The sequence below is a fragment of the Gavia stellata genome, chromosome 21 (genome assembly GCF_030936135.1).
Source record: "Gavia stellata isolate bGavSte3 chromosome 21, bGavSte3.hap2, whole genome shotgun sequence".
In the NCBI taxonomy this organism is placed as follows: domain Eukaryota; kingdom Metazoa; phylum Chordata; class Aves; order Gaviiformes; family Gaviidae; genus Gavia; species Gavia stellata.
This window is the reverse complement of record NC_082614.1, coordinates 13,212,689-13,273,636: the sequence shown is the minus strand read 5'-3', so window position 1 is coordinate 13,273,636 and position 60,948 is coordinate 13,212,689. Positions and strand designations below refer to the sequence as shown.

Genomic DNA, 60,948 nt, shown 5'->3' with positions numbered 1-60,948 from the left:
GAGAGAATTCAGCACCTGTGGCAATGAACAAAGTCGGGCCCTGTTATCAGCTTGGGCTGGTGCCACCAGCAGAGACAATCTGCTGTTTCCAATGTGCCATTTCAGTTGAAGCTGTTTGGACCTGACCTGGGAGTACAATGCTGTCATTATCGTCACAACAGGCATGGGAAGCAGGGCTCCCTTCCTGAAATTCACTGTAGTCTTTGCAATAAAACTAATCTGATTGTATCCTCCAGTTCCCCTTTTTGCAGCACTGCCTGGTAGGGACACACACAATATGATCAAATTCTCTTTTCTGGTATCTCTTGTACTAAAGAGCATTATCCTACCAGCACTGCCCAGGGTGAGTCAGCTTCCCTAGTTCCCAGGTAACCCAATTTTTTTTCCCCCCAGTTTTTCAATTAAGCAGAAATTAATTCAACTTCTATGAATCGCTGGCCACATTCTGCTCACAGGTACTGATAAAAATGCAGAATTAATCACTTGCCCTCCAGTGCTGGGTGGAACCCCCAACCTCTTCATACCCACAGTGCAAATTTTCATCAAGCAGGAACGTACTGGCCACTTACTGAAGTGGTGAACTGAAGAGTTCAGAGCACGGCAGAGGTTTTCTAAGTGGAGGGAGACAAGACAAAGAGACCTCTCATTCTTCTGAGGCATAGATTTTTATCATATCACAAAAGCAAGCAGCTGAAAAGATTCCAGTCACGAAGCACTGTGCTTTGAGAACGGGTTAGGCTGCTTGCCCTTCCGTGCGAGACTGACTACCAGATGGGATCCAGGATGAAAACGAGTTCTTAAACAGGTTATACCTACTGCGATGGCTCACAGCCATTGTCAGATGCTGAAGTCTTTTACATACCTAATTCTCTGTAGGTTCTTCTTGTCATTCCCCACAAGGGAGCCAGAGCATGTGCAGTGTACAGCTGTATTCAGCCATGATCTCAGATGAACATTACCTTGAAAACCAAGAATGCAAAAAACACCCCCACTAGACTGGCTCGATGTTGAGTGGCAGAGGTAGTATTTTATTTTTTGAGCATCCCTCCTCAAGGACACTAAAGAGTTTGTAAAACATCACTAAATGAAAACAAAACATCGCCAACAACAAAAATGCAAAACTGCCAAAAAGTAAAACACAGCAGCATTCAAATATCGGAAAACATGAGAGCTAAAGTGCTTGAGATAATTTCTTAACTATGCACAGTCTGAAGTCAATCTTCCCCATATAAATGCTATTTCTCAATAGCACCTGCCTGGCTGCATAGGTTTCTTCACCAAGCTATGGCAGGATAACACTACTAAGCGAAAGCGATTACCCAAAAGGGCTAGGAGCAACGTATTTCCTTCTATCCCTCGTACTAAAAGTAAATTAATAAATAATATTCAAAGAAAAACATTTTAAAGTTCAGGCAGCTGAAGCTGGACTTCAAGGAAAGTGACTGTAGGGATTTCCCATGCAGTGAAGTCGCTAGCATGGCCTGAAGCTGAACAAAGCTTTGGTGGGATTTATAAAGTGCTGTCTTTTAGTATTTTATGCCTGTCTTTAGTAGTGTTTTTTTCAAACCAGCACCGGGGTCGTCAGTTAAAAAAATTCTGACATAACAGACCAATTTTCAGTGGATGCTGGAGCCAGACAGACATTGCACAGTGCACACAAATATATTAAAAAAAAACAACAAAAAAAAACCCCAAACCAAAAAACCCCCAAACCTAACCCAATTATGGTAAAACTTTTCATCCTTAAAAACAAACACCCACCAAGCACCAAGAGCAAATCTGAAAGCAACATCTGCCTCCCGGTCCCCTGGCTCGTTCCAGCAATGATGGTTACTACATGACACAGGCTCAGCAGCAATGGTTGTGAGCCTGAGCCTGCAGGCACTCAGTGCAAAACTCTCCCGGCATTCAGCCCCATGGGAGCGATCCAGTTTTCACCGAAGCCAAAGGGAGCTCCCTACAGACTTCAGCAGACTTTGGATTGGCCCCATAGATTGAGAAAGGGTGCAGGACCTTGTTTTACAGTCACTGTTTTTCTATCCAGCCACAAAAAGCCACCCCCTGAAATTCCTGAAGGGGTTTTCAGTCTTCCCCTCCATGCATGCATTTAACATCCATTACAGTTATTAGCAGTTACACATGCATATCAATGGGAGAAAAGTCCCAGTCAAGAGGAATTACTGGTAGTAAGAAAAGAAACCCAGTAGAAACGCTGGGAATTGCTAAAGACCCAACTCCCTTGAATAAATCTGTTTCCCTGTTTAACCAGCTGGCATCTGCCCGCCGGACCGTAATGCAGGAAGCTCTATAGTGTGTGTTTGTGTGTGCACGGGTGTGTGACGCGTGCGGGGTGAGCAAACGGGCATCGTTGTGCAGCGCGCGAGCCCGTTGGCAAGCTGCCTCCTGTCTCAGCGTCCCAGCAAGCGTCTCGAGTGCCAGCCCTCGCCGCTCTCACTTGTGAGCCGTGTTGTTGTAATCGTCCTGTGCCACGGCTGGCAGGGAATGGTCTATCCTGAACTCTTCCTCCAGCCCACTGGGCGCCTTCGCTGAATCCCCCCGGGCTGCGGGTTGGCGACTGTCCGCGCCGCCCCCCTCCAGCCCCAGGATCTGTCTCTGCACCAGCTTGGAATAAAGGCCTCCTTCTTCCATCAGCTCCTTGTGCGAGCCCTGCTGCACCACGCGGCCCTTGTCCAGCACAATGATGTTGTGTGCCTTCTCGACAGTGCTCAGTCTGTGAGCTATGACAAGCACCGTGTGGTTCTGCAAGTCGCCGTAAATCGCCTGCTGAATCTGTGCGGGAGGAAAAGACGTTAGTGCCCAAGCATCACTGGCTCCGCTTTGGAAGGGAGAACAGCAGCTTTGTGGTCTGTGTTAAGAAACCTCTGGATGAGAGGTTTGCTCTCCTCTGGCTGCACAGAGGACACAAGACTCCCTGCAGCACTACCAGCACCAGCATGTCCATCCCAGTTCCCGGCTCTTGCTGCGCAGCCCGAAAGAATGTCTCAGTCCAGGCAGCTCACAGGTGCGGTACGCACACATGCGCTGCCAGGTCTGATCCTGCAAGCTGGGTTCTTGTTAGAGCTTGGCCCCAAATTTGGAGGCCACGTAGTGTTGGCATGGACTGCAGGAAGCCAATATCTGGTAAATGCAGCTGCTCAGAAGAGTGGGGCTATTTCCTGGGTGTATCAAGGCAAAGCAAGAGAGAGTTGCTTTCTAGCCAAGAGACAGACGTCTAAAGGCAGGCAGATGGCCACCAGGCCACGTGTCACATCATTGACACCCCTGGCTAGCCAAGACCAGCCCCTGGCTGGCATCAGATACCACACACATGGCTGAGGACCTGCAAGCCCACGAGCTGCTCCAAGGTCAGGAGCTCACGCTGCCCCACACCGGGGGCCGGCAGCGCTCATCCTCCGGGACCGGGAGACATGTCCTCACACCTCAACCTTGAACTAGCTTTCCCTCATGTCATTAAACCAGCGAGGCCAAACTACTACCTGCTACTGGTAGAGCTGTTTGGTCATCACATCCCAGCCAGATAAACCCCGCTCAATTCACAGAAAGCTCAGGGCCTTTCCTGCCAGCGTGGCTTCTTTGGTCCCTCAGCTGGGATGTTAGCTGGGGCAGTCCTACTCTGCCTGCTGCAGTACCATTTTTTAGGGTCTTCCTCCGTATCCTGTCCCAAAAGGCTGCACAGTGCTGCTGTATGCCAATTAACATTTTTTGCATTTCAAAAATCGGCAGAGATCCCTATCTCATCAGGTTTGTCCGGCATTCCCTCCGTGGTGGCTACAGCAGTGTTGGAAGCAAATTCCTGCTCAGGAATTAGCATCTTACCCAAACCTCTGATTGCACCATGTCAAAACTAAGCTTGTCCATAGGCTGGAAATTAGAGCTACAGTCTTTCCTCCAAACCCAGATTGCCTCTTTGGCCCAAACACCCGAGTCACCTACTCACCGCATGTTCACTCTCCGCATCCAGTGCGCTTGTGGCTTCATCCAGGATTAGGATGGGGGGGGTTCGGATCAAGGCCCTGGCAATTGCCACTCTCTGCTTCTGGCCACCTGACAGCTGGGCTCCTTTTTCACCTGCCTCTGTTGGGTCAAGAGAGAGAGGAAAGGGTCAAAATAAAAATCAAGAGCTGCCAACAAGTCCAGCTCCCAGCCAGCAGCATCAGGATGGTGTCATGGTTTGAAGCAAAGACCAGGTAAACACTTCTGCTTCTGCTCACTTGGCAGAGCAGCTGAAATGAGTTAAACACCCCTGAGGCTGCAGTCCTTCCCTCCAGCAGCAAGTTCTCCACTGTTGTCCCAAGGTCAGAGGCACTGATGCTCACGGAAACAACGCAGAGAAGTCCCTGAGCCCGGGAGATCATCCAAACCCCAAGTCCCCCTCCTGCCCTGGCCCACGCAGCTGCGTCGCTGCCGTCTCTCCCTGTAAGTCAGGCTCTGGAGGGCATGCAACCGGGGCAGCGGTGAGGGGAAACCGGGACCTCTCTGCTGGCTCCCGTAAACGTGAACCATCATCAGTCTGACCTGCCTCCTCCCAAAGTCTCACTGTCACAAACACATCAGCTTTTATTACTATGGATTTATCGCAGGTTTATTTTCTTCCTCTGCAGGTGGGGTGGTACACAGCTAACTGCTTGGGTTCTGGGCTTTTCTCCTGATCACTGCACTGAAAAACGGCAAGACTGCCAGCGCCACATCTCCGTAACATTGCCAGGCATCAGCAGCCAGACTGGTCCGGATGGGATGGGGCATGCTCACCCCGCTGCCACGGCGCAGCAGCAGAAACGCTCTCCCAGGGTGGGCTCAGAAACCCTGCGACAGCTCAGTCACCCCAAAAGGCAGCCAGGGTGCTGCACCTCTCCACGTAACCGCCTCTGCAGTGCCTCCGAGCTGCCACGGACTCATGTCCGTCACTACCTGCCTGACCTTCCACCCAAGGGGAGAGGTTCTGCCTTCCCTCCGCACAAGATGCTTTCAAGTGCAAACGGAGGGATTTTGGTACCTGTGTGGTAGCCGTCTTGTAACTCCGTGATGAAGGCGTGCGCGTTGGCCTTCTGGGCAGCCTGAACAACTGACTCGAAGGAGGCTGAAGTTAAGCCGTAAGAAATATTATCCGCAATGGAGCGGGCGAACAGCACCGGCTCTTGGCTCACCAGGGAGATCTGCACAAAGGAAGGGAAGAGCAGGGGGTCGGGAGCAGAAGACATGCCGGCCGGTGTCTCGGATCATCAGCATTTGTTCCTGCTGGGTAAGGACTCAAGCAGGCAGAGCCTCACCATTAAACCATGATAATGAAGTGCCTCGATGTGAGCTTCCAGTGAGGATGCTAATGAAGGGGTGCCCAGCGGCAGCCTCAGCCCAGTTTGCATCGTCTGCTGGGAAGCTGTTTTGCAGGAAAGAAAACTGATGCAATGCTGGTACGTTGGCATCTGGGATGGGCTTCCCCCTCCAAGACCCTGCTGCGTTTTTGCTCCAGACCTGTCATTCCCATCACTGTTTGCTTTTCCCAGTATGGGAAACCAGTTGCTGGGACAAGGCAGGCTGGAGAGATCCTCTCCCAGGGCCTTGCTGATTTTCCATTCAAGGCCAGTAATCACGCTTGGGCCACGGGAATGAGCCCTCCTGCATATTTTAATCCAAAATTAGCAAGTTACGGACATAGCTGCTGCAATTCCTTAATTGCTTAGCAACAGCCTCCCTGTCCTACCTTACAGCAGTTGCTGCTCACTCTTACATTCACCCTGCTTTGTCAAACACTCAATATTGAAATAAATTGAACCCTCCAAATTATCGCTCAGAACTGGGCATGAAGAGAGCCAGCCGGACATGGTCATATTTTAATTGACTTCTCCCCATGCCCCTAACACCACACCAGGCTTTCTACGCTGAAAGCCTTGCTTGTCTTTTAATTTTCGCTCAGTGCGGGCAGGGAATGTAAATTAGTCACACTGACTTTGGCTTTCCAGCCTGTCTCTGATCAATTGTTTTCAGGTTTTCCTGCTGACTGGTGAGGCCATTTGCTCTGGGGGCAAACAAAGGCGGCAGTTACTTGCAGAGGAGGTGAAGGCTGATCTGTGCTGACACACAGATGAGAGCTGAGGGGCCTGGACCCCTCTCCTGGGCAAACCACCCAGCCCCTGCGGTGCTCCAGCTGCTGCCGGGATCCTACGAGGTTTAACACCCCATTAGCTGAGAATTACTTTAAGATCTTAAGGTAGAAAGTGCTGGAGGAATGCAAACCACTTTTTTCCAAACCCAATTTAGATGATAATTAATCCAACAACCAAAACCATATTTCTACTGTGTTGGCCAAAAAATACAAAACAAAACATGTTTCTTGTTCTGTTTTCAGAAGAATTCCCCCTCCCCATGAAACCACTCTCCATCCCTTTCCCTTCCGCCCCCACAAATTATCTGAATTCATTTCCTGGACCACCTCCAGCCTCCAGCTTCCTGGACATTTCAGAAGTTGCCAGATCAAATCCAAAGCAACATGCAATGCTACCATCCATCCCCTCTGATCACTGCAGGCGATAGCTAGAATACACGTATCAGTCGCTCGTACCACTGAGTGCAGGTACTTGTGATCGTACATGTTAATGGGACGCCCGTCCAGCAGCACCTGCCCGTCTTGCAGAGGGTAGAAGTTCTCCAGGATGTTGACACAGGAGCTCTTCCCGCTCCCCGAAGGACCCACCAGCGCCGTCACTTTGCCGGGGTGCAGGGTGAAGGACACGTTCTGCAACACGGATGGGAGATGGTGCTCAGGTCTTGGCTTTTCCCAGGGTCCTGGGGCAGCAGCTTGGGCACTATGCAAGATAGGTTGCTGAAATCTGGCTGCAGTGACCCTCCACGTTGGTGATGTGCCACATCAGCCATCTCTCCTGGCTCTGAGGAAGCAAAGAAGCCTCCAAAATGGCTTCAAATTTGCCTGATGATGTAGCAGGACCTCTAAAAACTGCAAAGCAAACTCATTTTTTTGCTGCTTCCCCCTGCCTCATGACCCCAGCCCTTCTCCCATGGAAACAGTCCGAGGCAGCTTGGCACAAAGCCCTGTACCACGCTGACGTGTTTAATGCCAGAGCTGGGAACAAGGGTTTTATTAATAAATCTCACTCCTTGTAAGGAAGGCCAGCCCTAAACAGCCACTGTTGCTTATAATCTGTTTTCCAGCATGCCATTGAGCCTGCCTTTATGCATCTCCAGAAGGGCAGCTGACATTTCCTGCGAGCTGGGGATCAGTTATTGCTGCGATGGAGAAGCAGCGCGTGATGCCTCGTGGCGGGGAGCTCGGCGCCCGTGGGGCTCACCTGGAGGACCTGTGTTGCAGAGCGAGTGCGGTAGGAAAACGTCACGTTCCTGAACTCCACCTTCCCGTCCACGTGGTCTGGGGCCAGGGACCCGTCATTCACCATCGTTGGCTTGCGGTCGATGAACTCAAACACCTTCTCGGCAGCTCCCACTCCCTGCATCAGGCCGCTGTAGACAGAGCCGACGGACTGGAAGGCAAGAGGCAATGGTGAGACCCTCTCAAGTGATGGAAAAGGCAGTTGGTGCCACTCGTGAAGAGAACGGTTGAAGCATTCCCAAGTCTATCATCTGACATTAATGACAGTCATCAGACACAGAAAAAGAAAGCTTTCCCCCTATGCAGGGCACGGAGGGGATATATGGACATATCCAGGGACAGGGCATCTGAAGGGGTTTGTGCATGGGTAGACCCAGAGGGGAACAGAAGAAGGAAACAGATGGATTGGGAAGAGAAGATGTGTGCCAGGAGATACATGACCCAAACTTCCACTAGAATCCTCCACCTATCTCTCTTTGCTCAAGACCAGCAGCTCTCCAACCCAATGGTTGAAGAAGGTCCACGTATCGCAGCACATCGCACCAGCCCCGAAGGGCAGCTGGCTCATTCCCTAGCACACGTGTCTCAAATGCAGAGCAGCTCCAGGCTGGACCTTTCTAGACAACCGTCTGGCAGCTGATACGGCTGTTCCCCACCGGGATATGGTCCCAGTGGATTTACCATTGCGCTTTCCCAACTACAACTGCCGCACGCTGACACTGACTTCCCTGGAATAAACCCCCGCCACGCTGGCTCTTTTAAATACTAAACCCAGAGTTGCAGAACAGCTTGTACTGCAACTGCCCCTCCCATCAGGAGGGGAAAAAAACCCCAAACCAAACCAAACACACACCAAAACCACAGCCTGGAAACACCACCAGAGCCTGCAGTCATCTGAACAGATGGCGAGAGCTGGGCGAGCTGCCTCCAGCCTGCTCTGCTGCTGCACAAAGGCTGAAGCACTGCCGAAACCACACTTGGCTGCGAGGAAACCTCGACTTAATCTGCCTTGATTAGCCAAGCTTACGCCTTTGCAAGGGAAAAGCAGCCCTGGGTGGGCTCTACCATCCCACCCACAGTCTCATCTTGCTAACATGCTGCCAACACAGCAGCTTGCAGCCTATTCCAGGGACAGGAAGAAAAAAAAAAATATAATTAAGTTTTTAATGAAGCCTGAAATTTAACAGGCAGCTTCGTAATCCCTGCATTCTTCACGCCAGGAAACGTGCTTGGGAGGCAGGCAGGGCTCTGCCCTTCAGCAGGGCCAGCCTGACCCCTTTGGTCCCCGTTGCCTTATCAGGGGACGAGCTGCTTCGGGTGCGTTCAGGTTGCGAGGCCACAGCAGGAGTGGAGTGGGGAGCAGAAGAGAGAATCAGCCCGTCGGTGGGGTCGCAGGGAAGTCCACACTGGGTCTAGCCCTGTGACTGCCCTGGAACTTTCTAAAAGACAAACATCACCTTGATATGGGGTAGCCCAGAGGGATAAAACAGACTCACCTCCATGCAGTCTCCCAAGACGAACTCGTAAATGATGAAGGATATCAGATTCCCACTTGTCATTTGCCCCGAGATCACGAGGTGTCCACCATAGTAAAGGATGCTGACCTGGACCACCAGGAGGGTCAGCTGGAAGCAAGAAAACACCCCAAAATCAGCAAGGACAACTGATATTTTGGTGCATTTGTAATTACTCACACAACAGCCCACAATACATGTGCTGACATTTATTCTTTGAGCCCCGAACTGAGCATCCCTGACAGCGCACAGCTGACAGCCCTCGTAGCGAGCATGGATATGAGAAGGGAAAAACAAGTCAAGTACATGGGCTGATTTGAGGCGTTGGGCTGACAGCTTTCAACAAAACAGAAGTCCAGAGGGGCAACAGCCAAGGAGGGAGAATTTATCTGAAATAACAGAGTGTCTCATGAACTCCTCTCTTGGACTAATGTCCTCAAGCGTAATAATCTACGCTGAAATTATCCAACACATGCGGTCACCTCCCCACTAAAATAAACTTTCTGTTATATGAGTGTGACACATTTTAATTTAGAACACAAAATCAAGCCAAGAGTTAATGCAAAAAAATCCTCCTTGCATGTACCAGTCCCTGAAGCATAACCTCAGCTCTTGCCTGAAATCAGTGTGGGGGAGCACCACCTACTCTAAAAAGGAGACAGATCAGCTCTGATATGACAAATACCAGCCCCTGCCTTTATTCAGCTGGTTTTGTTCCATGCTGCCTGGGTGCTCAGAAAAACAGTGCTGCCCTGGTGCTCTGTGCGACGTTTGCGGGACAGGTGGTATATTCACACAGATAAAAATGCTGGGGAAAAAAATTCCTGAACTATTGCTCTGCCGCAATCTGACCTTAAGATCCTGCATTCCCTCCAACACAGACTCTACTGGGGCTGTGCTAAATCCAATGACTTTTTTCTACGTCAGCCCCGCAGGAGCAGTTTTGGAGGGTTTTTGCCTTCTTTGACTCGGCGGGATCTGTGCTGACCCAGTTCACACTCCGGCTTCACCTGGGAGCCCAGGAACAAGGCTAAAAAACGCTTCAATTTTGCTTCCAAGCTTGGGAAGCCATAAAGCCTCCCACGGCTGCACGAGGGCACCATAACTTGCAAACCTTTCACTGGAGGCTTCTTAGATCCTTGAACGTGCAGAGATAAGGGCAGCCTCACTTGAGGGTTTTGCACAGCCTTAGTTATCAGCCGATGCAGGAGAAGTCCCAAACCATCTGGTCTTGAATGATGAAAAAGCATTTTGGAAAAAAAACCCCAAACCCAAAAAAACCCAAACCCAAACTCCAGCAGCCTCCCCCTGCCACCACCCACACGCAGAAAATCTCCGTTTCTGAGCAGAAGCTCAACCAACGCCACGGCTGTTTCCCAGCCGGAGCCCCGGAGGTGAGCTGGCAGAGGCACGCAATGCAGCAACACAGAAACATGGGGTTTTCCATGACCTTGAGCGGTTATCAATTATATTCTTATTTGCAAGAGAAAACACACCGTTTGGTGGCACGATGCAGTGCTGCCCTAAGAGGGAACGGAATATATTTTTGATGAGCGAAAAAAGATAATAATTAAGAGCCAGGGGATTACTGGCAGCGGACATCAAGGCGGGGCTCACCCTGCAAAGCTCCCTGGAAGCGGAGATGCACATGCATCACGCCACATGCATTTTTGGGATCCAAAGCAACGTCCCCTGCCTGTCCCCAGCCCCGCGCGGGGCAGCCCCGGTGCCGGCCACCTACCCCGCTGGACCAGACGTAGTAAGTGTAAGCCATGGCCTCCCGCTTGTTGAGCTTGTACACCTGCTGCAGCTTCTGCCAGTACACGTTCGCCTCCGCCTCCTCGTTGGCAAAACTACGGACCGTCTTCATGGCGGAGATGGTCTCCTCGGCGGTGTTGTTGGCCTTGGCCAGGGCGTTCTGCACATCCTTGGAGAGCTTCTGCGGGGAGCGGGGGGAGGCAGAGGGGGCTCAGCGGGCGCCGGGCTGCCCGTGGCACCTCTCCCTGCACGCCCTGGGCTCTGCTGGGCTCGGGAAAAGAAGGCACGGTGACATTTTCCAAGGCCACGCGCAACAAGGCTGAGCACTGGGATATATCCCACACCTCAGGACAGCCTGGGGCACTGTGCCAGGAGGGGAACGGATTCGTTGTGCTGTCCCCGAGGAGGGACCTGGGCTGCAGGAGGTGAAGTGCCATGCCCCACTTGGGAAGCCTGCGGCAGAGCCACTGTTCCCGGTGCCCTGGTGGGAGAGGGTCAGCCTGGCCCAGGAGCCCTTCCTGGAGTTTCCAAGTCAGGGACAGGTCTGGAGACCAAGGGCAGCTCCACTCCTCCCACAAGTGCCTGACCTGCAGGAGGAGCCACGGCCGGGGGAGGCAGCACCCATGCACGCCGTGTCCCCAGCACAGTGGAAGGCTCCAATAACCAACGCGGGGAGCAGCAGTGCAGGACTCACATGGTTCATGGGAGATGGTATTAGCCACCGGGGATGGCCCTTGGCCCACACTAGCCCCAGGCGGAGGGAGGGAGCTTGACACTGGGTTTAACCCCCACCTGAGTCACTCCAAAGGGAGAGGAGAGGACAGATTGCACGAGGACAGGCAGGCGCATACGTGACATCCCACGGCCAAGCTACCTCTCCTGTCAGACCTGAGATGCTTCCACTCCTGAGCATGAAGCCAGGTAAGAGCCGAGGCTATGCCTGTCTGCCCACACGGGTTTAATGCCGCCTTCCTGCCCTCACCGCTGGCAGCAAAGCACCCAGGCATCAGTTCCACCAGCTCTGAGGCCACCCACAATCTCCACGATGGCCTCACAAGGATAACAGCCCAGTGTTGCGGCACACCATGGCCATGCCAGCTTCTCCTGCCTACCTTGTAGTACTTCCCATAGACATCAGACACCAGCATGATGATGGGGAAGCCCATGAAGGTGACGAGCGAGAGCTTCCAGGAGAGGCTGAACATGAAGAAGATCACCCCTGTGGCCTTCACCACATTGCGCAGGAAGATGTTGATGTTCTGGGAGACCAGGTCGCTCACGATGGTCGTGTCCGATGTCAGGCGGGAGATGACATCCCCTGCAGCAACGAGGGGTTGGGGAAGGGGAGAGTGGGGTCATGTCACCACAGCAGGTCACTGCCTAGCTGCATCCCATGTCCCATGCCAGGGGCCAGACGGAGCTCCCCATTCAATCCACCCCTCGCTGGAGGTCTGAAGGGTGGCGTGGAAGGGGGGTGACTCTCCACCACTGTGGATGTGAAGCAAAACAGAGGAGCTTGAATTGCTGCATGCATGAGGGACACGAAATGCATCTGAAGGCATGAGCTACATCCCTGGGTCACCAAGGATGGCTGCAGGACAGCAAAGGGGACTGCAGCAGCACCCTACACTGGAGGGCACCCTATGGGCACGCAGACAGGCAGCAGGTGTGTGGCTGGAGTGTTTGCTGGGCTGCTGAATGCACCTCCAGAGCTGTCAATCCAGCCCTGAGTTCATTTCTAAATGATGCCAGGAGCCTTCCAGGAGCTCGCCAGGGATTGCTGGCACCTTTCCCTGCTGTCCTGGTGGGACCAGCCAGGGCTGGGCACAGCACACCCTACAGAGGAGTGCGAGATGGTTCAGAGAGGGCCGTTTGGCTTTAGCCGCGTGCCCCACAGCCTGGAGCTGACCCAAGTGACCCTGAGGACGTAGGTCTAGCTACCAAGGGGCAAAGGTCCTGCAGCGTCCTTTGGTGGAACTGAGCGTTACAGGCAGCAAACATCACCCTGAATTCCTAAATTCTGAACTCCCATGCTTTTGTCTAAGTGTTAGTTCAGGGTTACCCGTATCCCACTTACAATAACATCTCCAGTGTCCTCAGCTACCAGGGCACCGTGCAGCGATTGCTAAATACGGCAACCGCCTCAAAACTAAAAATATCACCGAGAAGAAATTAAATGTGGGAAAAGTTACAGTGAGCTGGGACCACACCAGAGTGGCACGGACCGGGACAGGACTGAATGGCGAGCAGGGAAAGCCACAAGCACGCCCAGCAAGCCTCACACATCTGAGGTTTCCCATGGCCAGAGCAGAGCTGGAGAGCGGCTGACCAGCAGGCACTGATGGGAGGTGCAGGAGGAGGAAAGTAGGTGTTTTGGGGATGACGTGAGATGAACATATCATCCTCAGGGCTGCTGGATGTCAGGCTGATCAGTGGCAACGGGCCATCCCCAGGATGCTGAGCAATCCTGTCCCAAGCCCACGATGGGAGGCACCCGAAAGGGAAGAGCTTTCTGCCACTCTTTCCGAACACGAGCATTTGGGTGCCGTCTCTAGCTGCCCCCAATCTGCTACGTGCTGGTAGGGCAAACCAAGGGGAAAAAAACACCGGGATGGGATAGAGGGGTTAGAGCAAATCCGGGGGAAAGAGGAACCAACCTGTGCGATTCTCATCAAAGAAACTCATCTCTTGAGACACCAGTGACCTGAAGAGGCAGTTGCGAAGGCGAATGTTCAGTCTTGCGAATATGAGCGTAAAAACGCCGCCCCGGATACCTGCGGCAAATGAGCTAATTGCAGATAAGAAACGTTATAGACCAATGGACACGAAACCCGCTCCTCAGCAACACAAACACCCCGATGCCCAGGCCAAGGGCTTGGGCAATGCTGTGCTGGTACCGCTTTCCACCCCGGGAAGCAATGGCTAATCCAGCCCACACCTCCTCTGGGTGCTACCAGCACAGGGTCAGTTGGTCCTAACCCCGGTAGTGACAAGCTTCAGGAGGGGACACAGCACTGCTGGGACAGCGTTCCCCAAGGAGCCCATTCCCTGCGTCCACTCCTGCTCCCCCACCACCAGCAGACAGACGTGGAGGACTACGCAACGGCCTCGTGATTGCCACCACGGCCTCTCCGTACCGTGATGGCGCAGGGAAATCAAAGCACATCCCTGGGGTCTGGCAGGGACCCGGTGGAGTGGCTGCAAGTGAGACAGCCCGTGCCCACCACCACTGCGAGCTCCTGCGGGAAAATCCCAAACTGCTCCTTGTCAGGGCCGAAACCAGCCCCTGCGATTACCTTCCTATGGCGAGCAGCGACATGACCAGCACCGCCGTGGAGAAGCGGTCCATGCTCTTCTGCACCACGATGCCGTCGATGGCCAGCCCCGTGTAGTAGGGCAGGAAGGTCTCTCCTGCCAGACAAGCACAGGACAAGGGGATTCAGCCCCACCACGCGGGATTGGCACAGGACCTGTATTTCCAACTGCGATGGCCTGTGGACAGCCCCATCCCCACCACAGAGATACTTGGCCATCGCATGAGATGTCTCAGGAAGTGCAGCCCTTAGTGGCACATGGGGATGTTTAACTTCCCAGTGTATTTTATCCCCTATTGCATTTTTTTTGCCCCATTGCATTTTTCACCCAGCTCATGCAGGGTGTGCCACCCAGCACCCCCAAGAAAGCAAGCCTGGGGTGCTGCCACGTTGTCCCCCGCCATGGCTCCTTCCCTCCTGGTGAGGATGGGAGCACACTGCAGCCCACCCCGGTCCCTTCGCTCACCCAGTGCGGCCACGAGGAGGAAGAAGGAGGCGATGCCCAGGAAGAAGGCATCCGGCTTGGTGTAGGACAGCAGCTTATGGATGGTGGGACCTGCCGCCTCCTCCCGCTTGTCCCGCGGGGCACCGCCGTCGCAGCTCTCCTCTGCCTCGGCGCGGGACTCGGAGCCAGGCCCCAGCGCCTCGCGAGAGGAGGTGACGCAGGCCAGCAGCTGCCACAGCCCGAAGGTGGCCGCCAGCGCCACGTAGGTCCAAGCAAAGAGCCCCCAGAACCACGGGTCCCTGATGGTCCTCCGCACCTCCGAATAGAGCAGCAGCTTCACCATCATGTAGATGCCCATGAGGAGGCAGACGACAGCGATGAAGGTCCGCGATGCCCTGAGGCGCCGGGGGCCGTAGGCCGTGTTGGTGGCCACCCCGATGGCGGCCCCCAGCAGCACGCAGCTGCGGTAGAGGCAGCCCCCCCAGATGTCCAGCAGCGAGTTGAAGATGTTGAAGTGCCGCAGGTCCTGCAGGATATCCCGGCCGCCCCGGCCATGGGCGTAGAGCAGCGTGGTGACCACCACATCGGCCCCGCTGAGCGCCAGCGTGCTGGCCACCGCCTTCCAGGCACGCATCCTTGCCACTGGGCTGGGAGGATCACCGAGGCGGTGGGGGGCAGCCCTAGCACGGGGAGGATGTGGTCATGATGGCCTCTGCTGTGGGGCGAGAAGAAGGGGACGGGGTTGTTATTCGCCCCCGGGAGGTGGCGGGGAAAGGCAAGCAGGATGGGGGGGAACGGTGCCAGCTCCCCACCAGCCCGTCCTGACCCCAGACACCACTACCTACTCCTTCCTCCCCTCTCCTGCTGCATACGCTCCAAGATATTTCATAAAATGAGAAGCACAAATGAAGACAAACTCTCCTCCCAGAAGCCTGCACCCATCCTGAACCCCACAGCAGAAATCCGCACGTCTCGGTGGGAAACTTCGTCCCCGCTTGGTGTGGCGGCTGCGGGGCCACGAGGTCCCCGGCGGCTGGGCAATCCTGGGACAGCTGTGCAGCCCACGTGTCCTGCGCTACAGAGCTGCGTAGGTGTTAAACTCGGACATTCATGATCTGAGAGTCCCTCCCCACCTTCCCCAGGACAAAGCTGAAATGGAGCACTCAATCAAAACGGTATGAAAGCAGATGTGAGAGCAGCTCGGCTTTGAAACAGATCCCCCTCATCAAAAAAGGAATAAATCATAGGTACAGCAGCCTGTCACACCTTGCTGTCCCCAGCCCTCTTGAATATTAATTTGGGGTAACCCACTAAACCCGCTGCGCTGTCAGCGTGCAATTCAGCGACACAACAAAAGTCCCAAGAGGAAATTAAAAGGCGGTCGGAAATCCACAGCTGCATCTCGTGGGAGAGGGAGGTGCCGGGGCGGGATGCTGCCTTCGCTGCTGCCCGTGGCTCTGACTGGCGGCAGCGATGGTGGGGCTGGATCTGAACTGACCCAGAAAAGGGTGCAAAGCTCAACTTCCTTTAAACCGAGGGAGCTGCTCACCTGCTCCTGCGCCGTGCACCCAGAGGTGCCGTGCGTCGCCACGAGGGAGGTACCCCATCCTCGGATTTGTGCTGGCCAAGCAGCTCGTGACAGCGCGCGGTGCGGAAGGCACGGCACAAAGGGTGCCGTGTGTCGGCCACGCTCCGGCCTGCGTGACCGCAGCCGCCTCCACAGCCCCCCAAAAGCAAAGCACGGGGAAAAGGGCAGCCCTCGGCACCGGCCAAGCAGCACCCTTGGCCGAGAGCAGCCCGGTGGTCGGGCAGGCGGGATAAAAAGCTAAAAAGTGGAGGAAAACGGGGCAGAGGCTGCAATTCGGGGAAGAATGGGGGCTTATGGGGTGGGTGGGGAAGGAGGGATGGAGGCAAACCAGAGCAGCGGTGCCAGGGAGGAGCTGGACGCGCTTCCCAGGGTGCTCACTGCTGCATCCGCTGCCAAGCTGCGCGGATCCGGCCCGGGGGAGGAGGAGGAGGAGGAGGTGGAAGAGGAGGAGGCAGGAGAGGAGGCAGGAGAGGAGGCAGGAGAGGAGGCAGGAGAGGAGGCGGCCACCACAGCTCCCTGCCACCCGCAAAGGCGTCCCCAGCTACAAAGCAGGAGATGCCGAAGGTGCCCAGACTCATCCCTGCCTCCCCCCGGACGAGATGCTGCTGCCGGGGGAGACGCCCGGGAAGGGCCGCGTCCGCCATAGCAAGGACGGGACACACACACACACACCGTTCCCCCCTTTGCAGCGCAAGGACAACGCACTCCCGACCCGCCCGGACGGGGTCTTACCGGCGGCGGCGGCGGGGATCAGCCCGGTCCTGCCCGGCCAGACTCGAAGGCGCGTCTCGGGAGCAAGGTCGACAGGGGGCGTGGCCAGCGCAGAAGCCACGCCCCTCGCCACGCCCCCTCGCCGCAGCGCCGTCCCGACCCCGCCCGCGGTTTAACCCTACCCCGACGCAGCAAGGGCAACCCCAGGGCTTCCCCCCTTATAAAGTGGTTTTGGCAAAAATAAATGTTAATTCTTTTTTTTTTTTTTAAACGTTTATATTATTTTATTGGGTTTATTTAATTTCTGCAGCAGAGGGGGAAAATACAACACACGAGTTGGCTTTAAAAACAACCAGCACAAGGGCTCAACATAGTTTTTAAATTAACCCCTAAACAGGGGCTCAACAGGGGTTTAAATTAACTCCTAACACAGAGGGGGATTCAGTTTCAAGAAATCCAGCTTATTATACATTATTCTTCCCCTCCAAGGCCCCGCGCCAGCTCGGAGGGATGGCAGTGCATCCAGCTGGGCTGTATAGGTGACAGAGGGGCCGGTCGGTGTTGTTATCCCAAAGTTCCCTGCGTTTTTGGAGCGCTGGGCTTAAAAACACCTCTATAACCCCTGCCAGCGTAGGAATGGAATACAGGATTCCTGGAGTTCACTCCATTTCTGGAGAGAACAGAATGGTGATGTTACAAAAGAAAAATCAATTTTTCTCTTCCTGGATAACCAAAAATAAAAGTATCACGTTCTATTGTTGATTTTATTTCTGCTAATTAGTGCTTAAAACTAAAAAAAAAGCTCACTTCAAGCCATTCCCACATCCACCTGGAATGCAGTCAGACCCGGTGTGACTCTTCCTGGCTCAGGCTGACGGTGGGGAGGACAGTTTTAAGCTGTAGGAAACATACTGCAACATGGCTAAGCCGGGTCTAGTTTCTGGCTCTCTTCTCATCTACACCCAGATCACTCCCCGGCCTTTGATGCAATTACTTCCAAAGAGGCAGTTTCCACACCGTAGTCAAGGTGGAGCTTTTTTGGCAAGACCGAGCCTCTCACTGCCAAAGCGTAAATGAGGATGGTGCCGCTTCCCTCAGTCGGCGGGATGGTCCAAGGGCAAATCTGGACCGGGAAGGGACTGAACAGACACCCTTCTCTGACCCTTCCCCTTCCTTCCTCCCCAGGACAGAGCAGGCACGTCTGCACCCTGGACTCCCATGCAGCTGGGCCACAAACCTTGGGGACGGTTCGTGATCCTGTCCCCAGCCCCGCGGGACCTCCGAAAAAGCCCCAGAGGCTAACTGGTTTTCTTCACACCGGACATACTCTGCTCAGGCGGCAGGACTGTCTCGATCTGAAACGACACAAACTGGCCCTTCTTCAGCTTCTTCAGGGAGCTGGCAGCGTTGCTCCCAAACACGTTGTCTTCCACTTTGAAGGCAAGAGAGGGCAGGCCCCGACTTTTCCTTTTCACACTCTTCCGCTCCCGCTTGTAGGCTGTAGTCATGTTGGCGATCACCTGTAAAGCAGATTGCCTGGGTTGGGCCTTGAGACCCCGCTTAAAAAATCAACTCGCGCCCATCTCACGGGAGCTCAGCTTGGCAAGCCAAGGCTGTGCCACCAAGCGCCAGCACAGCTGGCTGCGCCCGGGGGCAAGGGAGGGACTAAGCAAGGTCTTCCCAGCCTTATTCTCACCAACCCCAAACTAGCAGGAGACCTTACATTAAGAAATTGTGATTTCATGGCTGTGCTCAGAGGAGCCGTTAGTTCTCCATCAGTAAAGGGCACAAGGGGATCTAGGCTGGACTAACAGAGAACCAAGGGAAGCTTTTATCACCTCCTGTTAATTACAGCCCTAATTCTGGCCTGTGTGCAGGCAAGCGTCAGCGACCTGGACACCCGAAGTGCCCTTACGGACAGGGCAAGATGCTTTGGTGTTACCCAGGCGGAGCTCTCACTGCCTCATGCCATGATGTGCATCTCCATTTCAAGAAGGGGAGCCGGGCTAGTGAGCCTGAGCTGCCAAAGGGATCAGCTGGGAATAGATCCCACACGTTCAGCTCCCAGGCCTCCTCCCTCCTGTCCTGTTTTACTGCTGCTATTCCCCAGCAAGAAGAATCACAGTCCAGGCGAGATCAGAGAGGACCACATAACCCTCTCTGAGTCTAAGAAATGACTGAGCAAACAAAGCGCATGAGCCTTGTCTATTATTTTTTGGCACATAGTTTGCCAAGCACTTTAGAGCAGACACTGAGGTAATTTTTCAAGTCAGGAAAACAAGAAACGAAGAGACAAAATGACCTGCCCAAGGTCACCCAGCACATTAGAGACAGTTGGGAACTGAATGCTGGCCTTGCTCCCCAAACCCAGCTCTCTGCCCGCTGGTCTTCACGGTAACCCCAGCCTCCCCAGCTTCTCTCCTCCCATTTTGGGGCAGGGTTACTTTTAACATTCTTAATTACAGAGCGTATCCCTAAAGGCTTTTTGTCCCTGCCTAAAGACAGACTCCGTTGCCTGATTTGAGATGCAGATTAGAAGGCAGAGTGCTGGGCAGGCGGGCACACAGCTCTCATTAGCCTTGATGGGGTAAGCCAGTCGCTCATATTTCATCGCCCAGCTCTGAGCAACACCACCAGCTTCCTCGTGGCACCAAACGGTGCTGGCTCAGAGGGTCCGGCTCTGCTCCTGCTGGTCTTGGCACGCACTGAGGTGCCAGCATCCACCTCTCCTCTCAGGCCAGGCCTGTGGAGTCTCAGGCAGTGCTTAACTGGCTTCTGTCGCGCTCCTTCCCAGCCGGACATGCAGCCTCCCTGCCACACTCAAGCCCATCAGCTACCCGCTACGCTCGGTGACAGGAGAGAGCCCACAGGCAAAGGACTCCTGTGAGATGGCATTTCTGGACAGATGAGGCCAGGGGCTCTCTCTGAGCGCCTGAGCAGGCACACGCTGTGGCACGATCCTTCTATGGGCAAATCCCTTCTGTGCAGCTCTCACACAGCCTGGTGCAAGGGACCTTGTAGGGGCTTAGCTGCAGAATGATTTCAAGGCACTGAGAGACTTACAATTTCTTTCACCGCGTTCTGCTGCTCCTGAACCGTGGCTGTGAATGGCGGGAGGCTGTCTGCCTTCCCGGAGCTAGCCCCCTGCACTTTAGAGTCCTTGACAAAATCCACCTGCAAGGTACAGATATCTGGGTGTTACTCTGTAACCGTGCCAGTGGCAAACCTCCTACAAGAGTCTCTTTTGTCGAGAAGTTACCTCAGATGACAGGCATACGTATCTGTTGAACATAAGGAAGAAGGGGGTGTACTTCGTGATGGAGTTGACTGAGGTGCGGAAATCGAAAAGCACAGGGTCGAGGTGGGCGTCCCATTCACTGGGCTTCTCGTTCACCACGTTGCAGATGGAGGATTTGAGCACCTCAGCACTGCGGTCGTCCAGGCCTGCGCAGTCTGCGGGGGTGAGGATCTGTGAGATGTTCCAGCGCTCACATAAATGCCGGCTGACCTGCAAAGGGGGCCATGCCCACGGGAGAACAAGGCGGGTTTGCACCACAGGAGCTAGCAGCCTCCACCCCGCGGGACGGCACTGTCCCCATGCCAGGAGGTGCTGTTCAGCAGAAAAAGCTCCACAGAAAAGTTAGAGCCTGACAAAATGTTTTGCAATGACTGTTCCCATGCTTGAGGCTTTCCACAGCACTAGGAAGCTCGGTTAATCCTAGAGTACAGCTGGAATCTCACGGAAATCATCTCACAGGACCTTTCCTTCTGAGCAGAAAGGCTGCAGTGTGGCTGGAGGACTTGCACCACAGAACCACAACCTTAACTCCCCAACAGGGTGAAAGCACTGGCAAATAATCTACCACTGGCAACAGGGCTGGGGCAGGGAGAAGGCAGCATCAGCTCCTTGCCCCCCCTACATGGCACGCTGCAGCTCTGCCTTTGGGACCCGCTGCCCAAAAAAACCTGCTCAAGATCATATTGCTATTCCCTGAACCACCCAGCACCTGACCTACCTCCTCACAGAAGTCCCAGCTCTGACTGGTGTAAATGTTCTTGGATGCTCCAAACCTGAACAAGAAGAGGACACACAACTGGTTTTACTCCATCAGCTGCAGGGCAGAGCCAGAGGAGTTCAGTCCTCGTGGGTGATAACAGGATATGAAGGGGATGGGCCCTCCAGTGGAGCTGGTGCTAAAGAGGCTGGCATGACCTTGCCTCCCCAAGAGCAGAGAGAGGTCTGCTGGCTCCATCTGTTCCAAAACAGCCAAGCCTGTTTGCTTTTGAATGTTAAGACAGCAGGAGAAACAAGCAAAGTCTCTTACTCTGAATGCAAATCTCTACTGGCCACATGCATTTTCCAGAAGGACAATGTCAAGTGGTGACATGCACCATGTCAGTGCAAAATAAACACTTTTGGGGGAGGAGGGTGTGTCAGGGGATGGTTTAAAACTTCAGAGAACTGGGGCACCAGCTCTCTTGGCCTTGGAGCTACTCAGAGAACCACTTCTGCCTCTTTCTCCCCTCCCCTGATAACAAGAGGATAACAGGCTCTTCCCAAGTAGTTTGTAAAGAGCAAGTGAGAGGCACTGCATGGCCTCTCCTGTAGAAGGGAGAGTCCCCGCTCTTTTGGGGAACCATCTCATGGACACAGAGTATTTTTGCAACACACATCCCAGCACGCCCCATCTCACTGCAGAGCTGCAATGTAACCAACAACAAAAGAGCCCACCTGTAAAAAATTGTAGCTAGGGCTTTAGCCACTGATAAGGGATCTTTCTTCTGCAGAGGAGCAGCCTCAACCCACTTAGTGAAGTAGTCGGTCACAACGAGGACATGCGTATTGCTCTGGCTCGTCTCAGGAAAAGGTCCTGCATAAACAAGCATCAAGAAAAATCAATGTGGTGCCGTAATATCACCCAAATGAGGAAAGTTAGAAACCCAGCCCAGCAAAACAATGACTGCGAAAACAACCACAACTCTCTTCTGCAATGTCATTTAGCCAGTACGTTTCTGTGACCTTTGTCAGCAAAAATACACCCAACACAGTCTCAATTCTGGGAAGTAACGCACGCCCACAACTTCCATTGTGTGTGGAGAGGGAGCCAAGGCAGTCACACGGATCAGGTTGCACCCTGGTAGGCTGCTGTGGCCTCCTTGGCACCTCCTCACCGCAGACGCAGGCAGCTTTCACTCACGTGTGGCAGCAGGTCTGCCACGCTTCCTGACGGCTGACGTGGAAGCCTTGAAAAGCCTGTCTGTCAGCTGCAAACACTCACCGTGAATGTCTAATCCTAGCACTTCCCAGGGTGATTCCACTTTGACAGGCCTTGCTTTCCGTGATACGTTCTTGTTGTGCTCTGCGTTCTGGCACGTTTCACACATTTTGATCTGGAAAGGGAAAACGCATATCAAAGAACTTTAAAACATGCTGACAAATACTGTCAGATTCAGACTGGACAGGTTATGAAGGGATGAGAGGGACAGCACGTCTGAGCAGCTTCCTTCCACCCAACAAAAATAGCAGGGCGCAAGAAAAAGAGGACAAAACACAACAGGCTGACACAGCTCACCTTTCGCAAAACTCACCTGACAGCTTTCTCTGACACACTAACCAATTTTCTCAACATGGCCTATAGCTAAGACATTTCTCACCCTGTTTTAGGAAAATACTTATTGTATTTTAAACTTCTACTGCCGGCTAGAAAAATCGTCAGCCCTAGGATGCTGGAGGAGCACCGGCTGCTCGGACCAAGCAACGCAACCACACTTCTTCAAACCACACTGTGGCAGAGCCCTGCTGCAGGGAACTTTTGGCAAAAAAACAGGTGAGGCAAAGCAGCCGAGGAGAGCCGGCGGAAAACACTGAGCTTCTCCTGTTAGAATAGTTTAGAGAACTGGGCAGCTCTGGCAGGAATCCCGCCTGCTCAAAGCCAGACCAAGCAACACTCGCCTGAAACAATCCCACATTCCCACGCTGGCCAAAACTGCCCTGCACAAGGAGGCCTACCTGCACAGGTTTCCTGATGCTCGGGGGAAAGACATCCAATCTATCCAGCTGTCTCGGGACGTTCCAACAGTTTCACCTGCAGAGTTACTTAGTGCGTGGCTTCAAAGCAACAGGCACTAGAAACGACATCATCCCTGCATCAGGGCTCTTCTAGCTGCTCACTTGGGACTGCTGCCTGAACGTCCTGGGGAACACTGGTGTCATTGACACCGTCAAAGTTCTCAACTTACCCAGTCCACAACATCCTTCACAATCCCCAGCCAGTAGTACCGGCTCTGAATCCGGTGCACGGTCTTCTTCTGGCCCAGGTGGTTCCCGATTTCGGTGAAATGGCTTTCCAGAAAGACTTGCCGCCGCCGTTCAGGATCCACAATCACCTCGCGCTTTTCCTCCTTCTTGGGTCCCACGTAGTAGAGGCAGCCACCTGCAGATGTGAGAGGTTTATCTAAACCACCACGCTCTCCCAACCATTCCAGCTACCTAGTCCCAGTGAAGGGGTCGTTTTCTACAGCGGGAAAAACAGGGGAGACACAGCAAAGGGGGACTGTTGCCTTGGGAGCTTCAGTAACGCCTCTGGAGAGGCTGCTAAACTGGAATCATCCCCAGATAAACCCAGGGACCTCTTTTCTGCACCCAGAGCTAGGCAAAATCCTCCGCGGAGATAAAGCCACCCCGCTCTGCGCTGGTGCCGCCCCGGGTTGCCGCAATCCCCGCTCCGCGCCCCAAAAGCTACGCCGAGACACAGAGATGGCGTCAGAGGGGCGGTGGGTACCCGCAAAGGCGCATCCCGCGGCTCCCTCTCTGCAGAGGGCCGAGAGCCCGCACGTCCCCCCCGCGCTGCGGGCGAGGCCCACCCGCCCCCGTGCCAGCGGGTCGCCGTCCCCACAGGCCTCCGCAGCGCCCCCGGGCCCTCCCCGCCCGCTCGGGCCCTGCTGCCGCTGTGCCCCCCGCCCCGCCCCGCCAGGCCCCGGCCGGGCTGTCCCGCCGTGCCACCCGGGTCCCCACCGTCGACGACGAACTTCTGGGCGTAGCGCTTGAGGTTCTTCCTCTTGATGGAGCAGAAGCTGGGCGGGAAGCAGCCCTCGGCCAACAGCCGGTAGATGTCCTCGAACTTGCTGCTGGGGCCGCACGACTCGGCCGCCACCACCTCCTCCTCGGCCACCTGCAGCGCCGAGTCCATGGCCAGCATGGGCCGGGCCGGGCCGGGCCGGGCGCCCCGGGGCCGGGCTGCCCCCGCCGGGCGCGTCCCCTGCCCGCGCCTGCACAACGGCCGCGCGCCACGGGCGGGCACGGTCCCGGGAGGGGAGGGGAGGGGCCCGGCGCTGGCGCTGAGGGACCGTCTACAAATAACCCTCGGCGGCCGTTGCCGTTCGGAGCGGGACCGGACCCGCTCCTCAGCGCCGCCGCCCCCGTCAAGGGAGCGGCTGTTCCGCCCGCGGCGCCGCCGTCCCCCGCGGTGTCACCGCCGGCCCGGGCGCTCCTCGCCCGCGTCAGCACAGAGTCAGCCGCGGGGCCGATGTAGGGTGGAAGGGCGGCCTGGGCATTGCTGCGGGTTGGGGCGGGGGGGACTGTGGGGAGGCGGCATGGCTGCAGGCCCCGGCCGTGGTGACGCCACCGAAATTACAAAACAGAAGCATAAACCGGGGGGAAACGGGCACGTTTCGTCTCCCCTCGTTCTTCTCCGCGTTCGGAATTCGCCGACGCGCCCTCACTCACGCCGGCTCGGCCGGAAGCGGCCCTCCCCGCTGCGCGGCGGAGCCATTTGGCGGCTGGACCCGCGCCCGGCACCGGCCCTGCCCGCCCGCCGGCGGGAAACATGTCCGCGGGCCGCCCGTTCCTGGCCTGCGCCTGCTTCTTCTCGGACAACGTCTTCGTGGGGCGCTACGGGCTGCACGTCCGGTACCGGGACGAGCGGCAGCTCCGCCGCGACCACGGGCGGGTAACGGCGGGGCGGCGGGCACCCCCCACCCGGTGGCGGCGGCTGCCGAGGCCGGGCGGCGGGTGACGGGCCGCCTGTGTTGCAGGCGCTGCGGGAGCGGGGCTGCCGGAGCGAGGAGGACTTCGGAGCCGCGCTGCGGGAGGTGAGCGCGGCTTGGCCGGTAACCCCGCCAGAGCGGGCCGGGGGCTTCGCTTCCCTGGGGAGCTTCCGGCAGGGAGCCGCCGCCTCACGGCGGGGGGGGGAGCCCCCGCCTCAGGGGGGCCTGTCCCGGGGCGGGGAGGGGACACCGCCCCCCGGCTCCCCTCGGGGGATCCCCCCTTCAGCTGTGGCATTTCCACACAGGCGGTGGCCCGGGGGCCGGTGGTCGGCACGAAAGCAGCCGGGGGGACTTGCTGAAGCCACAGGCCCCGGCCCTGACAGAAGCGGGCACGGCTCCCCGGCGCCTTCTCCTGATCAACCCGGTGCCGGGCAGAGGCCGAAGGGAGACATTCCCCGCCGGCGCCTTGATCCGGGGCTGGACGCTGTCGGTGGTGCGTTTATACTGGCAACGCCCTGGGAGTAAATACTGTCATCCAACACGTTATGAAAATGGCCTGCCGTGCCGCTCCCTAACTGGCTGTAGTCAGCTGGCTCCCAGCACCCTTCCCGTTTGTCCTTCCTCATCCCTTCTTTTGTCAATTACTTCTAAAGAGTGCCTTGCCATGGGATCACCCAGGGATCCCACAGAGCTCACACGAGGTCTGCGGGGAAGGCAGCGCTGCCCTGGGCGTATGGCCAAAACTCTCCCCAGGGCACCTTTAGGGAGGGATCCGTCTTTCTTTCCAGGCCAGGGACAGAGATCTGTCACACAACCAGCTCCCATTTCACCCGACACTAAGGGGACAGACAGGTTCTTTTAGGGATCCTTGGCAGGATGATGCCAGCACTAAATTGTAGTTACAATTAAAGCTTTATTTTCTTAACAGGGTATTATGATTAGTATAGCACAGAATTCATGATTAGAATGGCACAGGGTTTCTACAAGCAGAATCAATGTAGCACAATAAGCAGCATAATACAGAATTTATAATACAACTTAATTAGGATTTCTAGATCCTAACTTAACTTATAATTTCAAACCCCTTAGATCCTAACTTAACTTACCATTTCTAATCAGCGGGACCCTCTGCAGATCAGGTCAGATCTTAATAAGTGGTTTGCTGTACCAATATAACCATCATAATCTAGACCGAAAAATCGTATGAAAGAATATGAGATACTCACTCAATCCTTGGAGAAAGCAAATGACGGGGGAGGCATCCCTGGCCTGCGGAGGGTCACAGCTCTCACTGTCCAGCAGCAGTTCAGGTCCAAGCTCCCCACTTAGGACTTGTAACTGCTTGATTTTATAGACAGTGCTCCGGGTGCTGTTACGCTTCCCCGTTCTGTGACGGGGTCATCAACAACGCCTGGCTGGCCGGGTGCCTGGGACCTTCAAGGCCATCAAGGAAGGGAGTAATCAGCCTGGCGCCCAGGAACCTTGAGGCTGGTAGGGAGGGGAAGAAGAAATGTGTTTGGTTTGTCTACTTGGTTCACAGGACCTTCAGGGCCTGATAATGAGGGAAAAGGAATGAATACGTGACCCGCTCAATCACAGAGAATGGCTGCTTGCTTTATAAAATGGCGTTAATTATGCTAACCACATTACCAGGGGTCGGGAGCAGGGGGTACCGGTCACACTCTCCTCCTTTTTTTGCTGAGAAATGTTATGGGGTGTTATTAAATAGGAAGAGCTGCCTGAATCAGCTGCTACTACAGCTGTTTCCTCTGAAATGACAGATTAGCCTGTCCCCACAACACTTAGCAGTAATCCCTTCATGACAAGTCCTGTCTTCCTCCCAGCAAATGTCTTTATTTCGGACAATGCTTATATTGTCAGAACATAAGCCAGACTCTTAAAGCGTAGGCCAGCAATTCATGAGGCGTCAGAATGCCTGAAAGGGCTGAAACCTCGCAGCTACATTTGACACATCCATGGAGAGACTTCAGTTATTTTTTAAGCCATCCGTAATGAGAATGTGTCTCAAATCCCTCTTAGGCATTTGGCTTTTCAGATATTTATTGGGCTTGTCTTGACTACAGAAAATCAAAGGCATACACTGTGTCTCCCAGAGGTACCCAGAACAAAAATAACTGGTTTAAAACAATAAGCAAATTCCTGGAATTGTTTTAGTTATCCCTTTTGATTTTCTAACAATATGCTCTATTGTTTACTTGTAGATTGAGGCAGAAGTGCAGAGAAGAAAACAATTAATTCATCAGTCAGTGGAACGCAAAGCCATCATCTCAAAGTGCTACAAACGCAAACACCCAGAAGTGTACACTCTGCAGGTAGACAGTATGTTTGGAATCTATTTTGCACCCAGGGAATTGCCTGACAGTTTATTTTTGCAGTAGGAAGCCCCCTTCTCAGGATTGCTCACAGTGCTAGAGCTGGACTGAATTAAAACCAAAGCGTAGTATATTAAAACTGAATTAAAAACTTTCACAGTAAAGCATATTCTCCAGGCAAGATTCCGCCTGGCTTACAGCCAGATAAGGGTTATTCTGTATTGAAGCTGCACCAGCACCTGGTACTGGATTCAGAATACCATTAGTAATTTAGTTCTGAAGCATCATTGCAGCAAACAGGGTCAGTGAGGTCTAATGAATAGCCACAGAAACCTGCCTTTATGGGCTTAACACAGACAAGTTACTATCAGCTGAAGGGGGGCAGCAGGCTGCTTGCATGTATACACCCCACTGCAAACGCAGGGTAGCCCTTGTTGTGGGCTCCTCTGCTTTGAATGTCCTTGTGTTTGCCAGACCCAAGACTTCCCAGCTGGATAATTACCCCAGATCAGCAGTAACACACAAACAAGTTTGCACAGATTTACTGCTCTGTGATCCTTTAGTAACACGTTCTGCCGCTGTTTGTTCTGCTGTTGTCTGTCATGGTCTGTGTGGGGAAGTGCTTACAGCAGAGCATTGTCTCTTTGTTGTGCTGAGGCCATGACAAGATGCTAAATCTGCTAGGAAAGACTTTGTACTTACCTGTTAGGAGTCCATAATGCGAGCCAGGCTCTTTCCCATCACGCTAAGCATAAATCTGGCAGTTGTACTTGGAAACCCATGAACCAGAGCAAGCAGCAACTTACCTAAACCACCAAGAAAACCACCAGTAGCATTCTGCATTTCCTGTCACAGAAGTAACGCAAGTGTGACTATCAGCCTTGCTTCCTAGACTCTACATGTTTTCCTGTGGCTCCCTGGAAGTCCGTTTTCCTCTTGGGCCGTAAAAGAATGCACAGGCTAATTGTGTTTCTGTGTGTTTTTATCATCCTTCCCTTGATGCCAGGATTCATTCCTGGCCCCAGATTTTCTAGAAATTGTGAGATACTGCACATCACCAGATGCTCATCTCCACGGCCTCCTGCGCTACATCGAGTCCTTCTCAGGTAAAGAAAACAACACATCAGCCACAAAGATCTCCCCGTGTGACAATGCAACTTCAGTGATGACAGCTGTTTTCAAGCCCTGTCTTTCATAGCTCAGATTTGATACACAGCTGAGGCAAACAGGATGTTATTTTCTGCTTGACTAGAGTCTCTGGAGAGGCAGTATTGTGCAGCAGTTATGCTCTGGATGAGATCCTGTTTTCTGCTTTTCCAGTCCCAGTCTGCTGATGTCTCATCAGAGGCTCTAGCTGCAGCAGAACTGGGGTTTTGGTTGTACCACAACCTCACAGGGAGCCTGCTGAAGGAACACTGTTAGCCTGGGGAGCTTGGTTTTCCCTCCCCAAGTGCTTTACCGTTTCAGACAATCGTTGTTGGTTAGTCTGAGCTGAAATAGTTTCAGTCTAGATTTCAGTCTTTTAAAAAGAGGTCTGTGTTTTAAGCTTCCCTGGAGGCATCTGTGAAGATCTCTCACTACCAGAAATGCTGACAAAATGTCCAGGGGAAGCTGCAAAGTTGCCTCCTTTTCTCAAGACAAAAAGACAGACACAAATGTTGTGTGTGTGCAGGGCTCCTGCATTTGTCCAAGGCACGATTTCCAGACATGCAGCCTTTTCACACTGGCTTTATCTCAGCTTCTATGTCCTTGATACTGAGCTCCCCTTACACAGACCTTTAGGGCTCTACCCTGAAAGGCAGCTCAGAAGGCCTGGTCTTTCCAGAAGGTTTGCACTGGATGAGCAAGTCCCCCATCCCCCTAAATGACCTTGAGTCTCCTTCCAGGAGGCTGTATTCAGACTGTCTGTGATGAGCCATTGATTCACCACCCTCCATCTGGACCCTCTCAAAACATTTCCTTGGTGCCTACAGCAGGCATTTAAATCAGTGCCAGATCTCACGACTGGATGGGGAAGCCTGGAAACAAGGGGCCAACATAAAAACCAACAAATACATCCCAGAGCCAATGCCGCAGAATGGTTCCAGCCCTTTGAGCAGCCTGAGCACAAAGTGAAGTGTGTGGGTCCTGCGTTCTCACTGACACCAGCACAATATAGTTAGACAGCACAACAGCCAGGAACACTCTCACCTGTTATCTTCCCCAGCAAACGGTGTCTCCCTTCTCTTGACAGATAAGAGGATCTATCGACTCCCAGTGTTCACAGAAGAATTCTGCCAAGTCTTTGTGGATGAGCTGGAGAACTTTGAGCAGTCGGACTTGCCTAAAGGCAGGCCCAACACTATGAATAACTATGGGGTAAGACTCACTAGCTCTTGTGCTTCTTTAGGGGGAGTGTTCACAAGCAGACTCCGTTTACCTCCTCGCTTCACACTCCCTTCCCTTCCAAAATGCCTGTAAGTTGAGCACAGAGCAGTTTGAGTACAGCCCCCTTGAAGTGAAAGGGTTGAGGGAATGTGTATTACAGAGACAAAAGGACAGGGCAATGCAAGGAAAGGGGATGGGAGTTGGTATATCAGAGCAAAGGGCACCTTGTATTTAAGCAATATACATTTAAGTCAAGGAGACCATTTTTAAAGAACACTCAACGTTTGATCTTACTCTGTCTTTTCCCCATCACTTTCCATCTTGATCCTCCTTCCTCTGCCTGTAGCTGGAGCATTTGCTCTTCAGTTCTTTATCTGAGCAAGCAGCAGGGTTGGAAGAGAACAAGACAGCTCTGCAGCACCGCTAATGAAGCCACATCGTAGTTGGTCAGCTGTTCCCATCTCCTCTCTTTGAGACAGGTTTTGCTAAATGAGCTTGGGATGGATGAAACATTCATCACACCCCTGCGTGAAAAATACCTGCGGCCCATAACGGCACTGCTTTATCCCGACTTGGGAGGCGCTTGTCTGGACAGTCATAAAGCATTTGTTGTCAAGTACTCGCTACACGAAGATCTGGATTTGAGCTCTCACTATGACAATGCAGAAGTCACCTTAAACGTTTCACTGGGAAAAGAATTCACAGAAGGCAACTTGTACTTTGGGGATTTCAGCCAGGTACTGAGCATATCCCTAATCTGGACACCGATTCAGTTCCCCCTCTACCCTCTCACCCCCAGCTCCCCCCCGCCCCCAAGTTTCAAGGCCTTAATTGTGTTCTAAAAAACAGTTATTCACTTCTGACAGTCAAACCTGCTCTGTCCCTTCCCCATTTTTTTTAAATGTCTTGGCTATACATGAACCTTTTCTGCTACAAGCATGTTACCAATAGTCAAGCTTCAAAGAGAGGACAGAGACAGCTATTATAGTAGAAACTGAAGTGAAACAAACCAGCCCATCTTTCCACAACTGAAATAGTGAGCAGGGAGGTGCTGAGAGAGAGGGAATTTATTTCAGATGAGACTTAAACCTAAATCTGTAGCCCCTATTTCCAGGGGACTTCTGGCAAGAGAAGGGTAAAAGCTCCCAGACACTGGTGAAACAGGTTTTTTGATTGAAATTCTTGTCTTTAAATTGCCTCCAGACCTGGCACTGAGAATGTCTTACTTGAAAACCGTTGTACTAAACTGCTGCCAAGCCACCACTGAAGTGGCTGCATTTCAGAGGTGCAGTGAGTCCTCTCCGTGTTGTTCACTGGCTGCTGTGGGTGAAGAGGTGACAAGTAAAAGTTTCAACTATTTGAGCATTGTTCTGCTAGGGACTTTCTAGTGTAATGCTGTATCTGCCTCCCTTTGTTCCAGGATCCTACCCCCGTGCCAAAGTACATAGAGATCGAACATGTGGGAGCCCAGGGGCTGTTACACCGAGGAGGGCAGATCCATGGGGCGCTTCCCATTGCCTCTGGGGAGCGCTGGAACCTCATTATTTGGATGAGATCATCTGCCATCCGCAATCAGCTCTGCCCCATGTGCAACAAGAAACCTGAGCTGGTGGAAGCAGAGGGGTTTGGAGATGGGTTCACAGAAACCCTTGAAGATGATGTGCCTGAGACTGTGAATGTCTGTTCCTTGTGGTAGCAGACAGTAGAGCCTGATTTCTCCAGACCAAGTTGCCTAAAGCTCCTTTCCGCCCTCTCAGACTGCACTAACAGACTCTTGGATGGATACACGAGTTGTGTAAGGAGTAGCTATCGCCTTGGAAAGTGATGCAAAACCAATCCTGCTGGGGTTAGGGAAGCCAGCTGCTTGGACAGCTGAAAGAGATGGTACTTAGGCTCACGCTTGGGCTGGAGGACTGCTTGGAAGTCGCAGAAAAGACGTAGAAAAGATGCATTTTGATTCACTGCAAAGGCTCTGTAAATATTTTCAGGTGTATGGGGAAAACACCCAAAGCTGCTTGGCCTTTGCGAAGACCTCTGTGCTAACAGCAGCATCACGGGTCCCGCTGTAAATGGAAAAGAACGGTCCAATAAAGCCCTGCACTTACCACTGCTCTGCTATTCGCAGGGACTCCTGTCTTCTTCCAGGGAAAGGGGAAGAGCTTTTTGTTGCTGGGTGACAGTGAAGGATCTACTCAAAAGTGAGATACAGGCGATTCACAACAGGCTGCTGGGAATGGCATGGAATTAGCATCACTGTTTACCTAACCCAGGCTCAGAAAAATCCATCAGGAACAATATAGGGAGAGCTGATCCCACAGGGTGACTGAGTGAGTCTCTTAAGGCCTCCACGAGCTCTTCTGAGCAGAAATTTCCCTTTTAAAGACAGCGTGAATGTTATTAAACAAGCAGAAACGGGCTTTAGAGACAAAGCTCTGGGAGCTACCTGCAACATAGCAAAACTTTCCAGAGGAAGGCAAGAGCGTATGTTTAACTCCCTTCCTTTAGTTACGGGAACCAGTGGAAATAGAAAATAACCATCTCAACCTGGGCACAGCAGGCAAGCCTGGGGCTTCCTCATTTGGCACCGAGATCCCCTGGCAGCCAATGCGTTAGGAGGGTCAAGCGCTTTCCCCGTCTTACTCCTGGCTGGCTGAAATCACGGACTCTCCCATCTGCAAAACAAATTAAAGCCGCCAAGTATCTTTTGATTTGGTGGCTGCATTTGCCTCTGTGGAAAGTTAATTGTGTATATTTGATATACACCGACGCACTGCGTTTGTAAGGGGCTTTTTCATTCATTTATTCGACTGCATTAATTACAGCGGGTGGACTTTGCATCATGGAAGGCTGAATGTGAGCCAGTCCAGCTCGCTCAAAGGGTGCTGATTTAAGCCTTCCCAGCAGATCCGCTGTATTTTTGGCCGGGGATGCCATTAGCACACAGTGTTGATTAGCTTTTCCTTAGCAAAACCCATTAAAATTGCGTCTCGGGAAGGAAACCAGCCGTTGTATTTGTGCGCGCAGCCAAAGGGCTGGTGTCAGGAAAAACAATTGTCAAGTTTCACATCTTTCAGCAGAAAAGATCAGCGCTTCCTACCTGCGACTGACCTAGGCCCAGCGATTCAGCTGCAGGGCGAGGCCAGCCCGGGCCAGCGCTGGCCCAGCGGCTACCGGCGGGGCCGGGCAGGCGCGGCGGACCCCGGAACCAAAGAGCGCGGCCCAGTTGCCGCCCGGCCCAGCGCACGGCGGCCGGAAGTCGGGGGGGGAAGGCCAGCGCGGACCCGGCGGCGGGTGCCCGGCTCGGTGCCGGCGGTGCGGGGCCCGGCCCGGCCGCGGTGAGTCGTGTGTCGTCCGTCCCCCCCTCGCCCCCTTCCTCCCTCCTCTTACCTGCGGCGGGGCCGGGCCGGAGCGGCCGTCCCAGCGAGGACACCGGGCTCGGGGGGGGGGGGGGTGTGGGGGGGTGTGTGTGTGTGGGGGGGGGGTGGTAGACGCATGCGCGCTGCGGTGGCAGGCGATGGCGGGGGGGGGGGGGGCTGTTAAAGAGCCGGACACGCGGGGCCGCGCTCTTAAAGGCGCCGCGCCTTGCGCCGGGCTCTTAAAGGGCCAGTGCACCTAGTACTGAGCTCTTAAAGGGCCAGTGCACCTCTTGCTGAGCTCTTAAAGGGCCAGTGCACCTAGTACTGAGCTCTTAAAGGGCCAGTGCACCTTGCGCAGGTTCTTAAAGGGCCAGTGCGCCTCTTGCTGAGCTCTTAAAGGGCCAGAACGCCTTGTGCTAAGCTCTTAAAGGGCCAGTGCACCTTGTGCTAAGCTCTTAAAGGGCCAGAACACCTCTTGCTGAGCTCTTAAAGGGCCAGCATGCCGCAGACTCCCTGTGTTGGGGCGAGAGGGCAGGGGCTGCCCCTGCAGCTGTGGCAGGGGCAGAGCAGCAGCCGGGCTCCCGGCTCCCCGCCAGGCACTGGGCGAAGCTGGGTGGGCAGGAGGAGCCGCCCCGCTGCAGCCACGAACCTGGTGGCAGAGCGGAGGTGAGACCCCAGCTTTGGGGCGCGACCAGCCTGGGGTGCTGCTGCGATGGATTCGGGGCTCGTCCCCTTGCCGCGGCATCGCCCCGGACTCGCTGGGATGCTCCTGTCTGCACCCAACGCCGCATCCGCTGGCCTTGCTGCCGCGGTTGTATAAAAGCGGGTCCTGCCGTCACGGCCATGGATGGAGCAAGACCCAGGACCCAAACGCCGTCCCGCCAGCAAGGCTCTGGCACGAGGGACGGCTGCTGGGTGCGTGTCGATGAAGGATTCTCATCCTCAGCAATTTCCCTGCCTGTCCTTAATTGGTTTTGGCTTTTTTTTCTGATTGAAATTTCCGTTTGGAAATCAGTCGAGGGTCTGATTCATTGGGGAGCGAATCGCCGCTTGGGAACGTCAAGGTGGTAAACACGCAATTAATTAAATGTGGTAGTTGGAAGGTGGCTGTGAGAAAGCATTTCCCAGATACTGCTCTGCCGACCGTGCCAGTTTGTTTTTTAAATTAATGAGAGCATATATCATGCCGTCTCTGGCCTGTGGCTGCTGGCAGCCGGTCGGGCTGATGGACGGGGATGCCAGCTCAATGCATAATCTGTTTTCTAAAAGCAAATTGGAATATTAAAAATTCATTCCTCCCCTTGGCTCTCGGCATTTTAAATAATGGGGTGATTGACTCCGTGTTCAGCTTGGGGAGGATGTTTCATTCTGCTGACTGTCGCTGCAGCATCGCTCATACCTTGCTGGCGTCTGTCTGTGGGTGCCGCGTCCTCTCCATGGCTCCCAGCCCCATGGGGCGCTCCTGGCCCGTGGCTGCCGGGGGCTGTCCCTGGGGCCATGGGGCACAGCGCTGCCTGCAAACCCCGACCCCGGCGGGGATCATCCCGATTCTCTCTTAGTCATCACATCTAGGGACAAACGCGAGAAGCGCGGGGAGAGCCTGGTGGAGACGGTTGTCTCGAGGCGGGTGAGGGCTGCCCGGGGACGGCAGTGCTGTCCCTGCACGGCCCCAGCTCTCTGCTGATGGCTCCATTTTGTGGGTTGGTGAAATTCAGTTTGGCCACAGCTGTGTGACAGGTGACCCCGACCTACCCCTGCGCATCGGGAGCTCAGTGAGAGCAGGCGTGAGCAGAGGGGGAGTTTAACATGAGCAGGTCTTCCAGGGCTGGTTGGCTCAGGGTTGGATTTAAGGTTTTTGGGGCTGCCGGACGTGTTGCCACTGAGCGAGGGTGGTCTCCCCCGTGGCACTGATGTAACCCATTCCCTCCAGGGGCTGACGCACGATGGCCCACAGCCAGTCTCGAAAGCGATCGCGAAGCAGGAGCAAAAGCAGTTCTCGGAGCAGACAGGAGAGGAAGGAGAAGAAAAGGAGGAAAAGCAGCAAGGACTCACACCGGGGCAGCAGCTCTCCTCCGAAGAAGCGGACTTCTGGGTCTCACAGACACAAGTCGAGCTCAGTGGCAGCTAAGGAAGGTAGGGGAAAGGCCCGCGACTCCGCACTTTCACCATATTTTCCTGGGGCAGGTGCACAGAGGGGCCCAGGTGGGAGAAGAGGGTCCCTGCTTTTAGCTAAATCAGTGTCTGTTGCCTTGCTGTGCACTTTGTGCCCATTTTAGTCTGGTTCTGACAAGTGCGGAGCCCTACAGCCCCTCCGTGTGCTGGTCTGGCAGTGTGGCACCGCACACTGTGATGTGTTAAAGGTGTTGGCACAGAGGGGTCTTTGCCCGGCTTTGGGGGCTTTGCTCTTCAGGCAAGAAAGAAACCAGGCTGGGAGGGTGATAACCAGCATCCCTGCTGCCGCGGGGCCAGAGCTGCTCTACTCAACTTAGTCTGATGTATTGCAGAAAAGAAGAAGGAAAGAAAGGACAAAAAGAAGAGGAAGGCAAGTACCTCTTCCTCTGAGACAGCGTCTTCATCCACCAGCTCCTCCTCATCTTCGTCTTCCTCCAGCTCCTCTTCTGATGACTCCAGTGACAGTGACTCCAAAACAAAGAAGAGGCGACATGGCAAAAAAAAGCGAGCGAAACAGAAAGACAAAAAGAAGAAGAAGAAGAGAACAAAGAAGAAATCAAAAAAGAAGTCAAAGGAAAGGGCTAAGGAGGAGAAAGCCAAGGGAGATGTGATGCCCGGCCCCTCACTGGAGCAGTGGCAGAAGGAGTCGCTGGTGGACTCCGGACCAGGTAACAATGGTGTTTCCCTCCTGCTGAAGCCAGGGCACACAAGTGTCATACTGGGGAAGGACGCTCGCATGTCACCCTTGCTGGGACCCACGCAAGATGTCCGAGGAAAGCAGGGCTGTGTACAGAAAGGAGCTCCTGATGCTCCTCCCTCCTACGTATCGTGGCCACCTTTGAGCCACACCAAGTAAACGTAAGGAGTCGCGTTCAGAGAGTCATTTGTGAAGTGTTTAGATGTAGTTTATAGATGTGAGTGGGGAACAAAGATGCCAGATGGAAGGTCATGGTCAGCAGTTACAAACTGGCAAAGCTGGTACTGGCTTTGGGACATGAAGTGGCCCTTCCTTTGCGTGGGTCATCACTGAACCCCGAGTACCGGCAGGAAGCCGGTGCGGCATGTGTTTCAGGCGTGGTGCTGTGCCCCTCGGCCAGGAGCCGGCCCCACGAGCACGGCTCTGACAAACTGATACATTCCAGTTTTGACAGATGAACAAAAATCGCGAATCCAGGCTATGAAGCCAATGACAAAGGAAGAATGGGACGCGAGGCAGAGTGTCATAAGGAGAGTCGTGGATCCTGAAACGGGGAGAACGAGGTATGATCCCTGGGGAAGAAGGAGGCAGGTTGCCCGTCCCTATCTGCGTTGTGTGGGTTGGAGTCCTGGAGGATGCCGGTCCATGGCACTGCAGTACCATGCGTGGACCCAGCAGAAAAGGCCTGAGCCGATCCCTCGCAGATCCCCTCCCATCAGACCTGGTGTAACTTACCCAGAAAGTGACATGTTTGACACCAAAATATCCAATTGTGCTGGGGCTCCATGCAAGGGGCACTGGGCTGCGTCCCAACCCAGAGCTGTGGGATGCAGACACCAGAGTATGCCGCTGCTGGAGGTTTGTTCCTTGCGCTGTGAAGGGTTCAGTTTCTTCCCATTAAATGGGACTCTGCAACCAAAGGCAGAAGAGGAACCAGAGGGGTGACTGACACCTCCTTACCCCACTGCTTCACGCACTTGCCTTTCAGCTCTGAAGCGTGCACACACTCGGCCCCGGTTAGCACCCGGCTGCAAGTGAGGAGGGAGCGTGTGCCCCTTGGGGTTACAGAAACAATCAAACTGAAGTTCGTTCAGCTGCCAAATAGAAATGACCCAGTTTTTAATAAACTGCATCTTCTCAGCAAGCAGAAAACATCATGCTGAAGAGAATTGGGTATGACAAGTCCAGTCCTAAAATAGAAGGCAGCCTGCAGGGGTCAGGGAGGTGTGGAACAAAGGTTGGTTCCCTGTAAGGCATGTAATGAAGACAATTAAATTTCTGTTCATGTTTGGAGGTGTGAGCCACCTCCAACACTGCTTGGAATTTGCTCAGCAAGATGCTCCCTGGTCTGACTGCCTTTCAGGCCCAAACTGGCTCCTGTTTCTGAACGGCTCTGCACTTTCCTGGGGCAGCCAGGACCAGACCTAAACTCTGTGTGAAAAAAAAGGAAGGGGTTTTGCAGGGGTTGGGGCCACTGCTGTTGACAGCGAAGCCTCTGCAGATGGTGGGGTGGCAGGAGATGCTTTTATTTTGAGAGCATGACTGGCTCTGCACACAGCAGACAGTGCCCACAGCCTGGGGCAGGGACGCTGGCCCATGCAGCAGTGTGCTGAGTCCTCACACCTGTCCTTGCTGCAGCGTGGTGACATTAATCCCGTAAGAGCAACGGAAAAGCCTGCCGTGCTATTTAAGCTTGATACAGCCAAAAGACGTCACCTAATGCAACTTCGGGGTAGGTTGTCACTGGCCTTGCCTGGGGGTGCGTCAGCCCAGCACCTGGTCCTGGGCACGTACCGCTGTGAGGGAGCTGGTGGCTGTGTGCCTGAGCTGGGGCACAACAGCAGCCCTTGGGGCGGGGGGGTCAGTGCTTTCTGCAGCTGGAAAACAGTGCAGCAGGCAGGAACTTGCCGGGAGCCCTCATGGCTCTGGCCCTGTGCTTGTCTTCCAGGCTAATTAAGGGAGACGGAGAAGTACTAGAAGAGATCGTCAGCAAGGAGAGACACAAGGAGATTAACAAGGTAGCGTGGACTTGCCACCAGCATGAGCTGCTGGCGGGTGGGTGGGTGCAGCAGCTCCCCGGCTGCACCCAGAGGCATTGTCTTGTCTCCCTGGGCACCCCACCAACTGTACCAGGGCAAACGGAGCCCTGGCAGCTCCGCAGGGGCTCCCGCGGGTGGGTGGTGGTGGTCTTTCACCCTTGGGCAGGCAGTGTTGCGAGCGCCTGCGTCTCTCCCTTTGCAGCAAGCCACCCGGGGGGACGGGCTGGCCTTCCAGGTGAGGACAGGGATGCTGCAGTGAGTGCCTGGGCGCCAGCCGTGCCAGGAGCCTGTCCTGCTGCCAGCGCCAGCCCGGGAGTGAACCTCTGTCTCTGGACCATGCAGACAGCACTGCATCAGGATGCTTCCCCAGGGCCAGTTTCCAGCCGCTCTGTAAGTTATTGACTGGGAAGAAGAGTGACTTTAATGGTTCAACTCCCAGTAAACAGCTTCTCCCCTCCCATTCCTGACTGGGGCCAGTGTGGCTGTAACGCACTTGGACCTGCTTGTCCTGATGCCACTTTTGAGGCCGGAGGAGCTCAGCAGCACCCAAGGGGACAGGCTCGCTGGTGCTGAGCACCTCGAGGTGCTGCTGCCCCTCGGCTCTGGGCTTTGGTGGGCAGGAGCCAATGCTGCGGCCAGGACAGGGTATGTGCTGGGCTGCAAAACACAGCTGGCTGCCACTTCTTCCCTTCAGGGGTTGCTCTTGGCCCCTTCCTTGCTGGATCTGCAAGCCCCATGCTTACCCGGTGCTGCAGGCTCGCAGGTCCTTTGCACTCACCCACCCTGCTCAGAGATGTGTCCGTGCCGCTGCATGGCTTTGCTCAGGCTGCAGCTCTCCCCTGTGCCCTCAGGTGCCACCCTCCGCGGTGCCCCGGGGGCTTTACTCAGCCTTCCTGCAGCTTCATCGCATCAGGTGGCGCTGGGGGGGCACTGACCTGGGACACTGCGCCGGGGTGGGGGCATGCGTGCTTTGCAGAGGGGTGGCTTTGCCTTGCTGTCTGTTCCTGCATGTGACTTGTGTCCCTTCCCCACAGCCCAGGCCCTGGGCAGCATTAGGGCTCTGGGCTTCTCAGAGCCGTGCCCATGGCCGCTGTGAAGCAAACAGCTGGCCTTTTCCCCGCTGCAAAGTCCATAAATCTACAAACTGTAAAAAAAAAAAAAAAAAAGAAAAAGGATAAATGGGTCCTGCAGGACTGATCTGCGCGGAGGGTTTCCACCTTCTGTTCATTGCTGTAACCCCATTAAAGTGGCACCTGCTCCCGTCTTGGTTTTGTGACGTGTCTGTTTCTAGAGTCTCCCAAAAAAAGCAGACAGAGAAGAGCCTTCCCATTTCTTTAATCTGTGTAACTCACAATGATACTGTACACAAAGCACACCCAGGCATTGGAACGATGCAGTAACAGCAAGGAGGAGAAGGAAGTCGTACAGAAGGTTTGTCACACACAAGCGAGTCTTCGGCACGGTACTGTACACACAGGGGCGTACCCAGTGCGGCTGCCGGCGCCCTCGGGCATGCCCTCCGGTTCCCCACACACGTCTGTTACCCCTAAAGCAGTTTTTTATAAATAAAATATAACTAACATCGTTGGAATATAAAATTGACAGTCGAGGGTATCAACAGGCAGAGGGTGCTGAGGACAGGGAGGGGACCGTAAGGCTTCTAGAACTAATAGGAAATGCAGCAAACGGTGGCGATACCTGAAGAAGGGGCTGCTACAGCAAGCACAGCGGCTGCTGGGCGGAGCGGGAGTTTGTTAGTAACCCTTTGGCTAGTTACTGCTCTCGGCTCGCGTATCGGACACTGTAAACTTATTTGGTATTAGAATTTCGCCTCACCTGACTGAGTGATCTTGCAAACCCAGGAAACAACTCGGAGGGAATGCACGGGCTCCTCTTTGTTTTTAAAAGACTTGAAAGGGACAGCGTCAGGTAGAAAGTCTGGCCCAATAGTGCGGTGATACAAAAAGCTGCTTTTTATAAAAAATCTGAGCTCCACAGCAGAGTTTAATTCCCATGGAAACAATTTAAAAAAACCCAAACCAACAAGAAGACCAAGGCAGCCTGCGCAGCGCGGGCTGTATTGTGCTAGTGTGCGAGAACAGGACGTGGGCTGCAGCAGAAGCAGCGCGACTGTCGCCAGTCGTGCCGATGGCTGCCCAGACTATGGCGATAGGGAGGAGAACAAGAAACTTGGTATTCTTTCATTATGAAGCAAACAAGTTATTTGTAACAAAGACAAATTAGGTCTGTAACCTGACAGTGCCCCTTTAGTAAGGATGGAATATACATTCATCTTTCCCTCACTGCATCCAAACAGATCCTCTTCCATACACGTGGAAAGGCATCGGGTCACATGCATTGCTCTCCAAAACAGCTCGGAACAAACAGGTTATAAACACAGAGTTAAACTATTGCTATTGTTCTTTGAGTGAGTAGCACGTTGATCTTTGCTTCAGAGAGATGAGTGCCAGATGGGGGCGGCTGAGGATAGACTGATGTAGACTATGATGGACTGAATCGGTGGAGAAAAACTTAGTGGCGTATTTCCTGGTAACGACACCCACCTCATCTGGTATTATTGCAGCAATAAAGGTCCTGCTCTACAGTTGCTCCTCCGTGTTGGATCCGTGCAATGGCAACAGATGGGTGGCCAGGGAAAGGACCCGGGCAAGTTTCAAGAAGCTCAACAAAGGATGAGGACGGAGGTGCTATGATTGTCGGTCTAACTGGTTAGTAGCTGTTTAAAACACGAAGTGATGGAGAGGTGAGTATAATATTGCACTTCTGCATTCATTGACAGTTACATTAAACTTGGTCCATAAAATAATTGCTTTGTACATAATGCCTGAAACAAAAAGCTACATTTTTAAATATTAATAAACCCTGAAGGTTCCAGTCCCTCCAGACATTTTTTTCCTCTACATAAATAAATAACTTTCAATTTTATATATCCACTTTTTATGTTGAACATTTACATTCGCCTCTGTTTTACACTATCTACACATAAGAAAATGTGAACATCTCGTCAGCATTGGAAAATGTACAGATCATGCCTTGGTTGTGGACTTGGAGGAAAGTTGGATTTTGCAAAGGCCATATCCAAATTTGCAGAAATTATTTTGTGATGTGGTTTGGTGACTTCACAGGATGGATTGTGGCTTGGCTTCCTACTCAGATGGCATCTGTTTGATACAACATTCGACTAGCGAAAAGCTTGGACAATTCACATTGTTTTTAAACCCAGTAAGGTCTAGATGTACATTCAGAGAGAGCTAAGCTGAGTCGGCAGAAAGGGAAGTCAGTTTTTGGTAACAAAAGTCATCAGATACATTCTGTAACTGAATAATTATCAAAGAGAAGTGGTTGAACATTTTGCAGTCAGGCTGCAAGACGTGGGAGATGCACTGGGCGGCGGGCGGGCAGTTGGGTTTGAGCGCTCCACCGGCTCGGATGCCGTCGGCAGCTCAGCACTGTCCCTCCTCCGCCTCCGCTTCGACCCTCCAGCGCCACGAACACATGAGATCTACCTTGGATGTCTGATGAGTTAGATTTGCCTACCGTGGCCCAGAGCCAATGAGCAGAGCAGCGTTCACAGTGCTGTGTGTCTCAGTGCGGCCGTCCTGCACTTCATATTGAAACAGTTAATAAAATGAAGCAAGCCAGTCTAAAAAATTCTTTGTTATAAATAAGATCCTCATAAGTAGAAAGTGATATAAAGACAGGGAAGTGTGGTGGGGGAAAGCAGGGTTACACATAGTCGGGGGGCTCAGTAGGACTATAAAATCTCCACGTGAAGAGGCCAACTGGAGTCTGTAAATGGGCACCCCGGATCCCCCGGGGCGGATGCCCCTCTGCCCCGGGGAGGTGTGTGCAAGGAGGGAGCCGGGCCCTTTGCCGGGGCCAGGCTGACCCGGGAAGGACAGGACTAAAGGGCTTTTTGGCAAGCCCTCGCTCTAGGCACTGTTCTCCTCCACTGCTGCAGAGCGACCCGCTCCCGTTCCTGTACCGTGCACCGCACACGTCTCGGTGTCACCGGGGGTGCCAGCCAGCAGCGAGCGCTTCACCCTGCACACCGGCAGCTCCCCTCTGCCACGCACCCAGCCCCGGCTCGCTCCAGCAGCACACAAACCATCAGCTCAGGCACGTCCACCAAGAAACACACCAGGAAAATTAAGATATGGCCTTTTCTTAAGGTTGCCTAACATTGTTGGCACACTTCCTTACAGTCTCCTTACTGCTGGAAAAAACTTCTGCACAGATTTTTTTTTTTTTTAAATATATACATATGTATATGTGTGTGTGCATATGTATATGCATATATGTGTATATATACACACACACACCCCCTGGCTTAGCAGTATTTCATTGTCATGCACTACAAACAGTTAGGTGTAGCTACATGAGATGGTAACAGGTTTCCATTCTAAAAATCATCAGTGCAAAAAACAATGAGGTTTTACAGTTCAGTAACTACAGGTAAAAGAAGCGAGTCTAGTTCCCATGAAAGCTGCTACTGAACTTGGAGAGAACCTGGGAAGAAGAAAACGTCTCGGAGGTGGGTGTTGAGAGAGTCAGACCCTGCATTTGGATGAGAAGAACTGCAATGCAATCTAGCTGCTGAGTGCCTTCAGCTGCTTCCAAATATATGGTGGTTACTTTTGGAAAGAATACATAGCGAGAATATTTGGAGACTTTAACAGCAAATTAAGTGTCTGAGGTTTGTAACAGCTCAAACGAAATAGCTTGTATTCCTCTTTTAATAGGTCAACGCATTAAATTCCATCGGCTTCTAAAAGGTCTCTTTAAAAAATAACAGTAATAACAATAACGACCCCACTTTCTTGGGCGTGAATCTGCCGACATTCTGCCTCTATCAACAGCATCAATACATCTTTACGCTTCACCACTGCACGTACTCCTTGAGCAAGTGGCTGAACTTGAAGCTCTTTGTACAGGTAAAGCTCTCGGCTGCTCTGCCTGGCACAGCCCACGATAAATCCCTTGCCTGGGGCTGCCTGTGCCGGGGAAACAGCATGCTTCTCGAACCCCGAACCCACCGCGTGCTGGCACCGGCAGAGCACCTCAGTCCGACTCCTGAGACAACCAAGAACAAGTTCCCCCAGCCTCATCCCCTGTTCCTGTGGCTCTGAGGACAGCGCTCGGTCACGCGTATCGGTGCAATGGCTAACAAGGCGAGGAGGCACGTATTTACAGTCACTAAACCTGGATAAGAGAAGGAGGCAGGAGAGAGCGCGATCTTGACCTGGAGACTTTTCCCCCCCAATTTCCAGCTGTTCCTTGGGCTCATGCTGCACAAACCTGACGCTCCCGCTGCAAGGCCTGCACGTTCTGCATGGGAAACATCCCGTCTCTTCCCAGAATACCATGATGTTATTAGAGTAGCACCATATTTACCCTTCCAGCCCATAACGCCGGCCTCGTCCCTCTTTCCTTTTGTTTTCTCCTCCGGTGGCCGCAGCCGACAGTCGCTGGCTCTGGCCTGGCTACTTCTGCCCCAAGAGGCCAGACTCCAGCCGGGATGCTCCGCTCCGGCCCCAGCACCCCGTGGCGATGCTCATGCTTCTTTGGCTGCGTTCCCTGTCCCTCTCCTTGTCGCTGTCGGACTGGCTCTGGGTGCGCTCGGGGCGGTGGCTGGCGCTGCTGCCGGTGGCGGAAGGCTGGGAGGAGATGGTCCGCAGGAGGTGATTCCTCTTGCGCAGGAACTCGGTCTGGCTGGGCAGCCCGAAGCTGCCTTTCCGCAGCGCCATGCGCGTGGTGTTCTTGGCGGGGCGCGAGCGGTGGTTGTACTCCAGCTGGGCCAGGTGGGCCGCGTACCCCTCTGTGATGAACTGCGAGACAAGAGGGATGAGGGCAGGCGTTAGAGGGATGGGACGCGTTTCCCTGATCGCCACTGGCAGCCAAACGGGTTTGCTGTACCAGGTTCTCTGGGGGGACGTACAAGACACGGAGCCACTCAGACAGATGTGATGGGTCCTGGTCTGTGGGACAGTTCCTGTCCTCTTGGCAAACACCAGCTCAGTCACCAGTTCTAAGGTGAGCAAATTCCCGTCGCCCTCCCACGGGAGGCCGTCGGCAACACCCCCAGGGCTCAGACAAGCTGGCTCCTACCTGACATTGGCTCTGCAGCTTCTTGGTGGGTCGGCCAACGATGTAGATGTGCGTGGGTGGGAGGCTGATGGAGCTGTACACAGAGATGTCCTTCGTAGATCCATATGCCGCATGGATCCTCATGTGGAGCTGCGGGGAGAGAAAGCAACACGTGGTCAGAACATATGGGCACTCTGTGCTGCTCAACAGGCAGGGCTTTTTTTTTTTTTAATAGCATTTGTGGGAATCTCAGGTCAGTAACTTATGTAAGTTCCCAGCTGGATAACGCACCGCTGTGCAAAGCGCTCATTAAGGGAGCTGGGGATGTTTACAGGCCAGAACAAGAGGAGTAGCAGCAATACGAAAGCAGATCTCCGCTTGCTGATCCACGGCCTTTCCTTGAGGTCTGCGGGGGGCAGGGACACCGCACGCTTCACTGCCTACTTGTCACTAGGGGAGAGGAGTGGTCTGCAACCCCCCGTGCAGTAATCATTAGCGGGGAGCGTTCCCCTCCGCCAGCCATGCTGCCGCATGCAATAGTGCTGTTTAACTCCGCTGGGCAGGGACAGGCAGCAAAATACGCTGCTTTTCAGGAATTTGTCTGCCTGCCCCCTGAGCAGAGAGCAGCTCCTGGCCAACCCCTCCCTTCGCGGGCTGAAGCAGGGGCTGGCAGGGGAGGTGCAGACACTGCAGCCACCACAGACCGGCCAGCTTTGCCCCCGGAGCTGCGGGCAGGCAAGGGAGATGGAAAGGAAATCTCTGGCCTTGGTCCCAAACTTGTCCTTCCGGAGGACGCGGGCGAGCAGGCAGCGCAGCCCTCGGCACAGCGAGTAAGGGCCAACTACTGCCGCCTCTGCGACTCGGGCCAAAACGAGAGTCCAAGAGAGTTAACAAGGGGCTTCGCTGCTGTTTAAGGCAGGGCACAAGTACTCAGGACACCGGCAGAGAAAACATTGTTTTATCTCAAGAAAACGTAGAGATTTTCTGAAGCTGAGCAATATTAAGCCTTCCCCGAGGTCGAATGCTTGGGAAGATGCTCTGTGGAGTCCCCTGTCAAGGCTGGGTGGTGCAAGACCATTTCTGCAGCAGCTCCATGCCCTCCCAGACCTGCTGGTGACACCACAGGCAGCCAGAAAGCCACCAAACCGGTGAAAAAAGTGCGTGTGTGGGGAAGGGGAGACACTGCTGCCTCTGTTTCATTAGGCATTTGGTGTTGGAAGGACCAGTGATGAAACGGAGCACTGCAGAGCAGAGAGATAACACAATTTAACAGCGTAGACACTTTTGTAGAGCAATAAAAGGATGAAAACAAAATGAACAGATTAATCTTCTACTGCAGCGCACATAGCTGCCAAGAGACTGGTGCTGACAGGGGCAATTGGACGAGGAGCAACCTAAACCCGTGCTACGATCGTATTTCAGCAGACCCAGGCTTACGTCTGTGATGAGGGATTTCAGGAAGTTGGCCTTGTGCCGCAGCGGGTCGTGAACGAGCCCGTCGCAGAAGGAGACGATCCCGTGGGGGAAGTTGTGCTGTGCTAACCACGCTACCACCCTCTGCTTCTGCATGTCAGGGCGGCCCGTGACATAGATAATGAGGTAGCCGAGGTCTTGCCAGTGCCTAGAAGGAAAGCCAGAAGTCAATGGATTGCAGAGCTAGAGCAACACCACAGTAAAACAGACCGACTGCCCCAGCCCTTGATGCTGACCTTACAACGTCGACCGCTCCGGCACGGACTTTGGGGTCGCTGCCCATGATGGACACGCTGGCTGCAAAGGAGCCGTCGATGCTGAACACCACAAACTCCGTTCCTTTCGGCAGGACCGTGATGTAGCTGTCTGCATACGTGTGGTCGCCCCTGGAAGGGACGCGGGTATTTATAGGCATTGAGACATAGAGGTTCATTCAGAAGGTATCACCGAGTCCTGCAGTGGATCACAAGCCCAAAGCAGCACCCAAATCTGGCCCAAAGCCTCTAACAGCGCTGCCACCCTCAGTTACAGCAGTGACAGGCACTGCATGAAGGCCTCGGTGTTACAGTGGGGCTGGTAATAGTACTCTGGAGCTCTGGCAAGAGTGACTCAATAAAATACTCCCAGAAAACCATTGGTGGGTTCACCACTGAGAAGACGCTCCTCTCCCCCTCTTTCCAGAGCTCAACACCAGCAGTTGGAGCCGAGCTGGAGCCTCTGGGCTCTGAATTATCACGAGTACAAAGTTCTGTCCCTAAAGGACAAGTTTATGGTCTTGAAAATATGCTCAGTTGTGCAGTTTTGCAGATGAGCACGAGGCCGTGCGTCTGTGGTGCAGAAGGCCTGCTCCTGCAGCGGGAGCTCAATTACCATCCTGTTGATGATGTAAGAGTCAGAATAAAACATGGACCTTCCTCTTCCAGCTGTGGAGCACAAATGGCTTTGTCCCTCTTGCCGGCAAACCAGGCTCTGAACCCACCCAACAATCAGAGCTGCCCCGCAAGGAGGGACCATCTTCTACAGTCATCAAATTCCACTTCTGTTCCTCTTGCAAACTAAGTCCCGGCACCCCAAGGTAGCTCACCTGACCACCATCTTGACGGGGTACACGCCAATGCCCAGGCGTCGGTTCTCAGGGATGACGTAAGAAATCCTGCCACTGCTGTTGCTGATCTCTGTGTCAAAGTAAACCCACTCTCCTGACGGTGGCTGGGTCATGATGTGAATGTCCACCTGGGAAGACAACGAGGCCGGGTCAACAACAGCATTAGAGACAGAGACGAGTAGAACAGGCCAAGCGCGGGGACCTTCCACCCAAGCCCTTTTGGACGGCAGCAGGGTTGGGTCCTGCTTCTACCCTCTGCACTTCACAGATCTGAGGTGAGAAGCCCCCAAACATCAGGATGGATGGAATGAAACCCGCCCTTGGTGGTGAAGACCTCCGTGACGAATGCTGTTCCTGGTAGGAGGCACCACACAAGTCTGAGCAGGGGAACCTGGCCAAGACACAAGGGTAGCAAACCCCATCAGGGACCAAGGAAGCAGCGACCAGCACTGCCTCTCTCCCTGTCCCTGTCTCCAACACTTTTCACCCCATGGTGCGCAACCCCCATAGCAGACACAGTACCTTTTCTCCTGTGAGTGTGACCATATCTAATGGACCGTACATAAATCTTCCAGTTAAGGTCTGGGGCCCATCTTCATTAGCGATGGTGTCATTTATCCTGTGGTTGGCTGTGACGTTCTGCACAAGTCAAGAAGGAAAGGAAGGGAAAAAAAAAAAAAGGAAAGAACAAAGTTTGCAGCAATGGACAGCCTCACAGGGAATCGCCAAATGTAACTGGGAAAATTAGAGCATGGGTTTCTCCGGGCCATTCCCCTCTTCCACTCCGCCCACAGCGCTCAGCTTCAGAAAAGAATTTGACCTGTTGCAGAGGTGAGACTCTGTGCTCCGCATCGACGGTGGATTTGAGTGTACAAGTCTGAAGAGCCAATTTCAATGGCAGTTTGTACACGCAATTCTGATACTGTCTATTAACTCTTACACTTTGGATTTAAGAGGCGATACAAACAGCTGCCAGAGAAATTTGCTGACGCTGTTTCAGCTCTAGCAGAGAATCGCCCTCTTTCAGGAATCGGAGACATTTCCTGTGAGCAAAGGGCATTTACTGAGCAGAGAACTTGCATTATTGGACTTTGAAAGACATTCGGTCCCTTTCCCTGACCCACAGCCAATACTTTCTGTATCTTCCACAAACTCAAGACCAAGAGGAGACCTTGCTGGTACAAATCTTTCGGGTCACTCTTTCACAACTACACAGGTAGGATATAATCACCAATATATACCAGCAGTGCAAGGTGATCCTCCAGCTCTGCCATGGACAGACACAGCCATGCCCACACTGGCTGCCTTCAGTGCCATTCTTGCAGCCCAAATTGAAACCCCTCTACATGACAGCACTCCCTCCTGCCGTGGAGGCAGCCCCAAAACCACCCTTACCCGGAGCTTCACGTGCGTCCTCTTGCGGAGCCACTTCTCACGGGGCTTGGAGGGGGTGAAGACAGACACCTCCTTCCCATCCAGCTCCAAAACGCTCGAGTTCTCGTGCCTCATCACCTGCGGGAGGACAGATCCCATCGAGACATCAGCCACTTGCACAGTGACCTCCCCCCTCCTCCTGCCCGGACTGTTCTGCATCTCCCGAGCCAGCGGTGGGTAAGGCCAGTGCCTGGAGAGAGGCGGTCTGAGGCTGTCTGCCGGGCGTTTGGCTTGTCAGCTTGCAGGTTTTACAGGCTGCTCCCTTAATTGCAAGGACCAGTGGTCTCTTCTGAACTAGCAAAGCCTGCGGCCAGCGCTGACTTAATCCCGGCTGGGACACAGGTTATTTAGATTGTCAGGAGGTACAAAACTGACTCAAACACAGCAGGACGAGCTCTGCACTTAAATATCTTCCTTTCCTCTAGGCGTTCATTAGTCCCTTCCCACGGTCTGCGAGGGACCCGTCTTCTTCAAACGCATGTTTTCTGCTGTTCCCATAACAGATCTCGCACCAGCTGCTCTGACCAACGTCACGCTGACAGGTGCCGTTTCTTCAGCTCATTCCTTATTTCTATTTAAACACATTTTGGACTGCTCCTGTCCCCCGGCTTTTGCTCCTCTCATTTTGAGAGGAAACGAACTATTGATTTGACCCCGGGTGGAGGCACACAGGGGTCCGGCTCGGCCACAGGTGAGGCAGAGCCCAGGGTGTCTGTCCATCCTGACCTCATCTCCGAAGCTGACAGAGCTCAAGGATGGGTGCTGGTGGGATGTCACTGCACCACAGCAAGGATCAGAGGGGGAAGGTGCTGCCCACCAGCCAGCCTTTGGAGGCAATTCTTGCCTGTCACCAGGGTGTGGGCAGGGATGGAGAAGCAGGATTAGATCCTACCTAGGCTGCTCTTAAGCTCTAGAAGGGAAAGGGAAGAACACCACCGCAGACCCCAAAGGTGAGGGGACATCTCAAAGACTGCTGTAAGACTGGGAGATGACCCTGCACGGAGAACCCTGAAATCAGCAGTAGTCCTTAGCGACCCTGTCCCTCCAAAAAATTAAGGACCCTCTTAAACGTAGGCTCTTTCACAAGGTCTTGAACATATTCTGTGTCAGCAGCAGCTCTCCAGCTGACCCAGGCTGTAGTGGTCTGACACAGGCCAGCTCGCTTTGCAGAGCTGAAGCTGTTTTTCTTCCAGAGAAATGGAAAAAGGACCCCGGGGAGGTTGAACTTGCTGGGGAGGGATTCCATGGACATCCAAGGTAAACAAAATAACAAGTTTTACCGAAAATTATTTAAATCAGGAATCTATTTTGAGTCCTATTTGGGCTTGTTTTAAGAAGATTTAATCTTTGGAGGCTAAAACTATTCAACAGCTTACTTTGACATTTTGTCCAGAGATGACTTTCAAAGGCGATTAGAAACAAGTCCTTATTAGGGGCAGAAGTGGCCTGGTGCTCTGGAGGGACAGCAAGATGACAGGGGATGAGAAACCCTGGTTTCAAGGCAGAGACGAGTGAGTGGAGACAGGCACTGGGGAAGGGGGGTGCCAGCCTACCGAGGCTTTGACTGGATGGAGAGGCACCTCAAGCCACAAGATATGAAGCACCACGCTGTGCTACAGACCCAGGTTTGGGCTGAATCCCGAGGAATTGGCTATTTGTTGAGTGGAGCATTTTGAGTGCGAGACTGTCGTGACTGTTCCCACTCATGCACAATTACGGGCGTCTCTCTCTCTTCTCAGCCCCGTTAGGCTGAGTTGGATGCAGGGCTGGGGTTTCACAGCAGCTGATCTGGCAAGGTGTCTGCAAGCACAGAGATGTCTCGCTGGGTTAGATACAGCCCAGGAAGAAAGAGTCTCACTGGATTATCGCTATCGCTCAGCTGCCACCAGCACTGACATCTCTTTTGTTTATGTTCTCACACTATTTGGAAGATAGCACTGAACGAAAGTTTGCCAACAGGATCATAAATAATTGAGAGCTGCAGTCGAGGAGGCTGGAAGAGAGCGGGGACAGCTTAACAGCTGAGCTAACACAAAGCAAACCCAGCGCCGAACTGGGCAACACAATCCACAGTGTTGCTTTTAGTTTTGTTTTTTCCAATTCCATGCTCTAAGTACTGTTCCTTGGGGGGTTCATACTTTGTAAGGCAAATAACTCCCCCTCATCCCCAAGGAACTGAAGGAAAAAATATTTCTTTCTGGAAAAACAGATTTTAAACAGTACTTTTAAATCTCAGGCCAAATGTAGGTTGATAGAATCTGAGGTGCCAGACTCCAGACACCAGCAATCCCCATTTACCTAGCCCCAGGAGAACTGCTTTGTACTGGAGGAACAAGGACTAAATCCCAATGCAGTGACGATGGGCTGAGTTCCTAGAGGAGACCACGATAACTTAGAAAGCCAAAACGGAGAACCGAACTCTGCCTAGCAACTCATGTCAAACCCCTACAAAACTTCTCCTTTGGTTTTATTGTATTTGGTGCCACTTTCATTTGTACATTGACAAGTTTCCTTTAAGTTTCAGACTGGAGATCCAAACTTGCACACACAGAGAACAGCTCCCTTCAAGAAACAAGTGCCACTGACTTTTGCCACTGCAATCTGATAGGCAATGGCCCTGGGCTCACTCCACGGCTCTCCAGTGAGCCCATCTGAAACCTGCTCCAACGGTAAAACCCAGACCCAAACCGATCAGGTGAGACAGCACACGTCCATGAAGTTTACATGCGTTGTTAGCAGAGCTGCAAACAAGTGAGGGGAAGAAAAAAGAAGGGGAAGAAAATGGCTCTGCAGTGGCAAAGAGTATTTTTCCATCTCTACGCGTCAACGAGAGTTATGGAAGGTGCAGTGGAAAAAACAAAAAGCCCAAAATATTTTTCAGCCCAAGGGAGATTGTGGGAGGGAGGACGACCGTACCTGTCTCAGCAGGAAGGAGACAACGTCTGTGGACTCCCAGTAGCTTGCGTGGAAGAGGTGCGGCAAAGCGACCGTTGGGAAAGCTGTCAGAGCGTCAGGACAGTAGAGAGCATAGTCGATCCTTTTGGTTCCCCACCACTTGGCAGCAACTAGAAGCAAAAGACTCGTTCAGACAAAGGAGGTTCACACGCACGCATGGTCTCTGTCACAAACGGTATTTCGAGGCTCTGGCTCTTCGCTCCAGGTACGCCCGGAGGTTGCTCCCTGGCTGGTCACACTGCTGCGAGGGAACAACCGACCCAGGGCTCAGTGTTTGCTCAAACCAAGGGAGGAACACCCAGGGGCTCCACCACTTCAGCTCTCCTTTGTTTAAGCAAATAGGAAGGCCCTAGAGCGCAGGTATTAACTGGCCGTTAGTCCAGACCCTGGGGAAGGGGTCCAAGGCTCATGTGCAATGAGCCTGGGAATCCATATGCCAAAACATGAGACAGAAATGCATCTCCCTGGAGCTGTGGGAGGAAGGGCATATGTGCTCTGCTCACCACAGTACATGCCCAGGCCGTCTCCGGCCCTGCTTCCAACTCCTCTAGCTTTCACCAAGGAATAAAAGACTCCCTAGCATCCAGATATTGGCCGTGCTAAAGAGGATCTGAATACTGGGAGCCCACATGAGACGTTAAAAGGCACCACAAGGCAGAGTGTATGGCACGTGCTGCTGGAACTGGCAGTCCCCAACAAGTCCCGGTTGCCCTCCTGGGCTACCATGTTGTAGGCAATGGAGACATCCAGCCCAGCCTCCCCGGGAGCACAGCCTCTCTAGTGGCCAACGGTGCCAAGACTCCATTGCACGTGGGACTGAAAAACACATCAGGATTTTGGGTAAGCAAGGTTACAGTCAACGCAGAAGAGTTTCTCCCTCGGGGAGTCAACAACTTGCAGACAAGTGTCTGACAGCCACCGTTCACCCACGGGACACCACCACACTTCCACGCTGCCCTGAACTCTGCCCACGCACACATCCCCTCCGACTCCCTAGCAATGAGCACGTCTCAGCCCAAAGCCTCAGACCCCAAAGGCACGGGCTGCTTTCCCCGCAGTCAGGAGTCCTCAACCCCCCACATGCTCTGGCCTGGAAAAGCAGCCGTAGAAAGAGAAGGTGGATCAGAGCAACAGGCGGAACTGTGTTTGCATGCAGGTTGCAAGCTGGGGCTTTGACAAGGGCTTTCTCAAGCTTGTTTTTTTCTCTGTGAAAATGTTCCCTTTTTTACAGACTTCCAGGAAAGCTGCCAGGTATATGGTACGATCCAACAAAACCCTCTTGTTCAGGGAAATCTAGCTGGTGATGAGCACAGATGCTGAACTAAAAAAAAAAACCAAAACCAACCAAAACCAGACCCACCAGCTCCTTCCAGAGACCTGCACAAAGCTCCCACCATAGCACCGTGCAGAGGGTTATGGCGTCAGCACATCCCCATGGCCCAGCCCTGGCTGCGCGAGTGCCCTGGCCACCCTCATCCTAAGGGCCCTTGCTTTTCTGAAGAGCCATGGGAAGGAGGAGGGTGGTGCTGATAGATCAACATGGCTTTTCCAGAGCACACAGGCACCTCCTCGCAGCCATTTCTGACTCCCTGTCTTCCAAATTGGCAGCTCCTGGTTGTGTCCCAACCTTTCACTTCTCAAGCAAGTCCCCAGGTTGGGTGATTTCAGATTCTTTGTAGGAAGCAGACAGGATTTACTCTTCCATGCTCAAAAGACAGTGGTGGAGGCAGAAGCGTTGTCCTGACAGCTCTGCCCAGAAGAACTCCTGCTCTGGCCAAGTTGTTAGCCGTGTTATGATCGATCCTTGGAGCAAAGTGACAGAAATGCTTGTTAAAACGCAATCAGAAATTTTAAGTGCCTCAGTGAAAGCGCATAGATTTGTTGTGAAGTTGTGTGACTATGGAACGAGAGAGGAGGTTGACCGGAGTGGATCTCTCCAGAATACCTGTCTTGATGTCCAGGTCGGGTATCCGAAGAGCACAGTCTGCAGCCTGACTCCATGGCCCTTTGAGCTTTCTCCCCTTCGAAGGGATTTCATGTTTATGCTGCCTACGTCTCTTGGACGAGGTTTGGGTAGGGGATTTGTGAGGGAGGGCAAGTTGGGACAGAAGGCTAAACCCTCTACAATGATTAAGGTGGTGTTTGGTTTCTAAAAAGAAAAATAAAATAAAATAAAAAGCAGAAATCACACTTAATATTATGGCACACACATGCCGCAGGCAACACCGGTTCATCCTCCACAAATTCACAGTGCAAGGGGAGCTGCGCCCTAGGGAGGGCTCCTGGGGGGAGCCAGGGTTTTGCGGTGCCCCTCTGGACTTCCTCCGGCTCTCCCTGAGGGATAAGCACGGACCGCATCCAACCCTCAATGCTATGGCTTCATGTTACCACCGCGCCAATAAGGCTGAGCACAGGAGCTGCAAAGGCAGAGGCAGGGCTCAGAGGACATGTCGGCACCCGGGAGGCGAAGGAAGGGGCCGCGACAGCCCTCGGGGCAGGCTGCGCGTGGGGTCAGGGTGCGTGCGCAGCCCGCGCTGGGGCCGGACTCTTCTCCGATCTCAGAAGGAGGTTTTGACAGCTGTGAAGCGCGTGGAGGAATAAATGACACAAACCAGAAGCTAAATAATCAGGGAGGGCGCAGGGAAAGCTAAGAGAGGCAAGCGTTGCGTGGGCCTGATCCTGACGTCAGCTCGCAGCAGCAGGATCTCTCCGTCACGTCACGCGGGCCTTTAGGCATCGCCTCAGTGTAAACACTTCACAACGAACAACCACCACCCCTCACTTCCCATCCCGGCTGGCCGAGCTCCGCAGCTCTCCGTGGGTGTGAAACCAGGACAAAACAAACACCTTCTCCCCCAGGAGCCTTCTCCCAAAGCAGATTAATATTTAGCAAGCGCTTGGCAAGATGTTTTACCAGGACAAATACAAGAACGCACACGGAGTGCGGCGTCAGCTCTCGGATGTGCTTTGGGAAAGCAAACCTCGTTTGAGGGAGCGCAGGTAGTTTATGCCCGCTGCCAAGTGTCGCCTCAAAAAGGGCGAGAAGCTACGGCAGCCCCTGACCGGCGCCCACGGACCTTCAGCAGCTCACACTTGCCTGGGGGAGCATTATTAACTTCAGCAATTAATTATGAAGTGAGTTGCCCCAGCCCCGTAGTCTGATGTGCCAGCAATGGAGTAACTCTAACTTTTTACCACCTTCTGGGACAAAAATTTGGGCTGAAGGGTTTTTTTTGGTTTTTAATTTGTTTGGTTTCCAGCCTTCTGCCTGAGTTATCAGAGGTCCCTGAGGACACGGACTGTTAATCTCACGCCTCAGCTGAAATGAAGAATGGGCCGAACCGTTAACAAAGGCTGTGGTTCTCCACTGTATTAGCTGGGAAGTTATACAGGTCTTGGGGAAAAATAACAAAAAAATCCCTTTTATTCTTCATTCGGCTCTGGGAATATGGGTCATAACTGTCTGACTCTCTGAGCCGCCCTGCGGGCTCCAGAAAAACTGAAGTGCCACTGCAAAGTAATAAATAACCCAAACCTGATTTTCCTTTTCAGCATTACAGAGGGGCTACACGTCCCCGTTTTTGTGGGCCACATTTAAGTGATCTGCATGAAGCCACACACCACATCCCGCATTATCAGTCTGGCAGTGCTGATCCCTACCAGTTCTGCACGACTTATCAACAGCAGCACAGAAACATCCCTTTGGACCACTCCTTACCGCGCACAGCAGTCGAATGGTGCTCAGAGTTAGCAATTATTATTTTTTAACAATTTCTCACCAGCGCAGTCCAACATGCATAACACAGCGGTGGCCCCTGCATTATAATCAAATACATCATCTGTTTCTCCAGGGGATACAGTAACACGCGGCACTGACTATGACAAACCCAGGTGAAGGTGGAATAATTCGCATGTTTTGTTATAAACGGCGAGTATAACCCCAGACAGAGAGAAGCTGTGCGGCTCTGGCCCGGCGCGTGGCGCTGAGAGCACGGTGCGGCAGCGAGCGGGAGTCTCGGAGGGGGTGAAACACTTACTGTTGGCTATGTTGGAAGCAGTGTAACTGTCTGCCATTCCTGAGACCTGGCTGGCAATGCTGATCTCACTGGCTCTCCGGAAGCCCCTGAACTGAGGGGCTGAAATGGGGGTGGACAGGGACGCGCTTTCCATGAAGACGGCACCATGAGACTGAACAACATCTGCTACAAAGTTGAAACAGGGAAATCAAAATATTAGACCAACAAGACAGAGGCTGGGCAAGATGAACTCGAGGGGAGGAAGGAGGCAAACAAGGCTGGTAGGTGCAAAAACCTTTCAGAACTGATTGGAATGAAAAAAATCATTTCATCGGAGCTCTGGTTTGAGAAGAAAGCAAACACCACAGCAGGCAGAGACACATGTGGCTGGAGGAGCAGCCTTTGATTGAGCGAAGCAAAATAAGTAGCTCAAAAAAGAAAACCAAAACCCCAAAGAAAAACCCAGGCAGACTTACTCAAGCAGCAACAACAGAAGCATGTGTCATACATACAGATGTGAATATACACAACTTTATATATTCACATCAATACAAAATAACCGAAGTAAGGAGAACAACGAAAAACAACCTCAGAAAGGGGATATTTGTTTTCTTGAAACATTTAGACTTAAATGAACATCTCCAAGATAGAAGCCTTAATGAAAAAAAAAAAAAAAATCAAGAAAACATTTTCATGCCTGGCAGGGACTAAATTTGAACTTGTATTTTATTGCTAATGGATACAGCCAACACTCGTTAAACTAAAGTAAGGGCTATTGAAAGAAAGGAGTCTGGTGCTGAGCACTTACATCTCCAATCGGTGTTGGCGGATCGGGGAGCGCTCAGTCTCTGTGAAAACAGAGCTTCTTTTGTACAATGTGCAAGTCTGGATTTTTAGATCCCAACCTGAGGTTTACCAAGTGTGGCCTAACCCTTTAGTACATAAATACAGGAAAGGAGGATTTAAAGTCATGCTCACACGGACCTTATACATGTATTGGAGGGAAATGGACCTAAAATGTTCAGGACTGGCAAACCGAGAGATGCTGAAAGTCATAATAAAATCCCTGCATTTCAGTTTTCTCCCCTCTGTGGGCGCTACGAGGCCGAATTAAGCATCTGTGGGATATCCCAAGATCCTGCACTGCAGCGGGTTTGTAATGCCAATACCGAGTACTTCATAACAGGCAGCACCGGTATGACACTAACATGCAAAAGCAAACCTACTTACTATCATTTTAAACATTGCCCATCTCTGCTGTACTTGAGGAGCAGCATCTGAACTTTATTCCCAGATATCAGACAGGGCACAGGTTTGTGCCCAGCCAGGCAGCAGATGCCACGGGGAACGCAAGTACATTACTCCCACCCACCAACATCCTCTGCCTATTTCAGCCAGTTTAGACATCCTTGGATTTCATCCCAGCGTGCGGTTGATACAGGGCGTTGTTTTGGCAACTGGTTTATTGTAATATCGATCTTTTTTGCTTGGGGCTACTGATTTGCTTCCTCTGATCTCTCAGTTTGCAGCAGCAGTGTCCGCGCCCACACAAATCCTGCTGCAGCGGAGGGAAAGGGAACATACGAAGCAGAAAATGTGTAGCTAAGTATCAGTAAAAGAGTTCTGTTCTCTGCAGGGAAAATCAGGCCACAAGCTGCTCTGTGTAAAAGCTTCGTGGACTGCAAGATCTGAGCCCTAGCGGGAGCCTGACCTGATGATGAGCTGCACACGCTGCCCACATTGTGCCTGAAAAGCCATTACCAGCATCACTTTCTCAGCACTTTCCTCCTCTTTTCACCTTGCCTTGAGCTGCTGGCTGTCAAGGCTGCTACCAGTATCCGCAACCCAGCCAACCCCATCAGGCCAGCACGGCTTTCTTACTGCAGAAAGCACCAGCACAAGCAAGAGGAGACAATTCAAGCGGCAACTGTACTCTGAGAACATGAGCCAAGCCAGGAGTGGGCTGCGTTCAACCCCACAAAGGTCTCAAGGGTAAAGGGTCTCATTCCCACTGCTGCATGACCTGGGACAACCCTCTCATCTCTTCCCCCGTTACCCCTTCCTCTCCTTTCCCTCGCTTGTACAGACTGTGAGATCCTTCCGCAATTATACACTTGTGTCCCATCAAAGAGGTGCCCCGACACAGCTGTAACACAGATGACGACCATCAGCTTCCCCGAACTTGGTCAGATGCAACAAGAGGTTTGGCTTTGTCTACACTAGGAAAAATGCCAGGTTCAGGTTGAACTAACGTCTACCAGTGAAGCCTGAACTTCTTCCTCTCCCTTAAATATAAAACATCTGTGGCTTGAATTGGGAAGCAGCTGGAAGACACGCTGAAGAGCGTTACAGCAATGGTACACAGGAGAAAAGGCTGGGCCAAATGTGGTGATGCCTGGGTTGATCATGGCTCCCGCTCCATTAGCGTGTCCTCACTGAGCTTTGCCTGAATTTTATTTCCTTCTTCGAGGGCCCAGAAAGTGGAAAGTGAAGAAAGGAAGAAACAGTGGTATTTTGGGCTTGCTCTTTTTGGCCAATCTTCCTTTCCTGGGCCTGACTGGGGATTTTTGAACACAATGAGTTTGAAGCAAAACCCAACCTCAACAGCTCTTCCAACAGCATCCTACCTAGTGTCATCACAGGAGTAATTTTCACTCCTACAAAAGCCTAAACTGTTTTAGTGTTACTGAACTGTTCGATTTACTATTGCCCGCACTGGTGGCAGGAGTCTCCTCTGCAAGGGATAAAGTGCCGCCCGACAGCAGCGCTCGCTCCTGTGCTCCAGCCCACTGGGATCGCTCTCTTGTTTCTCCCTTTTCCCAAGCTATGCACCCTGAAAAAGGGCAGTTCCTAAGAAAAACGAGGGCTGGGAAAAGGCAGGGCAGGAAGCGTGGACAGAAAACCTGTTTGATGCATCCCTGCCCCTTCAGCCAAGCTTCCTCGACCTCACAGCTGCAGTGACAGCAACCTCTGGATAGAACCCCGGGACCTGACTTGCAGAACAAAACCCAACCCCAACAACGTATTTCCTAAATTCCATGTATTCTTTGTACCAAATCCCTTGTGCAGCACCGCTCTTGTAATTTTGAAACCAAGGGGGCTTTCTTGTGGAATGCGGTGACCAGGGTGGGATGTCGGAGATGCTGGCACGCCGGCACAGGCTGACCCCAGCACCCGCAACCGCTCCTGCTCCTAAAGGGCCGCGTCTTCGGCATTGCAGAGGCGGCATCCCCGGCCACAGCTCGGGTCCTGACAACGGCAGGAGGTTTCTCAGGCAAGCACTTCCAGCCCAGGGTGAAGTCGGATGGCTGGACCAGGACCAGCAGTGGTAAGACTTTCACCCTGATTAGCTGGTCATTTGTGTCGCTAGATAAGGACAGAGGTGCCCCCGGTTTACTGCACTGGCTGAAGTGTACTTTGTACTGTGTCTGAGGGCAGACTTTGTCAGAACGAGGAAGCTGCAGGCTCGAGCGGTGCCCTGAGCACCCCTTCTCCCAGCAAAGGACCTGCCGCTGCTCCAACTGCAGCGCACACGTGTTGGGCCAGTGCAATGAACCGAGATTTAACTGCACTTCCCGGAGAGGTGACACAAGAAGCAAAATCACTTTTTTTTGCCTAGCTATGGATTGTTAATACTCATTTCAGTGCTGTGCCTTTTCATTTATGGACTCGTTTGTCAATGTTCTTACTAATTGTTTCCCACTAAGTGAACGGCACTGGGCCATCCTCCTAATGTACTGCTGGCACTGAGTTAAGTCCTTGGGGTATCTGAATGCCAGATTTCAGCATGTGCTATTTGCAGGCTGAGCTGTGGCACTGAAGCGGAGAATAGTAAAAGCAATAAAAAAAAATACGTAAAGTTCAATAAAAATAAAAAAAATAATAAAAATAAAAAACTGAAAAGCCAGCCAGCTGCTTAGCACAGGTCAGACCCTGCTTGAACTGGAGTCACTGGTCAGCACTGGGCACTCTTCAATTGCTACCCTGAGATCAAGAGCAACATAGATTTCTGTTGTCCGTAAGTTTTTACGATTCTGGCAATCTCTCGCAGGCCAGTGGCTGAACTGGGATTCAGCACTTGCTACGGTCAAGCCAAGCACTGCTTGGCCACATCGTGCTCTTGAAACCCAGGGTAAAGAACAGAGAAGCTCCTGAAAGCTCTGTCCTGTCAGCAGGAAATATCAGATGACAGCTAAATGGCATTTCACCAGTGACCTCCAAAGTGATTAATTAATAGCGCCAGATCCTCTCCCTCTGCTTTGTTACAGAACATCACAGCACAGGCAACATGGCAACTGCATACCTAAAAGTCATCTACGTCTTCAAAAGCCAAAGGGAGAGACTATCTGGAAGAGTCAGCAACGTTGCCATCCTGTATGACCACATAACGTACTGGACTGCTCATAAACAGCAAGGGTCAGCTCGTTAAAAACAAGGCAGCAGAACCAAGCTCTCAATGCAAAACACTGGAAAAGGGGTGAGAATGGGCAAGTAAGACACACGGGGAAGAAAAAAACTAAACCAAAGTCAAGTCTCATTAAAATCGCAGATGTAGCACCAGCCACAACCAGAACAAACGAGGCCATGCAGCATTTGTGATGGAAAACAAGGCAAAACAAATCCATCAAACTTTGCTTTTAAGGCAGAAGTCGAGAAATTAATTTTAAAAAGCCAACATGTATAGCCACCTTGGGGTCTGAAAGCCTCAGTCACTGTATTCAGCAGAGCCACAACGAGTGTCCAAACACAAAACACTCAAATGGACAAAATCTGGTCTGACACACACATTTTTTCGGCTTCGGGCCACGGTGCAGCGTGGCTGACTGCTGGGGAGACTCACGCTGCAGACAGCCAACCCCTTCCCAGAGGATTCTGCACAGGGTGCATACCGCACGAGCAGGGCCACCCAGGGACTCTGGCTTGCTGTGTCAAAGCCTCTTTCCAGCAGCACAGCCGCCACAGATGGAAAAAGGACGTACGTGGCAGCAGTCTCCCCTTCCAGCATCAATACCGGAATGGGACAGAGTTTATAATCCCAACTCGTTCGTTTCCTGGTGGGTCTCCCAGACCCAAACACGATCCCAAGTGGTTATTTCATGTGGCACAGCCTGAGACACAGCGTGAAGGTTTCAACTCCAGGAGGCAACAGTATGATCTCCAAAAAGCACCCCAAGTACCCAACACCACAGACAATACAAAAGTGTAGATTACACACACTCAGCAAAACCAGCACTTTTATTGGAAACATCTTGCCAATTCAGTACAGGAACGGGGATACTTGTTTCCATGAAGCTGTCCTGGTGCTGGAGAGCACCCAGAGGGCCACCTTCCATGAGGAGGATGGGATTGTTCTGGATTGTCTCAACTAGAAGCAGACGGGAGAAAAAAAAACAACAAAAAACAAAACAGAAGGACAAAGAACAACAGACATGCGGCCACAAAGTGTTAACATACAAACAGTTACAACCGAGCACTTCAACTATGAGTCTTCAATAAAAGGACAACCTTCAAATAGAGTACAAGAAACAAAACATGGGTGACTTTCCAAACAGACTCACATCAGAGAGATTAACTGGTATCAGAGGAGAGCACAACAATGGCATTTCAACAACAAAAGAAAAGGGAGTCCTCTTAACCAGCTTCTCCAGTGAGCCAAATCCATAAATACCCAGCAGATCCAGAGAAATCTTTTTACTACGTGGGAAAAAAACGTACTCTCTAAGGGCAGATTTACTTGAATCAGACTCACAGCCTACACAGTGCAAAGCACAGGAGTAAGCAAGGATGTGAATTTGATTTCACTCTGCAAGCTGGTTGTAATGAAACAAGGACCCAACATTTAGTACAGATGGGAAAACAGAAAAAAAAAAAAGGCTAAGAGGCTTTCTGAATCGTGGACTTTAAACAAGCTAGCTACCTGCACGAGGAAATATGCGCAAGCAGCGTTACAGAAGGTTTTGTACATAACTGATTATAATTGAGCACCTGAATTTTACGTGATCACCAAATCATATAGCTTAATTATAGCAGCAATTAACTTTTCTGGAGCGCCCTACAGTGAACACTAACTTCAGTAGCAGCTTTGCAAATCATGGTTAGAACAGTCCTTCTGGGTAATGTGTAAATCACCACACTGAAATTTTGACTCTAATGGAAAGGAATAGCCTGTTATTTCATGATAAGCAAATGAAGAGGCTTTGTCTTACACGAGAAGAGA

The 60,948-nt window shown here is 52.8% G+C and overlaps 4 protein-coding genes across 7 annotated transcripts in view; 2 read left to right on the top strand and 2 right to left on the bottom strand.

Moving 5' to 3' along the window:
* Positions 1-2,108: 2,108 nt before the first annotated feature.
* ABCB9 (ATP binding cassette subfamily B member 9) lies at positions 2,109-15,025 on the bottom strand. Of its 3 annotated transcripts, XM_009808747.2 has the most exons (11): positions 14,413-15,025; positions 13,929-14,043; positions 13,290-13,420; positions 11,745-11,950; positions 10,616-10,813; positions 8,857-8,985; positions 7,323-7,511; positions 6,578-6,751; positions 5,015-5,174; positions 3,959-4,095; positions 2,109-2,790 (listed from the first exon to the last, which is right to left on the bottom strand). In XM_009808747.2, the coding sequence occupies exons 1-11, from the start codon at positions 15,023-15,025 to the stop codon at positions 2,452-2,454; spliced, it is 2,391 nt and encodes a 796-aa protein (XP_009807049.2). In that variant the 3' UTR covers positions 2,109-2,451. The 3 variants fall into 3 exon arrangements, with proteins under 3 accessions (XP_009807049.2, XP_059683487.1, XP_059683486.1); XM_059827504.1 differs by lacking the exon at positions 7,323-7,511; XM_059827503.1 differs by lacking the exon at positions 8,857-8,985.
* Positions 15,026-24,516: 9,491 nt separating this feature from the next.
* OGFOD2 (2-oxoglutarate and iron dependent oxygenase domain containing 2) lies at positions 24,517-31,552 on the top strand. Its single transcript, XM_059827778.1, has 8 exons — positions 24,517-24,639; positions 24,725-24,781; positions 26,899-27,009; positions 28,016-28,115; positions 28,835-28,837; positions 29,243-29,367; positions 29,856-30,113; positions 30,797-31,552. The coding sequence occupies exons 1-8, from the start codon at positions 24,517-24,519 to the stop codon at positions 31,070-31,072; spliced, it is 1,053 nt and encodes a 350-aa protein (XP_059683761.1). The 3' UTR covers positions 31,073-31,552.
* Positions 31,553-32,683: 1,131 nt separating this feature from the next.
* On the top strand, positions 32,684-38,569 carry ARL6IP4 (ADP ribosylation factor like GTPase 6 interacting protein 4). The gene is made up of 6 exons (XM_059827552.1): positions 32,684-32,711; positions 34,663-34,865; positions 35,237-35,572; positions 36,047-36,164; positions 37,550-37,619; positions 37,843-38,569. The coding sequence occupies exons 2-6, from the start codon at positions 34,676-34,678 to the stop codon at positions 37,897-37,899; spliced, it is 771 nt and encodes a 256-aa protein (XP_059683535.1). The 5' UTR covers positions 32,684-32,711; positions 34,663-34,675; the 3' UTR covers positions 37,900-38,569.
* Positions 38,570-43,085: 4,516 nt separating this feature from the next.
* Positions 43,086-60,948, bottom strand: part of PITPNM2 (phosphatidylinositol transfer protein membrane associated 2) — a 67,685-nt gene continuing 49,822 nt past the window's right edge. Inside the window, exons 15-25 of one of the 2 annotated variants that reach the window (XM_059827455.1) lie at positions 59,947-60,096; positions 54,753-54,917; positions 52,661-52,864; positions 50,677-50,825; positions 47,722-47,838; positions 46,849-46,965; positions 46,306-46,454; positions 45,458-45,607; positions 45,186-45,369; positions 43,770-43,898; positions 43,086-43,489 (exon numbers count right to left, since the gene is read on the bottom strand). In XM_059827455.1, coding sequence (XP_059683438.1) covers positions 43,145-43,489; positions 43,770-43,898; positions 45,186-45,369; positions 45,458-45,607; positions 46,306-46,454; positions 46,849-46,965; positions 47,722-47,838; positions 50,677-50,825; positions 52,661-52,864; positions 54,753-54,917; positions 59,947-60,096 — 1,859 coding nt within the window. In that variant the 3' untranslated portion in view covers positions 43,086-43,144. The remainder of the gene's footprint in view (positions 43,490-43,769; positions 43,899-45,185; positions 45,370-45,457; positions 45,608-46,305; positions 46,455-46,848; positions 46,966-47,721; positions 47,839-50,676; positions 50,826-52,660; positions 52,865-54,752; positions 54,918-59,946; positions 60,097-60,948) is intronic. The other variant, XM_059827456.1, reaches the window with a different exon arrangement.

Coding starts and splice junctions, on each gene's coding strand:
- ABCB9 (XM_009808747.2), bottom strand. CDS start 15,025: ATGCGTGCCTGGAAGGCGGTGGCCAGCACGCTGGCGCTCAGCGGGGCC. Junction 8,986..10,615: donor ACTACGTCTGGTCCAGCGGG/GTAGGTGGCCGG, acceptor TCTTGCTTCCAG/CTGACCCTCCTGGTGGTCCA. Junction 6,752..7,322: donor CTGCAACACAGGTCCTCCAG/GTGAGCCCCACG, acceptor TCCGTGTTGCAG/AACGTGTCCTTCACCCTGCA.
- OGFOD2 (XM_059827778.1), top strand. CDS start 24,517: ATGTCCGCGGGCCGCCCGTTCCTGGCCTGCGCCTGCTTCTTCTCGGAC. Junction 24,782..26,898: donor TCGGAGCCGCGCTGCGGGAG/GTGAGCGCGGCT, acceptor GTTTACTTGTAG/ATTGAGGCAGAAGTGCAGAG. Junction 27,010..28,015: donor CAGAAGTGTACACTCTGCAG/GTAGACAGTATG, acceptor CCTTGATGCCAG/GATTCATTCCTGGCCCCAGA.
- ARL6IP4 (XM_059827552.1), top strand. CDS start 34,676: ATGGCCCACAGCCAGTCTCGAAAGCGATCGCGAAGCAGGAGCAAAAGC. Junction 35,573..36,046: donor GCTGGTGGACTCCGGACCAG/GTAACAATGGTG, acceptor GATACATTCCAG/TTTTGACAGATGAACAAAAA. Junction 36,165..37,549: donor CCTGAAACGGGGAGAACGAG/GTATGATCCCTG, acceptor CTTGTCTTCCAG/GCTAATTAAGGGAGACGGAG.